Source organism: Phocoena sinus, chromosome 4, assembly GCF_008692025.1.
Source record: "Phocoena sinus isolate mPhoSin1 chromosome 4, mPhoSin1.pri, whole genome shotgun sequence".
In the NCBI taxonomy this organism is placed as follows: Eukaryota; Metazoa; Chordata; class Mammalia; order Artiodactyla; family Phocoenidae; genus Phocoena; species Phocoena sinus.
Window position 1 is genome coordinate 141,844,257 of NC_045766.1, and position 71,502 is coordinate 141,915,758.

A 71,502-nucleotide genomic window follows, 5' to 3' on the forward strand; every position below is an offset into this window, starting at 1 on the left:
AAAACTCTTGGGACACTGGGCAGAGAGTTCTAGAAGAGAGTTGGGTCTCAGGGTCTGAATCTGGGAGAAGTGGGAGGTACAAGTGATTCCCCCCCGACCCTGCCGGCCCGCCGCCTCAGACCTAGGCCCTCCCCCCGAGCCTCAGACCCACCCCACCACGCAGCAGCTGCTCCAACATCCCGGCCCTACAAGGTAACGCAGATTAGCTCGCGGTGGCCACACAGATCTCCAGAGCCTCAACACGTGTGGAAAAAGAATGTATAATTTATTTGTACAATTTTTCACACTTGAATTTTACAATTTAAAAAAGATACAAAACAGAAGACAAACAGTGATCACATAAATTAAGAGAAGCACTAAAGAAGGAACGCCTTCTCACCATGACAATGCTTTTTAAAATCCGCCTCGGGGAGCAGGCACGTCCGGATGGTCCCTGCGGTTGCTGCTGGCCAAGCATCCTGCGAGTGGATCGTCCAGCCTTCCGTTCCAAGGTTAAGTCCTAGCACAGAATCACTCAATTTGTTCTGGGAAACACCAGTGTGTCTGAGAGGCGGCAGAAACCTCACGGCCCTGCTTTCAGGCTTCACACTTGGCAACTGAAACAGTGACCTTCCCTCCAGGGAAACTTAGGGGCTGGAAGGGGTCACAGGGAGTCCAACACACACCTCTCTCTTCTTGGTCACAAGCACGGGTGCTGTGCTTTAGCGTGTCACTTACAGAGCATTCAGTTCGGAGCCAAGCACTTTGTAAAAGCAACTCAAGTCCGCTGCTGTTCGCACAGGCAAAGACAACAGTAGTTTCAGAGTCAGGTGTAGAACTACTTGGAGGATCACGGCCCAGATTCCATGAGCACTGAGGTAGTAACATGTAGAAAGTTTACAGGAAACAGTGTATCTTTAATCAGCATCCCTGATTGCCCTGGGTCACCTCAATTTCCACGTGATTAGCAGACCTTAAGAGGGTCAGCAGGCACCCCACTCGGGGTGGGACCACAGTAGGGGGTGGGGTGTAGCACAGTCTCCAGGGAGAAGACATGGAGTAAGGCTGGTCTCCCTGGACAGCGCCCCACCCAACAGGCAGGGGCCCCCTGCCCCAGCAGTGCTGAGCACTGAACACATCTGCTCCGTCTACACCCTCACCACCGCCCAAGAAGGAAAAAAGGTTTCAGTGCCCTGACAAGTGGCTATCAAGTCATCACCCATGAAGGGCTGGTCCCTTTATTTCCAGCCACCTTCCAGGGCTGCTAAAAAGGCACTAAAAAATGATCAGCAAAAATCCCTCGTGGGGAGACAGGCCCTGAGGCTGCCTCAAGTGGCCCGCACTGGCGATGGCCCCAGAGGGTGGCCCCTGCAGTTTCTACCTGGCTTCCTCCCTTCCTATCTCAAGCCGTCCAGCAGCTGAGAAGTCACCAGCCCCATGTGCATCCAAGAGGGGCCCCTGGAACGGGGCTTGGAAGGGAGGTCCCCGTGGGACAGACCCCATCCCTCTGCCCTGCACTGGCCCTGCATGCCCACACCCAGCTGGGCCTCTGCTGTCGGACGAGGGGCGCGGGACCGTGCGCCCGGGGTGGGGGAGGCCATGTGGCCTGCAGAGAACTGTGGAGCGTGCCAAAGACAGACAGGTTCACTATTTAATAAAAACGAAAGGACCTGGGAATCATTTCTAAAAATACATCATGCACAGGGATTAAAAATCAGCCCGTTCGGGCTTCCCTGGTGGCGCAGTGGTTGAGAGTCTGCCTGCCGATGCAGGGGACATGGGTTCGTGCCCCGGTCCGGGAAGATCCCACATGCCGCAGAGTGGCTGGGCCCGTGAGCCATGGCCGCTGAGCCTGCGCATCCGGAGCCTGTGCTCCGCAACAGGAGAGGCCACAGCAGTGAGAGGCCCGCGTACCGCAAAAAAAAAAAAAAAAAAAAAATCAGCCCCTTCATTTTCTTGTGGAATGGTGTCAAGGACCCAGGCTGTATGGATTAGCTGTTTGCCTGTTCAAAAAGGAAAAAGAAACGATGTTATTTTCTTGAGACAAACAAAGGTAGAAAATTATTTTTTCTCCTAAATGAACGTGAGGCCCTTATACACCAATGAGTAAGCTTAATAAGACAAAGGAATATTGTTTTTCTACAGCATGAAGGTCAAGGGGTTAGGCTGACAGTGGAGGACAGCATGTGCAAAGGCCCTGAGGCATAAGGGGGAACGGGGTGTGTAGGGAGCCAATCATTCAGCACAGCTGGGACACAGGCCTCTGTGGGCAAACCGAATGTGACCTTAGCCACTGAAAGACGTCAAGTGTCTAATTGTCCGGCTTTCTACCCACTTTCTCTGCTGCCACCCAGCCCTCTCACTCCCCGCTCTGGCCGTGTTGAGCCACCAGCGGTACCTTAACACACCTTGCCCGTTTGCTCTCTCATCCTGGAGGGACAGTCTCCCCTTGGCCTGGCTCACCTCCCTCAAGGTGTCCGGGCTGCCTTCTCCTCCCAGCCCCACCGCAGCCCCCCAGCTTCCCTCTACCACATAGCCCCCGGTGGGTCAGAGGGAGTCATCTATTTCCAGCACTCGGCCCTTTCTGGGGCGGGGACTAGATGGGCCCCGTGGCCACTTGAAGGTGTTAGGTCCTACGGTTTCAATCTGGGGAGATGCAGGCTGGACCTCATTGGGCAATGCCCCCTGGTTCTGCACCTGGGTACCTTTGGAGACTTGAGAGGCGACAGAATAGAACTTTTTCTTCCACCAGGAGCCAACCCCTAGAAGGAGCCGAAATCTGTGGGCTCTGCCAGTCCCGAGGCCCATGAGATGGACCCAGGATCCAGGCAGAGCACAAGGACCGGGCTCCGTTATGCACTGCAGGCCAGGCCGGGAGCCTGAGGTGGCAGGGTCACCGGGAGCCCCTGGGATCTTTCCCCACCTTACCACCTCTCCTTGTACCAGAGAACCCCAGCTGCTCCCCGGCCCCAGGGCGTACTCGATAGCCCAGAAAAGGACAGGGCAGAGTCACAGCTGGCTGACCCGCCCCTCCCTGCTCTCTGCCCATCCACCAGAAGTTTGACTCAACGACGTCTGGGTGGGTAAACAGAAACACCTGAGCCAGAACTGACCGTGGTCAGCAGAGCACAAGGAAGTCCATCACAGTCTGCTCTGGACCCTGCAAAGCTGAGCCCCAGACGTTTTCATCCAAACACCAGTGGTGGGCCCTGGACAGTGGGGGAGGGGATGCCACCTGGCACGGGGACCACACCTCCTAGGCTTTGACACAGCGAAGCCAGAGAACCCAATGAGGAGGACGGGAAAGTTACCCTCATTTGTTGATAAATCCAGTCTGTAAACACGGTCACGTTTCCGTACACTCCCTGTCGGTAAGCCTTAGCACAGCCAGACCCCCAGCTCGTGTCCCCGATGAGCCACCAGACGCTGCTCTTCAGAGTGACCAGAGGGCCTCCGCTGTCACCCTGGGGGACACAGCAGGTTACAGAGCAGAAGTGAAACCACAGGCCGTACATCACAGAGGGCAAGGAGGTGGGGGTAATGGGAGGGTCTGCAGGTCTCCTCCAACGAGGTGACAGTAATATAATCCCCCAAAGAGACTGTACCAGCGACGAATTTGAGTCTGCATCAGTTAATAGTTACCAAATAAATGGCTGTCCATATTTTTAAATAGTCAAAATACTTATTTCTGTGGCACTGACACTTCGACCACATAGCGCCTTCCGGAGGAAGCAGCGGCGTGCATTGTTGGGGGTACCAGGGCTTTCGCACCGTCCATGGCCGTCCCTTCCCACGGCCGCCCCCGGGCCCCAGGTCGGGGAGGAGGCGCTCCTCACGGGCCCCCGGGAGCCGGCCAAGGCCCAGAGGCTGAACGCAAGCTGGTCGTCACCTGGCAGGAGTCGACGGTTCCCTGCAGGTACCCCGCGCAGATCATGGCCGGCGTGATGAGGTCACTGTACACCTGCTTGCTGTTGCACTGCCAGGGCTCGATGAGCTGCACCATCGCCGCGTTCAGCCTATCCGAGGTTTTCCCTGCAACAGAGGATGGCCTGGCTTTCCCAGGAAGCCTGGACGCCCTCCCGGGGGGCGTGGAGAGACGGCCACGTCCTTCTTCCCATACTGGCTCCTGGGACACTGGGGTATCTTCCAGCTGCTGGGGCCTGTGTTTAAAGCGGCTCCAGATTTGGTTTGGGAGCAGACTGCCTGCCTCTGGGGCTGGGGAGCTCCACCTGTGTCCTAGAATCATCCTCTCCCATCACCCAGCCACTTGGTTCCCTAGGATCAGCTTTCCTCCTTCATTGCTCCCTCTTCTCTGGACCGTTCCCAGGGCCACCGGAGGAGCCCTGTGTTTCCACCTCAAACACCCGACCGTCCTCAACCCCACACGACCCTTCACTCTCTGACCATCTGCCCTCGGCTGCCAGCAGGTGGAAACTTCCTAGACGCTTGCTGGGACTTGCACTCTATGTCTCCCAGTTGCTACCTGGATGTCTTCTGGGCTCCATGGGCGTACCGTGCTGAAGCAGTGCCTCTCCTAGAGGGCTCCTCCACCCAAAGCCATACCGCACCCTGCCCCCCCTCCTCACTCGGGAAATGGTCCCACCACCCACCGGGGGGCTTGCGTCACAGCTGGAAGCCGCCTTCCTGTGACTCTTTACTCTTTCTCTGCTGACACTCCATCCATCAGCAGATCTGAAGGCTCTGTCCCAAACGTGCTCCCACCCCCACCCCACCCCCACCCCCGGTCTGAGCCGTCTTCTTGTCTCGGAGGACCCAGCACTGGTCCCCTCACCGTGCTGTTCCGTCTGCCCTCACCCCCAACCCTTCCGTGACTCCCTACACAGCTCTCAGATCAAGTCACTCCAGTACCCTCATTATAGCCTACAAGGCCCTATGCGACCTGGCCCCAGCCTGCCCCCTCACCCCGGCTCATCGTGCCCTGGCCACACTGGCCCTTCTGTTCGTAAGACACTCTAGTCATGGAGATCTTAGCTCAAATGTCCTCTCTTCCAAGAAGCCTTCCCTGACCACCGCTCGCTGTCGCAAACCTCCACTGTTTGAAAGCACCTAGTTCAGTTATTCATTTCCTGTCTGAGCACATCCTGCCCCCAGACATCCATAGGAGAATGTGAAGCTCCTGCGGGTAGAGATTTCTGTCTCATTTTGTTCACTGCTGCATTCCCAGCTCTTGGTCGGCGCTCCACAAATTGTGGCTGGCTTTCCCTTTTGTCTTGGATGCTGGGAAACCTTGCTCACAACTGGAAGGCTCAATCCAGGAGCTTTCTTTAGACCAGATGCCAGGACACCCAGGGCCACCGACATCTCCCCTACCCCTCCCAACCACCCCGCCCTTGAGCTATTCACCGTGCTTTAAAAGATCCTTGGAGGTGTGCCCTAAACACTTTTGGAAGGATGTAAACAATATATAAATGTACAACTAAGCCCATCCAATGCTCCATAAGAATGCAACAGCAAGGATCCCTTCATTTGAAAAACGTTATCTGAGATGAAAGCAAATTATAACTGAAGGCAGCTGGGCCAGCCTGTGTCAGGAGGGTCTAGTGCCTCTTCCCTCTCTGTGGTGTCAGGGCAGGAGGACAAAGCCTCTGACGCCTGCAGCTGGCATTGCCGGTCACACAAGCCCATCCTCACCGAGTCCGTTATCACACAGCCATCAAACGCAGGCAGACTTCCGGGCGGCCTGTTAGCGACCATGGGGTACAAACATGGGGGCCGTGTGCCCCTCACACGGTGGCCTTCACCCTTCAAAAACCAGTTTCCACACATTGTTCCATTTGGTCTTAATAAGGGCATGGGGTAGGTAGGGCAGCTAGGATTTTCCCATCTAGCGCGTGGGGAAACAGGCAAAAAGACTGGGCGAACTGCCCAAAGTCGTCAAATCACTTAGTGGTAGAACCAGGATCAAAACCTAGACCTCCCACTTCAGAACACAGTGATCTGCTCCTGAGACCCGCAGATCCCCTGCTGGGAGCCTCACCTTTCTCGTAGGTGGACCCCCACCCGGAAATCCAGCAGGCCTGTGTCGGTTCCAGCATCATGCCTGGGTTGGGCAGACACACTGGTTTCACTCTGTCTGTTTCAAGAAGGGAAAACAGCGTGAGCGGGTCTGGTCTAACTGAAGGCCTCGGGCGATGGTGTCCACCTGGATCTTCCCTGGGCCTGGGACCACCAGCCTCCTGCCCAGGGAGACTTCTGGATTCCAGTGTGTCCTGGCATCCCCTTTCCTGCCCCTGCCAGGACCCTCCTTCTAACAGGCAAGACGCCCCCCTCTGAAAGTTAGGGTTTCGGAGGACTGAAGATCAACAGTCCTGTGACGCAAAGAGTTGACACTGGACGTGGTAGGGCTGCATCGGACTAAGTTGATAAGGATGGAGGTAAGTGATTAGCAATTTATAATTAAACTCACAACAGGTGCGATTGCAAACCAGCACCGAGTGAAGTCTGACCCACCAGATGCTGACTAGGAGACAACTTTTCTAGACGTTCACGTGTGCTGATTAAGTCGTCACCGTGCCGAGGAGGAAAAGTGCCGCAGGCAACGCATCCCTCAGTGGCCAAAGGCACATTTGGGGGTGACTCGGCCTCTGCCGAGCCCTCTTCTAGCAGCCAACCCCTCCCCTGGCTCCACATGCTACAACTCAGTGCAAGTTCCTTCCTTCTGGACATCACAGCACGTTTCATTTCCGGTCAACCTCTCCTTAAGAGGTGGTCAAAACCGTTCACATACCCCGGGCTGCAGGAACGCCGCTACGCACCGTTCATAGTCAGAGGCGTCTGCAGCTTCATAAGAGCGATGTCGTTGTTCTTGGTCCTGGAATCGTAATTCGGGTGGGAAATCACTTTTGCTACTCGGTATCCGTTTCCATAGAACATGAAAGATTGTCTCAAAATTCCTGCAAAGGCCGTCCAAATCTTGGGATTGTTAAGAGGTCTGGAAGACAGACACGAACACCGCTCAGCATGTCAGAACCACAAACACTCATCTGATGGCCTTCAAAAGTCATCCGCCGGAGCCAAGGTCTCCAAGGTGACGTGATTTGTCAAAAGCCGCAGGACAAGACTGGCCAGGTGGTCTCAGGCCCCTCCCCCTCCGCACCTCACACAACCCCCCCTCCCCTCCTCTACCTCGTCAGTGAATCCTATTCCTTCCGTGCTTCCCCGCCAGCCTGCAAACCCTCGCAATTCCAAGAACACTTATTCTTGAGCCTAAGTGCCTTCCTGAGGTTTGAAACCCCATTTCCGGCGTGGCTGGGTCTAACTGACTTTTACATGCTAGAGCATTTCCTGGCACACAGTAGGTGCTTAATAAGTGTGTACTGCCGAATAGGCTCTGAGTCTAATAGCCGTCCAGGCATTACCTTTATCTGGGTATTTCCCTTCTAAGAAAATCCTAAATCCTACAGCCCATGGAATACGGTGGATGGAAGGAAGGGAACGCTCTTGGGTAATAAACACTGCTTTCTTCAACCATACAACCGCCCTTGGAGCAGCACACCTGTTTTACAGGTGCAGATGCTACAGTCAGCCACCTGGAGGGAACTGTCTGAAGCCACTGAGCCAGAGAATGGCCAAGCCAGGCCTGGCCTCACTCTAAAGAAAAATAACTCTGATGAGTGAGGCTTTTTCAAAATAGCCATGTGACCAAAACACACAAAAAACCCCACAAAAAAACCCTCCACGTTTAAGAAAAAAGGAGGGGGAACAGTATCTTCTACAAAAGCTAACACTGTAAATGATGGCTACCCTTGCCCCTCTCCACGCACCTGTATGGGTAATGCTGTGGCCCAGGGTGTTTAATGGACCACAGAGGACCTTCCTGCATGGCAGTATGAGGTCTGAGTGTCTTTGAGTGCACCCTCTCTGGGGATGAGCACCCAGGGGAAACCAGGCCTCCCAAGAGGGCAGGGGCCTCAGGAAAGGTGGGACAGAGCTGAGAAGACTGTGGGCTAGAAGGAGTTCTTTCTTTTTTTTTTTTTTTATAAATTTATTTATTTTATTTTTGGCTGAGTTGGGTCTTTGTTGCTGTGCACGGGCTTTCTCTAGTTGTGGCGAGCGGGGGCTACTCTTGGTTGCAGTGCGTGGGCTTCTCATTACAGTGGCTTCTCTTGTTGTGGAGCACGGGCTCTAGGCGCACGGGCTTCAGTAGTGGTGGCGCGCGGGCTTAGTTGCTCCGCGGCACGTGGGATCTTCCGGACCAGGGCTCGAACCCGTGTCCCCTGCATTGGCAGGCGGATTCTTAGCCACTGCGCCACCAGGGAAGCCCCTAGAAGGAGTTCTGATCACAGACCCCATGAGTAATGGACGCACGCTGAAGGGATGGGCTTGGCCACGCGCTGCACGAGTCATTTGACCCTCCCAGCGAGGCAACGACCTGGGCGCCCTTAGAATCCCCGCGTGTCCACAAGGAAACCGGAACTCGAAGGAGTCGGAGACTTCACTCCAGGCCGCAGCCCAGAGCCTCCACCTCCCAACCCGGGACCCGCCCCCGCGGGACTTACTCCTCCACGCAGTGGGCGGCAGTCACGATCCACTCGGGGGTGATGATGGAGCCTCCGCAGACGTGGGTGCCCTGCACGTGCAGGCTGACTTGCCAGGGCCAGTCCCCCGGGGCAGCGCTCGACCCGCCCACGATCCGGCTCTGGCGGCTCGTCTTCCCCGAGACCCCGCACTCTGAGGGCGACAAGCACAGCGCGGCCTGCCAGTGAGCGAAGCAGGGCCGCCCGCTCCCAAACGCCTGACGCCCGTCATACCCGGTGCCCAGACGGCCCCCAGCCCGAGGGTCCAGCCTGGCCGGAGGGTGACCGTTGTCTGCTCTTGGTCCTGTTTGTTTGGGGTCCGACTTTCAGAGAATGTGTCCTGGTCTCTTTGCGTTGGGGGGTGGGGGGAGAGGACAGCCCCCCAGCCCCCCCTCCCCCCAGGAAGCACCACTTCTGCTGGCACTGGGTGCCCCTGTTCCTTGGCACTCGTGCGATTCCATCGGCGTCTCCTGTACACCCAGGTGGGAGGCCTGGATAACAAAGGCCCTGGCACCCCCTCGAATGCTCAGAGGCCCCAAGATTCCTGAACAGAGCTAAGGAGGCTTTTCTCATGTGTGCTGCTCTCAAGCTGCCAGGAGGTGGATGGTGGAGCGTGCGCGGGAAGGCAGGGCAGGTACCTGCTTTCTCCGTACCTAAAGAAGCTTTAGCCAGCCTGGGTGGGAAGGTACCAGCGGGACCACTGGGGCATGCGTCCACCTAGGGGTGTCTGCTAGCTTCACCTGTTCAAACTGAAAAGCCAAGCTTCAGGCCTGAGACCCGTATGGGAACAGGATGGGGCTGTCCCAGAGAAGGGACCGCAGGGACAGTGTCCTCCATACCAGTAGAAGGTTTGGAAACTAAATAATCCAAACACAGGAACGGGGACACCCACAGACCTCCAGCTCCAGCGCGGGGATGCCCTAGAGTGTGGCCCCGTCAGTTTCTTGAGCTCTCCCGTCCTCATGGGACAGCTGCTTCTTGGACTTGAGGCTGAAGGCGTCTCAAGTGCATCAGAATTCAAGAAAGGAGCCCCGTGGGCAGAGTGCTGGGCATGTCCTGACCTGTTACCCCACCTTATCTCTCCACATCCCCCAGAGACACAGGGAGATACATTTCTATAAGTACCAAATGTTTCCTATTTTAGAAACACAAAAAGGAAAACCAAGAATCACTTACCTATACAGCGTAAAGAAACCACTGTTTTTGAAGAACAGACATCACTACAAAAGAAAAGGGGAAAATTCTGGTCACTCTAACAAACGAGACACTTGATTCTCAAAATGCTTAGAAATAAATATTTTCTTCTACTGTTCTCACTCTCTGCTTCCCCAGACGTAGAAGAGTCCACAGTTGAAGACTTGAATAAGGAAAGTAAATCTATATACATAGGGGACGGTCGTAAAGAGCAGACACTGAGTCAAAGTGCAGGGTTCAAATCCAAGCTGTGTGACCTTGGACAAGCTTCCTAACCTCTCTGTGCCTCAATTTCCCCATCTGCAGAATGGGTTAATATAGTACCAACTCATAGGGTGGTTGTGAAGATAAGCACACATCATATCAGCTGTTATTATTTTTCCTTGGGATTTAAAATGATTCTTTAATTTTGTAAGGAAGACATTCGTAAACTTCCAGGTTCCTATAACTGCTTTACATTTACCGCACAGGAAACTATACAGTCAATCATTTGCCTGGGAACAGAAGAAAAGTTACTCATTTGGGGGGCAGACATTCCAGGTTACATATGAAAAAGAAACAACCAATGCGTTCCACTGTGTACGGAATTTCCCCCCAATATGCTGAGGAGAAGAGAAACAGCCCTGACACCCACATGTTCGAACCTGGCCACATTCTGTTGAACGTAAACAACTCCCAGGGCATCAACGTGGGGCCAGACCACTGTTACATGATGGATCAGGGCGCAGGCACGCCCACTGCACGATCCCATGAGCCTGGTCCAAGCCACACAGTGACCAACAGGCCCCTATGCTGGCTGACACGAACAGCCGCACTTCCCAGCCAATCCCAGCCATAGCCTGGCTTCATGCCACCCACCTTCTAAAAAAAAAACCATTAAGGTACCAACTACAGAATCACCCTCACTTCCGGACAGCATCCAATGCAGGGCAAAGCCCTGCTTCCTGGAACCTTCCCCAAAAGGACTCAACACAAGCCCACACCCTGCAATAAGTCCCTTCTCACCCGCTTCCATGGAGACACCCACAGTTCCAGGACAAGGCATGTTCTGGTGGTCTCTGGCTGGGGGGCATTGGATGCCAAGAGAAGACATGTTCCCATTAAGAGAAGACGCTTTGTAAGCGTCATAAGGTCATTGTCCTCTGCACACTGCAGCCACCGGCATCAGGGTGCAAAGCAGCCACTCAGACAAACCCTGTGAGGACTCAGGTATCAAAGAGCAACTTCTGAAAGCAGAGAGGAAAGCAGTTTTCCCACCTCACGCCATGCATGCCGGGGACACCACATCCCAGGCAATGACCTTCTCTTCTTTCCTCCAAGCCCAGCAGCCACCTTGTGAGTTACCGAGAGGTGGCAGCCTTTCCTCCCCTGCTCAGCCCTGATTCCATGTAACCAAAGACGATGAAGAGACAGTCGGGGGCATTTACAAAGAGCCCAGGCAGCTGTGTTTAGTTCCTCGGGAGGGCAAACCACGGCCTGCTGTTTTGATGGGCACACCTGGCCGTGTGCACCCCTTCTCCTGGGCTCACCCTCTCACATTCCTGGGGACAGCCAGACCAGGTGCCCCAGGCAGAAGTCAGCCCCCCGGGGCCACCAGGAACGCAAACCTGCTCCCAGCCTCCCACTCACACGGAAGGAGGGGAAGTGTGACCCGTCCATCCTCCCCTAAATGCAGCATCTGGCACCTGGCCAGCAGGGAGGTGACGGCCTGCCTGGCCACCTGGAGATGGGAGATAGGGACCTGGGAGCTGAGGAGGACTTAAGCAAGAAGGACACTGTGTATCTTTCACGTTAAGGAACATTCGGATAGTAATAATGATCCTAGGAAGACTGCAACCATTTTCAACATATGCAACACAAAATGAGTAGCTCAAGCCCAGCCCTCTCCCCCACCCTCCGAAACAGTTAAACCAACAACCATGGGACCAGCTCAGGTTCATTTCCATCCACCAGACGCACTGCGACCCGCCCAGCGCTGCAAGTATCCCTCCAGGTACAGGAAACATTGGTGCCCTGGACCAGCCGCTCGCTCCCAGGCCCACCCCTTGCACAGCATCCTCTGACACGATTGCTTGGGCTGGGGGACCAACCACCCCCGCTGCCTGGGGCTGAGGGGCTTCTTGGGAAGCAGGATTTCCAGTGTGAAACAGGCAGAGTCCTGGGCAAACCAGGATGAGTTGATCACCCCAGTGGGGGATGAGTTGATCACCCCAGTGCGGACCCTGAGACATTCTTTTGGACTCCTAGACACACACCCTGACACACTGTAAGGTACATGTCTAATGTCCGGAGAGAGAAAAAAATCAGGAAAGAGGAATTTCAATTGTGCAATGTTACCCAATACCATGGAGGGCAGAGGGCACAAACAAGATGGCAAATAGACCTTAGCCACTTCCCTGGAATAAACCCAGAGCTGCTCAGAGGGACGAGTCCTACGTAAAGTCCAATCTCCGCCCCACGAGAAACTCAGACAAACCCGCAGGTGCAGCAGAGAAATCAAACTCTGGACAGTGATTCTCCCTGACGCCTCCTACTCATTCCCATTACACAATTCTTGAAAGAGGAAATCACCGTGGCCAACAGGCACATGAAAAGATGCTCAACATCACTAATTAGAGAAATGAAAAGCTGGTCAACATCACTAATTAGAGAAATGCAAATCAAAACTACAATGAGGTACCACCTCACACCAGTCAGAATGGCCATCATCAAAAAGTCTACAAATAAGGGCTTCCCTGATGGCGCAGTGGTTGAGAGTCTGCCTGCTGATGCAGGGGACGCGGGTGCGCGCCCCGGTCCGGGAAGATCCCACATGCCGCAGAGCGGCTGGGCCCGTGAGCCATGGCCGCTCAGCCTGCGCGTCCGGAGCCTGTGCTCCGCAACAGGAGAGGTCACAACAGTGAGAGGCCCGCGTACCGCAAAAAAAAGTCTATAAATAACAAATGCTGGAGAGGGTGTGGAGATAAGGGAACCCTCCTACACTGTTGGTGGGAATGTAAATTGGTGCAGACACTATGGAGAACGGTATGGAGGCTCCTTAAGAAACTAAAAATAGAGCTACCATATGATCCAGCAATCTCACTCCTGGACATATTTCTGGACAAAACTACAATTCAATAACATACATGCACCCCAATGTGCATTGCAGCACTATTTATAATAGTCAAGACATGGAAGCAACCTAAATGTCCATCGACAGATGAATGGATGAAGAAGATGTGGTCCATGTATACAAGGGCATATGACTCAGCCATACTAAAGAAGGAAATAATGCCACTTACAGTAACATGGATGGACCTAGAGATTATCGTACTAAGCAAAGGAAATCGGAAAGAGAAAGACAAATACCATATATCACTTATATGTGGAATCTAAAATATGACACAAATGACCTTATCTAAGAAACAAACTCGCAGACATAGAGAATAGACCTGTGGTTGCCAAGCGGGGAGGGAGGTGGGGGAAGGATGGATTGGGAGTTTGGGATTAGCAGATGCAAACTAGTATATATAGGATGGATAGGCAATAAGGACCTACTGTATAGCACAGGGAACTATATTCAATATCCTGTAATAAACCATAATGGGAAAAGAATATGAAAAAGAACGTATATATAACTGAATCACTTTGCCATACAGTAGAAATTAACATAACATTGTAAATCAACTATACTTCAATGAAATACATTTTTAAAAAGAAATCACCAAATTAAATACCTGTGGTAGAGTTTTTTATAGAGATCGATATTGTTGGCACTGACATTCAGCTTCATGAAGCTTGTGGCCCCGCTGTCATCCACTATTCCTTGGCTAGAAAAAAAACTATTCCTGAAAAAGACAGAAAATCTTATTTAAAACAATGGGTTTTGTTGTGAGCATTCGTAAATCCTATGTTATAGCTACATCAGAATATGACATTCTGGTTACAAGGAACAGCATAGCATTTGGGAAAACAAAAACGCAACTTCCAGTCAAGTGACGCTGCGTTATAACCATCTTTCCACCCGATAAGCCTGAAGTGTCAGGGAAACGTCCTCCAACGGTCGTGTTTCTAATCTAATCTGGATTAGGATAAAGAAGCAGTAAGCATAAGGGCGTGTGAGTACATATAATGTAACAAAATTACACGTTACAACGCTCCCAGTGAGAAAATACAGACCCTGAACCGTGATGGGGCCTCACTTACGTCATTCACAGTGACATGCGCTGCAACTGGGGGCTGGCATTTTGCAGTATTTCACTAGCTAAGATGCCAGCTTTCTTATCAAGTGGTAATTCACTTCGAAAACTGGCATAAAGGCAATGCACTAGAATTGCACAGAATTTACACGGTGACACCCCCAAGGAAGAGACGGTGGCAATGAAATCGCACGGCCTTTCCCTGGGAGGCCAGACGGCTGTCACGCGTTCACAAGGATGGTCTGGCGTGTCCCTGGCTGGAATCCTGAGGAGGGGGCACTCCCACCCCCCCTCTCCCACCTCCTCTGGTGGCTGCATGAGGAATAATTCTCTAACGGATAACAGCTCTCTTCTGTTCAAAGGCCTCCAGCGCCTCTGCGCTCACGCAGTGAATGTTATGCAGATCTGTTCCCTCCAGACCTTCCCTGCAGCCCTCCCCTCTCGCTACCACCCAGGAGGTGAGTGGAGTCAAGGCTTCAACCCTGCCTGGGGGCTCCTTAGGCAATGAGTCACCCAAGGCCCTCGGCCAGCACCCTGGACCCTGGTGACCGCAGAACTGGACAGCCTCGAGTAACCAGGAGCTGATGGAGGCCCCAGAGGCAGGGCTGGGGGTGCCATGGAGGGGGATGGGGCAGTGTGGTGCCCACAGTCCCCTGCTGGCTTCCCGGAGTGGCTTTAGAAAGGAGACAAAGGCTCGTGGTGCCCCTGTGTTGGCACTTCCGGGGAGGGACGGAGAGAAGCGCTGATCTTATGATTCTGTGCCTGTCACCATCATCACGGAGGCCACGGGGCTCAGAACTCACGGGTAGCCCATGTCCTGGCACGCTGCTCTCCCGTAGTTGTCACTCCAGTCATCCTGGCACACGGGGTGCCAGGACTTCCTCTGAGCTGAGTATACCTGAAGGATGAAGTTGGGTCCGTAGAGACGAACTGCAGGAAGGGAGATTCTGGTGAGTCTCAAACCATCGTCCTGTCCGCCACATGAGCCCCACCTTCCCTGGGACCCAGAGGCCCTGGGACCCAGAGGCAGGGCTGGGCTCCCTCTTCCCAAGGCACCAGCTACACATGAGAGATGCCGAGAATCCAGCCCTGCCCCGCAAAATATGCCCTTCACCCACAAGAACTGAAAACAGGTATTCAGACAAAAATGAACATTGTACACAAATGTTCGTGAAAGCTTCATCCACGAGAGCCAAAAGGTGGAAACGACCCAAATGTCCATCTACCGATGAATGCACAAAATGTGGTCCATCCGCATAATGCAGTATTATTCGTTCATGAAAGGGGATGAAACACTGACACAATACGGCACCCACGACATTCTGCTGAGTGAAAGAGGCCGGACGCAAAGGCTCACACACTGTGTGATCCCATTTCTGTGAAACGTCTAGAGAAGGAAATCTATAGACACTGAAAGTAGGTTAGTGGTTGCTCAGGGCCTGGCATCTGGGGCTCATTCTGCTGTGGAAGGACCAGCCTTGGTCTGATCATTTCCTACTGCTTCTGTGATGAGTGACTCCACACACCAGGTGAGTGGATAAGCCAACTGGAGGACATCTAGACAATGGATTACGATTCAACACTGGAAAGAACTGAGCTATCAGGCCATGAAGAGACGTGGAGGAACCTTAAATGCACATCATTCGGTGAAAGAAGCATCTGAAAGGGCTCCAATTCTAAGATACTTGGGGAAAGGCAAAACCACGGAGACGGTAGGCAGATCAGTGGTTACTCGGGGCTGGGGAGTAAGGGATGAACAAGTAGGGCACAGAGGATTTCTAGGGCAGTGAAACTACTCTGTATGACACCGTCATGGTGGATACATGTTAGACACCTGTCCAAACCTACTGTCCAGATGTATACATTGTACATTTATCTGCAATACCGAGTAAACCTTGATGTAAACTAAGGACTTTAGTCAATAACAATGTATCAGTATCGACTTATCACTTCCAATGCGTGGACCACCCCAATGCAAGATGTTACAAACAGGGGCGACTGTACGTGAGGGCACGGGTGGAGGGGGGGATGGGAACTCTGGAGTGCAACAGAGGGAAAGGGGAGGCTCACGTCCCAGCAGAAAAGTGACTTCCAGGATGTGTCATCAAGTCCTGTGGAGTCAGCTGGATGGCAACCACAGGGAGATGGACACATTAACAATGCAAACACATATTTACATTTTCGTGCAAAAACTCTGTGCACGGAGAAACAAGATACTCTTATTCGTTGCCCCTAAGGAAAAAACATGATTGGCTGATGAACAGGCTTGTGTGTGTGTGTGTCTGTGTGCGTGTGTCTGTGTGTGTGTGTGTTAGAAAAACTACCCTGTTCTTTCCTCTTCCTCACATCCTTGTTTCACGTGTGTCTTCTTTACTGCCCACACAGAACATGTCACTCCTGACAGGGCTGGTCACCAAACGTGTAGGGGGTTTTCTCCACACCAAGCAATTCTCCACGACACCAGCTGGGCGTTCTACAATTTAATTCTAACACTCTTTACCTGGAGATAGTGTGAGCTCCCACAGGTTGAGGGCTCAGTCCCACAAGACTGCCCTCCTCCCCCTTCCCCCACCCCCCCCAGTTCAGATGCCAGCCCCGAGTCCAGGTTGTCACCTGTGCTTCTGACCGACCAGCTAGAACTCAGAGGTTCCCGCGATCCCCTCCTCAGCTTCGATTAATTTGCTAGGGCAGCTCACAGAACTCAGGAAAACCATTTACTTACTGTTTACCAGTTCATTATAAAGGATGGGATAAAGGACACAGGTGCACATCCAGAGGAAGAGAAGCACAGGGCAAGGTATGTGGGGAGGGGCGGGAGATTCCGTGCCCTCTGGGCACACCGGTCTCCCCAGATCTTCATGGGGTCACCAACCCGGAAGCTCCCCAACGCTGTACTTTTGGGATTTTATGGAGGCTCCATCACGTAGGCATGTTCGATGATTAACTCCATTTTCAGCCTCTCCCCCTCTCAAGACAATGGGGTGCGGAGCTACAGTCTAAGCTTGTTCTCTGCCATGACCAGCCCCCATCCAGGAGCCGTTCAGGAGCCCAAGAGTCGCGTTCTTAGGACAAAAGACACTCCTATCACCCGGGAAATGACAAGGGTTTTAGGAGCTCTGTGTCAGGAACTGGGGTCAAGGATGAAATACTAGAACCAAAGATGCTGCTGGTGGTCTTTTCACTTCGGAATCATTAGAGTTTCAGGAGCCCTGTGCCGGGAACTGGGGGCAGAGACCAATACATACACTCTGTTATCTCACAGTGTGTGAGTATATACTATGTGTGAGTATGTGAGTGTGTGTGTGTTATGTGTGTAAGTGAAATGGGGGAGATGAGATTTTTCACTGCATACCCTTAGGGACTTCCTGAATTATGATCTATTTGAGTACATTAACTCTTAAAGTATTTAAATAAATACAACTTCAGTATTAAGAAGAGAGAGAGAAAGTCTCTCCAGGTAACATGAGTTTGTCTTGCTAGAATTTATCAACACACGCACGTGCACAGGTAGGGAAACATCAAATGTCATTCCGCCTGAGAGCTTAACCACGTCTTCTCAACCTCAAAAACTCCCTGCTTTACTTAAGAAAATGGTGACAAATATATTATCACCAAAATAAAGGCAAGTCACTATGTCAACAATTTACAGAGTGAGTGAGTCACTGCCAAGGGCAAACCCTCTCTGGGAAGGAACTGCAGGAGGTCGGAACTTAGAGGCCAAGGCACCAGCGTGGACGCAGGTCCATGCAGATGGTGCAGAGGCTGAGCTCTGGCCTAACCCCCAACCCTGAGGATTCCACGGCCAAGTCCGCACTGCCTCTCACACAGGTGCCCTGACCTGGAAACGGGATGTACGGGACATCCATCCTCCCCCAGGATGGCTGCAGAAGGAAGACAGCGGTGGGGTAGAGCCCGGCCTTTGTCCGGTATCACCTGCATTCAGAGTTAACACAGCTCCCAGAGGACGCAGCAGGCTTTAGGCTCTGGGTACGGCCCTCAGTGGGTATTAGCACAAGCCTCGTCCTCAACGCCAGGGTCATCATTTTCCCTGGCGTGACCACTTTACCACCCATGAAATAATTCATTGAAAATAATAAAAGCAGAAGAGGTGCCCACCCCGTGACAACATAGATCACTTGAAAGGCAGCTTGTTTAGAAAACGCAGAGCCTACTCCCAACTTTATGTCTTAAAGAGTTTGCCTGTTTCAGTGACGTCGTGGCAGCTGGGGCAGGCACGTTGGCCTGGCCCTGGGCTGTGGTCTCCCTTCCCCCATGCTGTGCGATGCTGGTGGAGGGTTGGCGCTCGCCCACTCTGGGCCTGTCCCGTCATCTGAAACCCGGGCTTAGACGCGAGGCTCAGCCTTCAGGAAGGGATTCAGTTGTGGAACGCTCGGCGTTCGGGACACGGGCCTGACACTGTCACGCCTGCCCTGCTGTGGCCTCTGTGGTGGGGCAGAGCGGTCCCCCTCCGAGGCAGCCGGCACGGCCCCGCCACTCACCGCACCGGCTCTCGTCCTCGCCGCTGGGGCAGTGCAGGATGCCGTCGCACCAGTGAGAGGGGCTGACGCAGGTCCCCGAGGAGCTGCATTCCATCCCCAAGCACTCGTCCTCCACTGGCAGAGAAATGGAAGGGAGATGTCCGTCGGGCTGAGAAACCGAGAAAACCTCCCAGCACCCAGGTGACAAGAGGGAGTGAGCTTTTCCTCCTTTACCGTAAAAGGAGGGGATGAGTCCTTGCCGACAACGTACGTCACAGGGAGCGGCCGCAGGGATCCCGACCCCCTCGGGTCTGTCACTTTGCTCAGGGGAGGACCCCTAGCCTCGGATCTGGACAGCACCCGCCCTCTCTGCCACACAGGTGAGTCCTGTGATCCACAAACCCTGCCCCGGGCTGATGGAGGAGACCTGGCTGTGGGTACAGGAGGGGCCTGTGGCAGCCACCGCTGTACGCTGAGACACAGGGACCAGGTGTGGCCCCGAGGTGCTGCACCCACTGTGCTCACGAGTGCCGGGTGCCACCTAGTACCCTGAAGCACGGGGTAGACTCAACGTGCTTCTCCCACGCGTATCAACATCACACACAAAGGGCGCGGGACCTTGACAACCCACGGATCGGGAGGACGCATGCGAACGAGATCGGCCGCTTCCGAGAAAGGTTATTCACGCATCACATAACCAAACAGGAGGAAAGGGATGAGAAATTTCACGAGGGGCTGTGGGTGAGCCCCCAGCCCGGAAAGTAGGGCCACTAAAGGGCCGGCACACCACGACTTGGCCCCGTCCTGCACTTACTGAGCTTCCACAGCAGCATGGCAGCCAGGACTGCTCCAGCCAGGAGGGCCCCCAGGGAGAAGGTGACACACAGGACTTTCTTAGTCCCTGGAAGAAAAGAGTCGAGTCAACAGCTTAGTCGCCAAGTTTCTTAGAAGTTAGACTCTCAAATATATATGGTATATCCCACCAAGGAATAATCATTTCTTATACATTTAAAAATGTGAGTTTTCTCTTTACGAACGTATCCTGGGAGGTCTTACTTCTTCCATAGCCCTGAACTTTAGGCTTTTCTGGAGAACCGAAGCAGGAAGCCGTGATATGAAGCAACATACATTAAAATTAAGGTCTTCCACAAGTAGGGCCTGAAGGTAGTCAAATAAATGATGAATAAAAAAATGGCTGAAAAAAGGAAACATACCTTGTTCCGGTGATTATAAAGCACAAACAAAATAATAATAATGTCCTCAGACCGTCATCTCCATGTCAGTGGTACCCAAGGCAGCGGGAAAAAAGCCTCTTCCTCAAGGTGGTTTAGGGAGGGATGGGACAGAGTCACACTGACTCATTTAAACAGTCACTGGCCACATGTGGCTCTTTGCGCTTCAATTAATTACCGTTAAATGATATTAAATCGTTCGGTAAATTCAACTACTCGGTAATCCCATGTGACCAGTGGCTACTGCGCTGGACTGTGAAGAGGCAGGACATTCCATCACTGCAGGAAGTTCTACTGGGCAGCGCTGGCATCGCTCCCGGGTCTGGGGGCAGGAACTCTGGGCTCACGTTTCAGCTAAGAATACAAGTCTTTGGAGAAAGTCACCAGCGCTCTCTAGTCAAAACAAACCAACACGCCATTGTCGGTCAGAGTGTAAGCCAAACGTCATGCCAAGGTTCAGAGGAAGGCCCCCACCACCACCACCCTCAGCAGTTCCTGTGCAGAGAGCAGCTCCAGGCCCAGTGATCCCTTGGGATAGGTGGAGAGGCAGAGGGAAGTGTCGGGGAGAAGGTGCTCACACAGACACTCCAACCCCTTAGTTCATACAGGAGGGCACCCAGGCTGCAGAGGTGCAGTGCGGGGGGGCCTTGCACCCCACCTGTGCACATTCTTGTTTCGAGAAGTCCACCAGACCAAGACGTTCAGCTTCTGGGGTTGAGAGACCAGAGCTGACCCACCTGATCGGGGCTCAAAGCCTCGCCTCTCATTTCGTTACCATGTTCTGCCAATCCCACAGTCTGTGCTCAAACCGGCTTAGAAATCACCGGGGAGCCTGTTACCCAGAGATTCTGACTCAGCTCGGGGAGAGGAGGCGCGAGTCTGCAGTGCCACAGGCTCACGGGTGAGGTCACAGCCGCCGGCCTGAGGAGCTCCATGTGCCGCCAGCCACATTATCAGGACTTGGCACTTACCGAAAGCAGGGCAGGGTCACCAAGGAAGCTCAGGGGAAATTCCAAGTGGCCAATTTGACCCATTAGTCAAGGACGATGTCTTCCTTTAGGAGACTTCCCTATGTGTTATCTTATCCAAGATAAAATAACGTGCCTGGTGAGTTGAGGGCTATTAAACTAGGTATCTTGAACCTCTCGTTGAGAAGGTGACAACCTGCCCAGCCCTCACTAGGAGCTTGGGCAGCGGGAGCCCCGGATCTCACCTCTGGGGGACAGGCATTTCGGAATCATTGCCTGGTCGATCAGACATGACTGGGTGCTGGTTTGCAATTGTAGAGATTGTGAGTGTAATTATAACTGACTAGTCATTTACCTTCATTGTTGTCAATTGTCAGTGCAAAAGCCCTATCGTGTCCAGTGTCAACTATTAGTAGCACAAGACTGTTGACCGTCAGTCCTCCAAAACCCCAAACATTCACATGTGTATGCCTTGCGGTTCAATGTGAAACACCTACGACTCTTGATAACACCACGAGAGCCATTAAGATAAAAATTTCCCTTGTATTCCTGCTGGGGTTCTCTTGAGTTTGTGCTGTTTAAGTAGCTTGCAAAATACTGTCAAGGCTCTGCCAGGCTACATGCTGATTATTCCAACTCTACATTCTGAAAAGGCAAAACTGTGGAGACCGACCAGTGTTTGCCAAGTGTCGGGGAAGAGAGGGAAGAGCTGAGACCATGATAGGCTCAGACTAGGGGTCCTCAGCCTGGGTACCACGGACATCTTGGCTGGGTCATTCTTGGTGGGGGAGTGGTCATCCTACACACTGGAGGATGTTTAGCAGGGTCGCTGGCACCTACCCAGGAGATGCCAGTAGCACCCCCAGCCCAGTTATAACAACCAAAACTGTCTCCAGACATTGCCAGATGTCCCTGGGGGTCAAAATCACCCCGAGTAGCAGCCACTGGCCTCATTCTACCAACCACCACCAGAAAGACATCAGCGCAGAGACAAGTGTTTCCTTGATCCAAGACAAATTAATGGAGGGAAAGAGAACCACACAGGAAAGAAGCAGGGGCAGAAAACACAGGAATGGAAGAGAGTAGCGGTGCGGAGAAGGAAGGATGGACGAGCCACCTATGAAGCGCGAAGGAGGCAGAGGCAAGGACTGAGGCAGAAATCCAAGGGCGACGGCACTTGTGAAGAGCTGGAGTGGTCTGCGGAGGGGCGTCTTCAAAGGGTACGGGTCTTATTCACTATTCCTTACTGCCATTATTTATGGCAGGGTGGTGGCACGTGGAAATTCACTCTGTCACTAATCTTTAACGGTGCAAGTTGTGTACGTAGGTAGGCGTATCTCACGAATTAAAATGAAAACATTATCAGTGAAAATGTTCCTTGGTCCAGCCACTGTACTGGCTCTGCGCTCATACTAGTAATGGCAGTACTTGTCCTGCCTGGGCAGTTCTCACCGCATCAACTAGCCTGCATTAAAACCTGGGGAGCGGTGCGACGGGAAGGGGTCTGGAGGGAGAAGAGATAAAATGCAATGCAAAGAAAGGAGATGAATGAGAGGATAAGAAAGATATGGGATTAAGGTGATGGGCAGAGGACACACCACCTTCAGTCCCTCAACCCTCCTCCGTGGCCTAGTCAGGTCTGGCTACAAGACCCTTCAAGGCAAGAGGAATGTTGAAGATGCTTCTGTACAACAATTCCACCGGCCACTTCATTCACCAAACACAAAATACACAAGCTACTCTTTGAGCACCTTGAACGTGACTTGCAGTGCCCAGGGAATGGTACACAGAGAAAGGTTAGATCGTTTCTCCCTGCATTGGGGGTTTACCATCTACTCAGGAAGATTCAGCGACAAACCACGCAGACAAGAAGCAGTTCAGAGAAGCCCAGCTAGAAAGACCACCCTGGGTGGTACAGGCCAAGCCAGTACCAGAGCATTAGTGGGAGATGAAGGTCTTAGCAGCCGGGAGGCCCCCAAAGGCCCACAGGAGGCGAGACCCAGGCCCACAGCTTTGACCCAGAGTGGGGGAGGGGAGAGGTATGCAGAGCCAGACCAGCCCGGCAGACAGAGGAGAGCTGGCACCAGAGCGGGTGGGGCAGACGGGCCACCGGAGAAGGCAGACCCAAAACTCGGGCTCCATTAGAGGAAATAAATGCAAAAAGGGTCCTACTTGAGGTGCATGCTGGCCCTGACGGGGGTTTGGGCTGCATGAGGATGACGGGTGTCGAGGTGTGCGTCTGAACCCTCGGGGCGTACTGGGGCACCGCGGGCGGGTAGTACTGAGCCGGGTACCCCGCGTAGGCACGGTGCGCCATGGGCGGCTGCGGAGGGTAGAGGCTCTCGGGTTGGAATCCATGGTTCTCATAGTAAGGCCCGACACCTGGTGGTGACCCCTGAATGATTAAAAAGAAGATGAATGACACAGCATTGTAAAGCAGCTATACCCCACTAAACATTTTTTTAAAAAATTAAAAGAGAAGATGAATGATACAAAACCCTAATTATCCTAAAGGTTAAATATACACCCCGTCACACTCAGACAAGACACTGGGCCAGCGCTGCCGATTCTTTTTTTTTTAACATCTTTATTGGAGTATAATTGCTTTACAATGGCGTGTTAGTTTCTGCTCTATAACAGAGTGAATCAGCTATACATATACATATATCCCCATATCGCCTCCCTCTTGCGTCTCCCTCCCACCCTCCCTATCCCACCCCTCTAGGTGGTCACAAAGCACTTAGATGGTCTCCCCGTGCCATGCGGCTGCTTCCCACTATCTATCTTAAACTGGGTAGTGTATATATGTCCATGCCACTCTCACTTCGTCCCAGCTTACCCTTCCCCCTCCCCATGGCCTCAAGTCCACTCTCTATGTCTGCGTCTTTATTCCTGTCCTGCCCCTAGGTTCTTCAGAACCTTTTTTTTCTTAGATTCCATATATATGTGTTAGCATACGGTATTTATTTTTCTCTTTCTGACTTACTTCACTCTGTATGACAGACTCTAGGTCCATCCACCTGACTACAGATAACTCAATTTCATTTCTTTTTATGGCTGAGTAATATTCCACTGTATATACGTGCCACATCTTCTTTGTCCATTCATCTGTCGATGGACACTTAGGTTGCTTCCATGACCTGCCTATTGTAAATAGAGCCGCAATGAACATGGTGGTACATGACTCTTGCAATTATGGTTTTCTCAGGGTCTATGCCCAGGAGTGGGATTGCTGGGTCAGCGCTGCAGATCCTTTTAGGGCATCTTTAATTATGCCAATCACTGAACTCACATAGAATGAAAACTCACCAGCGTTTCCAATTAATTGGCAATAGTTTTGGGGTTTGTTTGTTTGTTTACTATTCATCTTTTGAAATAAAGAAAAAAAACAAATGGCTGACATTGAGACTGAGGAGTAAAAAAATGTGTAGAAGTCTGGGAATGAGACAATACCCTATCTCCTGAGAGTGGGCTACAAAGTTATGGACTAGCAATGCCAGAATTATAATGAGAATAATAAGAGCTGACATTCGAGAACTCACCTGCTTCGGGCATCTGTATTCATGCCCTCCTTGAAGCGTGACCATAACCCCCTAAGATGGTACAGCTGTGATGGATATACCCATTTTGCAGACAGGAACGTGAGTGACAGGGATTTAAAAATCTACCTAAAAGATTTACAACTGGGGCGGTGGCTAGCAGATCTGCTCCCACGAGCATCTTTCTAGGGCACGTGCGTTTATGTTGAGAGTGTGCGGAGTTCAGCAGCTCCGTCCTTGTCAGTGGAATTTCTGGGACACGGTGTGTACACGCACAAACGTGGAAGGGGGGCCCAGCTACTCCATTTCCCTCTCAGCTCCATCTTTTGGCTGGTTTCCATCTTCTGAGAATGCCCTCCCCTCCCCCTCTGCCTACTTAAAAATTGCCCTCTCCGGGCCCTGCCCCACATCGGACACTCCGGACCCCAGCAGCCTGCCACCTTGTCCTGCGTCAGCCGCCCTGAACCGCCCACTGGCTGGGCCACTCTGGGAGCCACGCTTGCCCTCTTATCTGAGTGTCCACATGCAACACTCCTGCCCACTCAGTGATTTGTCGCCTTGCTCCTTGTTGACTGAGAGTTCAGAGAAGACCAGCCTTCTGAGCAGAGGCAACTAGATGCTGAGAATCTTAAACAGGGCCTCCAGGGCAGCGCGACTAGAAAGCAAGGGGCCGAATGCGAGTTTAATAACTCACCAACGCGCCCCTTCCAGAGTCCAAAGATTACCCTCGAAACCAGAGCAGTAACAGAAAGGGAATACGAAATGTAATCTCTCATCTAAATGGGGGAGCCAGAGGCCAAAAAGCGGCACGGGCGTTTGGCCTCTATCTGAAGCATCTAAGAACGTGCCGTCCTTCCCAGGAAACGTGGGAGCAGTCACGGCAGTTCGGCCCAGTGAATTCCTGTGCTGTGGATTTAAAATTTAAAAAGGCTCTAATATAAATAAATACATAATACTAAATAAAGGGGCAGGGGAAGCAAACGTCCGTTTTCCAGATAGAAGAGAGAGAAGAATTTTGTCATTAACCAGTAGAATAACTACTAAACGCGCTTATTCCCAGGTATAAGACGATGAGTGCGATGCGATGGGGAATAAAGATAGTGCATTTGTCTCCAGAGTGTGTGTGTTGTGGGGGGAGAGGGTCTCAGGGAGAGGGGCAGCCAGCCCAGTGTCCCACACAGCCATAGCCTGTCCCAGGCTACCAGGAAGCAAGGCGACTCTGTGCTCTGCTGGCTGGCGGTATCCCAAGCGCGCTTTTCTCCCCAGGACTCACTCCCTCTCACCACTGTCCTGCCTCTATCTGTCCCCACACCCTCACCCCTGTCCCCTCGCCCCACCCCAATCTGAGCAGGAAGAGAAGAGGCCCAGGGGAGAATCACACATCCACACCCCCTCCGAGAGCTCTGAGACTTCCCGCTATGCAGCTGTCACATGGCTCCCCCCGCCCAGCCCCTGCTCACCCCTCACCCCAAGAACGCCTTCACAGCATCCAGGGAGCAAAGGCAGTCTTGCAAGCAGGACTTAAAATGCCGACTCGCACACATAGCTGGAAATAACAGAAGGAACCGGGAACGGAGGAAAGGCCAGGAAGGTAATGATTAACCACTTACTGAGTTTAAAGCCATCCTGATTTTATCAGCAGCATCAGGTAAAGGGAGGTATTTGGAACGTCCAAGCTGACCTAGAAGAAACAACGACAAGACTGTGCTATTTCCGTACTGGTGAGTTTGCACACGATGAATGGAGAATGCAGTAGAAGGATCACCTCTCGCCAGAGCCACGGCAGTTCTGCCCGCTCACCTTCGCCTTCACCTCACCACCTCCTCCTGAAGCTGCTCATCCCGAAGAAGACGGGGACCCACTTGCTTGTTAAGTTCAGGGCCTGCGGCACTCACCCAGCTCCCACCCGGAAGCCCAGACTTCCCCGACGTCACCTCCACCGAAAGGAGAATCCAGGAAGAGAGAAATGTGCACAGGGACTTATAGACTGTTGAGTCGGGTGGCGGGGAAGGAAGGCAAAAATCCGGGTCAACTCCTGACAGTGCCACACCCTGAGGTGTCCTTGGGCGACTGACCTCTCTGAATCTCGGACGGAAGCGGACGCAACCATCATGCTGGATTGCTCAAGTGAGGATTTAACGCGAGGGCACAGGCAGACACCCCATGTGCCCAGGCCATGGCAGGGGTGATAAGACTCTGCAGGGCATCCACTGGGACAATGGAGCAACCACCGTCCCCAGCGTGGAGCAGGTGGTCTAGAGCTTAGACCCACATGGAGGCCACACCTGACTTTTCAAATAATCCGTATAGAACTGCCCCAACCTTAATGAACAAATATATTTAGAAATTCCATAAACACATCCATACTGGGCTTCCCTGGTGGTGCAGTGGTCGGGAGTCCGCCTGCCGACACAGGGGACACGGGTTCGTGCCCCGGTCCGGGAAGATCCCACATGCCGCGGAGTGGCTGGGCCCGTGAGCCATGACCACTGAGCCTGCGTATCCGGAGGCTGTGCTCCGCAACGGGAGAGGCCACAACAGTGAGAGGCCCGCATACCGCAAAAACAAACAAACAAACAAACAAACAAACAAAAAACACATCCATACCTGCCTGCTACTCCACTCACTATCCCAAATCCAGAAAAGAAAGAAGTTTAGAACTAACCATTTGGGTGGTTTCTAAGGATATCGGTCATGAAAAGAAAGCCCTGGGTCACCTTGTTTTCTGACATTTGTGAACAGTAGTTATCTAGAAAGACCATCAACATAAAAAGTTTTATAGTAAAGGCTTATCTGACTTCACTCTTCCCATCATAAGCAAAGAATGGCCTTTGTCCACCACCCCTGGCTGCCCTGAATTGACCAAACAATACTCCAAGAAACGGCCTTCACAATCACGCCTCCACAGGACCCCATCCACAGTGAGAAAGCTCTGGGTTTCAGAGCTGGCCAGATCAGGTCTGATCATTTTTCATCTGTAAAGTGCCCGGCAGATGCAGACAGCACGATGACTAGACTCTGGATCCAAACCCCAGCTCAGTCACTCACTACCTGGGGTGAGTGACCTGGGGCCACTCAGTTAATGTTTCTGGGCCTTGGTTTCCTTGTCTGCAAAAGGGGTTAACAGTAGCACCCACTACAGGGTTGTTAGGGGCGTAAAGTGAGTTGATAAAGAAGCTCTTAGTGCCTGGAACACAGGAAGTGCTACATACGCTTCCCTAGGGGCGCAGGGGTTAAAAATCCGCCTGCCAGTGCAGGGGGCACGGGTTCAAGCCTTGGTCCGGGAAGATCCCACGTGCCACAGAGCAACTAAGCCCGTGCGCCACAACTCAACTCCTGAGCCCGTGCTCTAGACCCCGCGAGCCACAACTCCTGAGCCCGTGCTCCGCAACAAGAAAAGCCACCGCAATGAGCAGCCCGCGCACCGCAATGAAGTAGCCCCCGCTCGCTGCAACTAGAGAAAGCCCGTGTGCAGCAACAAAGACCCAACACAGCCAAAAAAAAAAAGTGATCATAAAGCTGATAAACGTTGAACAGGCCACGGAGGCAGGATGGGCCTGATCGGTCGCAGTTGCAGATTTACATCTGGAAAGGGTGCTCAAGATACCAACTCCACCGGCTCTGAAAATCCAATGGAGCCAAAGGCAACAGAGCCAGCTCCTGCGGGCACTGCGTGACTCCAGAGCGAAATTATTCTCTGACTCATTACATTAGAAAAAGAAAACCCTGGGGACATATGTAAATGTATAGCTGATTCACTTTGTTATACAGCAGAAGCTAACACATCATTGTAAAGCAATTACACTCTAATAAAGACGTTAAAAAAAAAACCAACATTAACTTGCTATAAATAAAAATATAAGTATGGCTGTTTAACCTCAGGAAACCTCTTTGAACAAGTCACAAGAAAGATGCAGCAGATCATTTATTTACTCTTCACGCAAAGATAAAATAAAAGAACCAGTTTGTACTGATAGCTTTAAGATTTTTTAAGATTTAAAAAAAGAGTCAACAATTTTCCAAGCACGAGGAAATAAATCTGAGCGATATACAGGAGGAAGAGATCACCATTCAGAATATATATGACGTTTAAGCCTTTAAGTGGGTGTGATTATCACATATTAATAACCTTTCCTACATCGTCTGCTCTGTAAAGAGAGAGGGTTCTGAGACTTGACGGCAACACATAGTCTAAGCAGGAAAAGCTCGCACCTTCCTCGCATTAGTTTCAGGCGAGTCCTGCCCCAGAGAACATTCTCACCCCTGGTTTCTCTGCCCTCGGTGGCTGTCACTCCCTGTGCCTCTGAGCTATCTCGCCAGTTATAGGGTTGGTTGAAGTTTCAGGAAATGAAAATTTGATCCCACTGGCGGCTCTCCCAGTTTAAGAGCCCTCTGAAAGGAGTGATGAATCAATGCCCGAAATCCACGCTCCCTATTCATTCAATATCCCTAACAGCGGGAGACTAGGAAGCCAGGAGCTCCAGGGACACCGGGAGCCGCGGCCGGGAATTGTCCCGTAAAAGCCCAGGACCCAGAAGTAACCACAGCACAATTCTATCTCACCCAGCGATCCCACGGCCCACAAACCCTTAGAACCCAGAACACCAAGCGTGCCCAGATCGGCTGCATGGACTTTGGAAGGAAAGACGAGAGTCGTGCCACCTCTAACTCTCTGTGGCCAAAAACAAAGGAAGGGGGAAATATCTCCCTCGGGAACTGGACCTGACGGGAGACGTACTGCTGTCTAAAAGGACCAGGAGATCACGTTCCACGTGGTTCATCTTCGAAACAGGCAATTCCACGCCCACACAAGATAGTAAATCTCTTTAACTGGTTTCTGAAAGGAGCAAGACAGCCCAGATGGTGAGAGACAACACTGCTTCTCCAGTGTTCTTTCCTGTCAGCTAAAGGACAGAGCTGATTGCCCTGGATTCCAGAAAGCCAGCCTCAATGAAGCAATTTTCCTTGAAGCGACAAAGGGCATGTGTGTCAAAGCTTGGTCCCCTTCTTTGTTCCCGGTGAGGTCCCGCTCCAACTTCACCCACTTGAGTCACACAACAGCGCACGGCTGTCCCGGGCCACCCCGGGCTCTCCTTTCAGAGGGCTGACTCATGCCTCGAGTCACCTGCCCGGCCACCACTCAACAGGACGGTGCCGTGGAATCCTACCAGCTTCCCACGAAGTAATGGAGCTATTTCCAAACAAGAAGAGCCTCTCCTTATACTGTAGTGTCTTTCCTCTGGACCTCAGAACGCACTTGCTGGAGGTTTATTTTGAAAACTACCAAACCAACGCAAATGAGGTCAGCCTCATAGATACTGACCCCCATCTGGGGGTCAGGGGTTTTCCCTATAATGAAGGCTCCACTGACTTTCCCCCGACACACCGTTCACATAGGGGCTCCTGCACTGGGCCCCGCCAGGTACCTTCGAGATGCTGGTGGTGTGATGAGGTGTGATGGGTGAAAGAAGCTCCACCTCCCTTGACCTCAGTTTCAGTATCCCTTCTGCAAACTCCAAAGCAAGCAACACCAACAGACACTCCCTATCCGATGATCCATGACCAGTGGAACCCCTTATGCCTCAACCACTGCACAAAATCACCTTACGTGTAAAGATGTTTTCGTGTCCTGTTGGAGACAAAATGCACTGTTAGAGGGAAGGTAACAGACTGAGGTGGATTTAACTAACAGTTCAACATAAACAAGTATAGACCATTAGCAAAATGGCACACACTGTGATTGACACAGGAATGACAGAAAGAGGGAGAGGGAGAGAGAGACAGCAGTTCAGAAGTACTGCCTGCATCACCAAGTTTCTTTTTCTATGAATGCCTCATGGTCCAAACGAGATTACAAACTTTTTAGGGCAGGAATTGGGTCTGGTCCTTTTTTTTTTTTTTTCAAATCTAGCTTTGTACCATACAAAGAAAACATTCCCATATATATATTTGCATTCCAAAGGCCAAATGAGTAAGATGAAATTTAAGAGAGAGAGTGCCGGAAAGCCGGCACCTGGACAAAAACAGCCTCCAAATTGAGGATGTGGGTGACCTCACACGTCCAGGTGTACAGAGCTGACTGCATGCCGAGTGCGACAGACAGGCCAGAGAGGTGTCCCAATCCCTCTAGGAGGGAGGAGGCCTCAACAAAGTGCAAAAGCCTCTGTCTAAGGTTTGAAGAACTTGCCCGAGTCAATCTGTGAAATGGACATAACACGTCAATGGGGTTTTTGCCAGGATTAAGTGCGTACGTGTCCTAGCACCGTGCCCTTCACATGATGAGCCCTCAGGAGTAACATAATGATAGCAGCTAAGGGACTGCTGTGTGGAAAGGGGACTCAGTATTTTTCTGTGAAAATCCAAAGGAAGAATCCAGGATCAACATGGTCAGAAACATCAGGAAGGCAGATTTAACTCAATCCAGGGAAACCAAGTTTCCAACGATGAGAACGTTTCAATATCGACTGGGTTGCCTTAGAAGAAAACAGTTCCTCAAACCAAAAAAAGAACTTTGATCCAACACTGGAAGCTCGTTTCTCCAGCACATTCTAGAACCAAATTAGGCTTCAGTTGTGAGGCCAGACACGACAATCTTTTATTCTTTTTGATAGGAAATGCAAAAGATAACCTCCAAACGCATCCCTAGAAAACACAGGCTCCATGTGCCCCATGTACAGATCAAGTCTCCAGTGAGCCCTGCCAGGAGGGCCCCTCGGGAATCAAGGACCTTAAAGGGATTCTGACATGGGGTCACATACAAACAAGTAATCACAAAGCCTGGGCTTAGTCTCGTCTTCCAGATCAGAGCTCACTAGAAAATATTTGTCTAACAAACGTCCACCGGAAGGCCACGGTTTCTCTTCCCAGGCCTACCTGGTTGATCTCCCAATGATTCTGTCCACTCTGCCCTTGCATGAATTTCTAGACTTCAGCTGGTGCCTTTCAAACATTTCCTTCTTTCATATCACACTTCTGTACCTTCACCCCTCCCGCACCCTACCCCACCCCACTGATGCCATATCACACTTCTGTACCTTCACCCTTCCCGCACCCTACCCCGCCCCACTGATGCCTGATGGTGCATACGAACTAAAGGCCTGCAGTCTCCCCCCACAGCAAGTCCTTCCCTCCTTCTCCTTGACTTGCCTCTAACAGGAGCAAAAAGCCTGTCCTTGGGTCACCTTCCCTCTTCAAAATCCAGTTTACAGTCCAAGGAACTGCCCGCACCCTCACCAGAATTTCAGCACCTGCCATTCTCCCTGGATGCCTCTAAGGCTGCCCGTGACATTTTGCACGCTCCCAATTCCTCTTCTCCCGACCGCTGTCCAGTGGCCAGGGCAAACCAAGTCCTAGGTCACCTGCCCTTCCTCCTGACCTCAAGCTCTGTCTCTGGCTTGTTCCCTGGAACTGCCTGTGCGATCGGCCGAGCCCTTTGCTACTCCATGTGCTGTTGGGACCAGGATGGTCAATGGCACAGGGGGCACCCGGAGTCCCCTCCCACACACCCAGGCCTACAGCCCCTGGGGGCTTGCAAGCCAGGGTTCCCCAAGATGGCCTACATATAGGGCTCCCCTTCCCCGAGCTAGGAAGGGACTCACCAAGCCTGGCCCAATTCACATCTCAGCACTCAGGTGTGTGACACCCTTGCTCCCTATACCCAAAGGCCACTTAGCTTGTCCTGGGGCTGGCCCAGTGGCAGGGGTCCCCTGGCAGGTGCCCTGGAAACTAAAGAGGGACCAGGAAGGGCAGCAGAGGCTCAGCAATTTTGGGAAAAGCAGTGGCAGCCCAGGAGACCCAGAGCTGTGAGGGCGGCAGAGGGCAGATGAGTATGTGGGACTTGAGTGCCCCTTCTCCGTCCCCCCTCAAGCAGGGCCAGCTTCCCCTCCTTAGGTAAGCGAGGCTGACCAGACAGTATGTTGGGCCAGTCGCCTTTCCTTTCTACTTCCCTGCCTAAGGCTCAGGCATGACCCCTGGTTCCCAAGCCTGGAACTTTCTGGGGGGCTTAGAAAGAATAGATTTCCTGTTCCTTCCGAGTCTGATACAGCTGTTGAAGCCAAGGCGATGACCTCAAATGGTTACAAAGCCCCCCAGGACTCCTGCCCCAGGCTTAGGTGGAAAAGAGTGACAGACACCAGCCCGGAGCCCTGGCTTGCACATCCTGATAGGCCCCCGTGCCCCCAGGCCAGGCCCAGAGTCGCAGCCAGTATGCTTACAGGATGATGACGATGACAACCGACATATGTCCTTCGTGTGTCTAGGCTTCATTGCCTGCAAGACATTTTCACCCTTGGCCCCATCACTCGGGTAGGTCAACCCTCCGCACTGCCCCAGGCTCTCCTGCCCAGGTCACCCCGGAAGCGGGCAGCACGGAGCCCAGGTGGGGCTCTGCTCCTGGATTATGGTGAAGCCAGCCTGGCTGGCGAGCAAGCCCCTCTCCCACGAGGGGTCCAGGCATCGCTCAGCTCCCCTGGAGCCAGGTGGCCTGCCTGCATCCCCAGTTCTCCCTACAGGACCTGGGGCCTGGAGCAAGTCATGTCACCCCTCTGCCTCAGTTTCCTCTCACCTGAGTTATCAGAAAGAGCTTGGAATGATGCCTGGCTGGAAGAAAACGCCACATCCACGTTCGCTGTTATCATGACAACACCAGTGCGGCCCAACTTTCTCCTACAATTAAGGCAACTGAGCCCAGGGTGCGAGGGGGCCAAGCTCCACGCCATCTCCCGGGCTCTGTAGGCTCCCGGCAGCTACACAAACTTGCTAGAAGACCGACCTTGGAGGCGTCAATAAGAAAGATGTTGCTGGGGACCGAACAGACTGGGAGTCATGAGAAAGCCCCCTGCTGCCCACCAGGTCATATTTTTCAAAGCAGAGAGGGAGGTGTGTCCGCCCGATCTCCAGGCAAAGGCCGCCACCGCAACTCCCGGACCCTGTGTTGAGTGCTTGCTGGTGCCCCCTGGCCTTTCAACCTTGACCCAGGGGTCCAGTTAGCTTGGCCGGGGTGGGGAGACACAGGCCTGCCCTGCCTCTGGTGAAGCTGAGAAAGGGGAGCATCCCTTCAGTGATCCCCCGGGCCCCCCCAACCCCTCTACCTCACTCAGCAGCAGCAGCGCCTGGCCCCCAGGTCCCCTGGTTGTGCAAGCCCTGTGCACACTCCCAGCCCCCATTCTCCTCCGGGTGCGGTGGGGTGTTAGCTCCATCCTCGCTTCCTGGAGAGCCTTCTCCGACCTCCCAGGCTAAGTCAACAGCCCACCCCTCACGTCAGGTTTTCTAAACACCTTGAAACTCTCCTTAGCAGCCTTTGTAATTTTCCGTCATTTGTTTGGCTCTCTGCAGCCGTGAGCGCCAGCAGTGCCTGGACGCACTGGCGCCCCGGGCGGGCCCCCTACCGTACTTGGCCCGGGGACTACCGCGCGGGCTTCAATCCGGGTGGGCTTCGCAGGCTGGAGGCAGAGCCCTGGGACACCCCAGCCCTATAGGCAGACCTCGGGTCGCAATCTTTTCCCTCCCAAACGATCCGCTGGGATTCCACCTGACAGGCCCGCCTCCTCCTGGGCGTCTGAAACGGAATTGAAACGGATTCGGGATTCGGGATCAAGGCGCTGTGCCCTTCAGCGGGGCGGGCCCTTCGCAAAAGCCCGGGCTCAAGCCACTGCCGGCGGCCACCTACAACCAGGCCCTCTGGGGCCTGGAAGCACGCAACTTGGGGCCATAAGGCAATTCTTCCGCGGGGCCCACGAAGCCGCGATAAGGGCGCACACCATCTGGCTGGCGCTCTCAGCCTCCCGGCCCCGGTCCGGGGTCCTGCCGTGAACCGAAGCGCCCGGGTGCCTGGCCTTGTTCCTGCAGGGAGCGGGCGCCTAGAGACCAGGACCACTCCTCCCGGGGCAGGGGTGCCCGGTGTCCGGGCGGCCCAGCCCTGATCGTCGCCTCCGGGTCGCCGCCGTGGGGCTCGGGCTGTGGGCAGTGCCTTCCCGGGGCTACCGAGCCGTTAGCACCTCGCCCGGGGGCCCTGCGGGCCTGTCCCCGCCGCGCCGGCCGTATCGCTCCCGGCATCTCAGAGAGTTTCCAGTTTCTCCCTACTCCGGGAGGCAACCAAGAAGCAGGAGTTCAGGTAACACTACGGGGCTGCAGAGATTTTCCCAAAACAAAGAAGAGGAGGGACAAGTCTCCCTCTTCCTCGTCCCCAAAGGGAAAAGGCGCACCCCTCGTCCCCAGCTCGGGGCCCAGAGGACAGGGCAGCGGGAGCCGACTTCAGCCGATGGGACGCACCCCGAGGGACCCCGTGGCACGCCTGTCTCCTACCAATTGGCTAAGGACCCGCAGGGCGACCTGTCCAGGGCGACTGATGCCAACGGGGCAGCCGGGGGCCTCTGACCCGCGCGCCAAGGCGTCCCAGGCGCGCGCAGCCCTCCTGACCTCACGCAGGTCACTTTGCTCGGCTCAGCCCCGTGCGTCCCGCGGGCGGGAGGACGCACCTGCCGGGCAGGAGCTGCTCACACCTGGCTTCACCTCCCGCTGCTCCCACCCAGCGCGGGGGGCGCCCAGGGCCTCCCTCGCGCCCTGGACCCCCAGCCCCCGCCCCCGCCCCCTCCCAGAGAGCCCACCGCGCGCGCCGCTCACCTGCGGAGCTCGGGGCCCGGCGCTCCCCGCCCCTCTGCCTTCCTCCCCTCCTCCGCCTCCTCCGGAGTCCCCGATCCTCCCCGGCTCTCGCTTTAATCCGGGAGGCGGTGTCCGAGTGGCCAGGGTGACACCCCCAAGCGCCGGTCCCGGGTCACCTCGGGCAGGGGGAGGGGACGAACCGGAACGGCAGTCCCGGGCGAGGCCGGTCCGGGCGGAGCGGCAGGAGGAGGGGTTTCTTCCTGGGAAAGCCCGGGACGCGCTCTCGGCGGGACCCAGAGGGAGCCCGGGGACGCTTCCGTCCCCAGCCGGCCTTTTAGGGTTGGGGAGGAGCGCATCTCCCTCCCCACTTCCCCTGGACCGAGCCGGTGGCCGGCGCTTCGCGCCCGAACACTCAAGTCTGGATTCAGGAAGGAGATTCTGGGCAGTGCTGACCGAGTCTCGTACGACCCGGCCAAGCCCTGGCGCTGGGGACCCGCTTGACCTCTGTGCCCTCGGAGAGGACCCAGGAGTGTGCTCCCAAGGGCCGCTGGCCCGGACACTAGAGCCCAAGACGCAGCCCTCCTCGCCGAGCACCCTCCCCAGTCCTCTTGGGCGGCTCTTCTCTGCCTTCAGGTCCCGAGTCCCTCCCCCTCCCTCAGTACGTCCCCAAGAGTGGCTTGAGGTCTTCCCGCCCACCTAAGGCAAGAGACAGGGGGTGAGGAAAGAGGGTAAGATAAATCTTGCCTCTTTTTAAGAGGCTCTTTTCAATGCTGTTTGCAGTACGCAGATTAACGTGGATTGCTTTCGAATCAAGTAGAAGCAGAAGAAAGCCCAATTCATTCCAAGTCACATGCTGCGTTGGCTCAGCTCCTTCCTGAGCAGGTGACCTGGGACTGGACTTTCCTAGTAAGTTCTTTCCACCCTCTCCTTTGGCTCCCATCCTTACATCCACAACAGGAGACCATCCTGCATATGCCCCAGCCCTTCCCATCTCTCTCCCATCACTGGTGTCCGGGTTGTCCAAGTAGAAGACCCTTGAGTACCGTCTCCAGCAGATAGGTCAGGTCAGGTGGTCTTCTGGTGGCGACGCACACATTTCTGTTTTAAATAGCATAATTGGAGCCCTCTGGGAATGGCACCATTGTTCCTGCAAAACCCAATGTCCACCTACACACCGGGCGGTATGTGTGTCTGTACCTTCATCCCTCTTGTGGTTGTTTTCTCACTATTCATTTTCCCTTCTTTGGGCAACTTTCCCGAACTTTTGTTGGAGTTTACACATCCCCCAGGAGCAGATCGCCGGCTTGGGGAGCCAACTCCACGCCACTGCTAGAGGGGAGCACGTGGCCAGTGTCTGGCTCAGCAGCTGAATCCCATCCCTGCCCGAATTTCGTGCTTCAGGGAGAACACACAACCCACTTTTGGCCAGTGAGACTTGGAAGAGAGGGTTTCGGAGGTTTGGGGTCAGGGTGGGGAAGCTGGTATTTTTTTACTCTCCTGCTGGAGCTTCCAGAGACCCTCTTCCTTGTGCTTGGAGGAAGAAGAAGCAAGTAGTCACAGGAAATGTTGATAGCCATCTTTCCATCACCAGGGAGCTAGTACCAGGATGAAGATAGCTTCTCCCCCAAAAAGCACAGCATACACTTCACACCAGTCAGAATGGCCATCATTAAAAAGTCTACAAATAACAAATGCTGGAGAGGGTGTAGAGAAAAAGGGAACCCTCCTACACTGTTGGTGGGAATGTAAATTGATACAGCCACTATGGAGAAAAGTATGGAGGTTCCTTAAAAAACTAAAAATAGAGTTACTATATGATCCTGCAATCCTACTCCTGCGCATATCTCTGGAGAAAACTCTAATTTGAAAAGATATATGCTCCGCAATGTTCATTGCAGCACTATTTACAATAGTCAAGACATGGAAACAACCAAAATGTCCATTGACAGATGACTAGCTAAAGAAGATGTGGTACATATATACAATGGAATATTACTCAGCCATAAAAAAGAATGAAATAATGCCATTTGCAGCAACATGGATGGACCTAGAGATTATCATCTGAAGTGAAGTAAGTCAGAGAGAGAAAGACAGATATCACATGATATCACTTATATGCAGATCTACAAAAATGGTACAAATGAACTTATTTACAAAACAGAAATAGATTCACAGACATAGAAAACAAACTAAAGGGGGTAGTGGGGTGAGGGAGATATAAATTAAGAGTTTGGGATTAACATATATAGACTACTATATACAAAATAGATAAACAGCAGGGACCTACTGTATAGCGCAATGCTCAGTATCCTATAATGGAAAACAATATATATATATATATATATATATATATATATATATATATATAAAGTGAATCACTTTGCTGTACACTTGAAACTAACAGAACTTTGTAAATTAGCTATACTTCAATTTAAAAAAAACCCACAGGGCTTCCCTGGTGGCGCAGTGGTTGAGAATCTGCCTGCTAATGCAGGGGACACGGGTTCAAGCCCTGGTCTGGGAAGATCCCACATGCCGCGGATCAACTAGGCCCGTGAGCCACAACTACTGAGCCTGCGCGTCTGGAGCCTGTGCTCCGCAACGAGAGGCCGCGATAGCGAGAGGCCCGCGCACCACGATGAAGAGTGGCCCCCGCTCGCCACAACGAGAGAAAGTCCTTGCACAGAAACGAAGACCCAGCACAGCCAAAAGTAAATGAATAAATTTTAAAAAATAGAAAAAAGAACAACCCACAGCGTAGAGATGACAAGAAACCCAATTCTTGATGACAGCATTGAACAACTGAATCCAACCAGCTCTGAAGCTAAGCACCCTTTACCACATCTTCCATGAACACAAGTGGAAATCAGAATCCTCGACCAAGGGGAGTAGCCGTAATACAATGAAAGCAAAACAACATTATTATAGGTTAAAAATAAGTAGCAGAATTCTGCTCATGGCAATGCGCAGGCTAGATATCCTGAAATAATGCTCATACTACAAAATAACCAAGAGGGCTTGATAGAATATATATTGTTACTCTTCTTTAAAATTACAGCTGATTTTGCAAGAAAACTTGGGAAATACTCAGACACAAAAGTGAAATGGGAGCAGATATGCAGGGAAGTCAGGGGCGTGGCAGGCATCCTGAAGTCACCTAAATACCTGTAGTCCTGCAGAGTTTTGTGGGCAGGGGGTGGCGCGAATGACAGACAAAGTCACAGGCCTCAGCAAGGTGGGAGGTTGCTAGGATACCACAACGTCAACACCCCAAAGCCCCATACCCTCAGAGAAAGTATGATTAAGAAATGACTGTATCTACCCCACGGATGGGTGGTGACTAATAACCTTGTCTATACCTTAGTCCTGGCTCTCAGTGGAGGGGGACGAATGCTCTCCTGAGAATTGATAACTACCAGCAAGCCCTCTTAACGAGAATTTACGTTTTGAACCCTAATTCCCACTATCTTTGTAGTCAGAAAAACATCAAGTCAAGAATTTAATCAAATGTGGTCCCAGATTGGCAATGTCCCAGGCACATGGCAGAAGCAAACCCATAGCCTCTCTAGTGGAATGCCACTCGTGATGGATAATTTTATGTGTTGACTTGACTAGGCTAAAGGATGCCCAGGTCGTTGGTAAAATATTATTTCTGGGTGTGTTAGTGAGGGTGTTTCTGGAAGAAATTAGCATTTGAATCCATAGACTGAGTAAAGATCTATCCTCAACAATGAGGGTGGACCTCATCCATTTCTTTGAGGGCTTACATAAAACTAAAATGCAGAGGAAGGGCCAGTTTGCTCTCTCTCTCCAACGTGGGACATCCATCTTCTGCTTTCCAACATCAGTGCTCCTGGTTCTTAGACCTTTGGACCCAAACTAAATTATGCCACTGGCTTTCCTGTTTCTCCAGCTTGCAAACAGCATGTTATGAGGCTTGTCTTCCATAATCAGGTGAGCTAATTTCTATAATAATAAACTCACACACATATACACACACACACACACACATAACATATATCTCTTACTGGTTCTTTTTCCTCTGGAGAACCCTGACTAACACACTCCTCAACCCAGGAGAAATTCCCACACAGTCAATTAAAATGAGCTTAATTGAATTAAAAACAATTAAAATAAGACACCATGAAAAAAATCAAGAAGCATAACAAAATGTGGAATCAGACCAGAGATATTGGCGTTATTAGATACAAATGACAGATAAATATGTTTGCTAGGTGCAAAAATAAAGCAGAGACTCTAAAAATGAATGAGAAGCAAGGATTGCTTAAAATTAACAGAATTAGGGGTAAAATACTAAATAGAACTTCTAGAAGCAAACAAACAACAATGTAAATTTTCAATAGCTGAAGAGGGAATTGGTGACTTGGAATATAGACCTGAAGAAATTATCCAAAATTCACATAGAAGGACAAAATTATTTTTAAAAACATATGACAAAGAAGCTAAGTGGTATGGAGAACAGAGGAAGAAGATCTAAGCTATGTCTGATTAGACCTCGAAAATGTGAAAATGGAGAGAACAAAGGTAAAAGCAATAATGATTAAATTTTTTTTCCAAAATTGATAAGTCATGAATCCTTCGATTATTGAAGCACAGCAAATTCTGAGAAGAAAAGAGAGGAATCCAGAGTTAAATGTAATATAGTGAAACTGCAGAACTCTTAAAATAAAGAAAAGATCTAAAAACACATCCTGAAGTGAAAGACCTAGCCCCCAGATGGAAGACGGAATATGGTGGAAAAAAATATTCAAAGTGTTAGAAAAAAAATGACTGTCAACCTAAAATGTTATATCCTGTAAAAACGTCCTTCAGGAAAGAGGGAAAAGACATTTACAGACAAACCAAGGCAGTGTTGACCACAACAAGGAAACTTGAAAAGGATGAAGTCCAGGAAGAAGAAAAATAATCCCAGAAGGCAAGTCTCACATGCAAAAGGAAATGGTGAGGCAAGAATAAGGTTAAAATGTAAATAAATCTAAACAAATATTGACACCATAAAAAAGCACCATTGATGGGCTTCCCTGGTGGCGCAGTGGTTGAGAGTCCGCCTGCCGATGCAGGGGACACGGGTTCGTGCCCCGGTCCGGGAAGATCCCACACGCCACGGAGCGGATAGGCCCGTGAGCCATGGCAGCTGAGCCTGCGCGTCCGGAGCCTGTGCGCTGCAACGGGAGAGGCCACAACAGTGAGAGGCCCGCATACTGCAAAAAAAAGCATCACTGATAATGATTAATCTATAAAGGTAAAGCAGTGACAGCAACAACAAAAAGTAGAACTAAAATATTGGAAAATGCTTTAATTCTGTTCCTCTAAGTGGGGGGGATCAGAATTACAGCATTGTAATGATTGTAATCTTCTGGAGGAGAACAAACACATAGATTAACCTGAGACTTCTTTGAGTATGCTTGTTAAAAGGAAAAGTGTAAAAGAATAGAAATAGAATGTATGTTGACCTAGTCCAAACCCAAAGAAGAAAAAAATGAGATAAGGAAGAAAACACTCAGTGAAATATAACAAAATAAAGCAAAGAAAGATGAGGGAAGAGAAGTAAAATCAAACCCAGAAAAAAATAAGACAAATGGAAAGCATAAAATATAAACCTAAAAATATACACAAATACATCAGTAATCATAATACATGTAAGTACTCCCAACTGTCCAGTTAATATGAATAGATTTTTTGAAAGATATAGATAATCAGATTGTCTAATTTTTAAAGACAGAAACATGCAATTTTTGAGACCTATGTAGAATGAACATATGTAAAAGAAAACTGGCTTGACTAATTTAATAATGGACAAAACAGACTTTTGAATAAAAGGCTTTATTGAGAATAAGGAGAGTCACTTAGTAATGGTAAAAGAAACAAATCGCTGGAGAAATATAACAGTTGGGAACTTGCCTATACCTAACAACATAGTCTCTCCAAAAGATGTGCAAAGAAAAATTGATAGAACTGAAAGATCTTTTCAAATCCACCATCATCTCTCTTAGTCATGATAGGTCAACCAACCAAACAAACAAATAAAAATTCAGTAAAGATATAGAAGATTTGAACAATGCAATGAGCAAACTTTATTAATGGACATATATAGATGCCTACACCAAATAATTGGCCAGAGGATTTTCCGGTTAAGAAACACAATATTCCAGTCTTTCAAATATCTTTTCCAAGGAATAGGGATTTAGAAAATACTCTCCAGCTCATCAGTGCCTAAGCCAATCTAATTCATGAATATAAAAGTGAAAATCCTTTAAAAAATTAGGAAAATGAATCCAACGATGTATAAAAAAAGATTATGACTAAATTGGGTTTGTCCTAGGAATGTAATACTGATTTCACGTTAGAAAAGCTATTAGTATAATTCAACACAATAACACATTAAAACAGAAAAATCATAAAACTATCTTAATATATATAGAAAGAGCATTCAATAAAATTTAAAATGCATTCATGACAAAAGTCCTTTGCAAAGATAAAATAAAAGGAAGCTTTCTTACCTGATAAAGGAGATTTGGGGAGAAATGAAGCAGGAATGAAAGGTTTTGCTCCCACACTTGTTGTTGGCCAGCTGGCTCACTTCCTGCCTGAGGCAATGACCAGGCCCTTACCCCGACCCTCCCACTTCTGGGACTCCTGGTCATGTGTGTTTACCTCTGTGACGATGAGCCCCACCTCAGCTTCTGCAGGACACCCCTGTCAAGGTCAGGGGCAACAGTCTAACCTTGTGGGCTACAGCTTGTCCTTGCCCTCCCCCATTTTACACCTGTTGTGGACAGAATTATGAACCCCAAATTCATATGCTGAAGCCCCAACCCAATGTGACTGTATTTGGAGATAGAACTTTCAGGTAATCAAGGTTTAATGAGGTCATAGGAAGATTGGTGATTTTGATAGGATTGATGGCCTTATAGAAAGAAGATCTCTTTCTCTCTCTCTCTCACTCTGTACACACTGAGGAAAGGCCATGTGAAGACACAGCAAGAAGGCGGCTGTCTGCAAGCCAGCAAGACGGTCCTCACCAGGAACCAAACAAGCCAGCACCCTGATCTTGGACTTCCAGCCTCCAGAACTGTGAGGAACAAATGTCTGCTGTTTAAGCCACCCAATCTGTGATATTTTTTTTTATGGTGGCCTGAGCAGAGTGATACGAAATCACTCAATGCCCTGTGGTCTGTGAGCTTCAGCATCAGATGAGAACCCAAGAACCAGACAGAGACTGGTTAGACAACTTCCTCAAGCACAAGGTCAAATCCTCTAACCAACCCCTTTTGGGGGGTTGTTACCATCGTAGAACAGACATATCTTTGCAGATATATCATTGTAGAATGTGGAACACAAATTAAAACTTAGTGAGGGCTCCAACATGGAGGAAGCTTGAGGACCTTATGCTGAGTGAAATAAACCAGACACAAAAACACAAATACTGTGGGATTCTGCTTATATGAGGTCCCTAGAGGAGTCAAATGCATAGAAACAGAAAGTAGATGGTGGGTGGCAGGAGCTGGGGGCGGGGAATGGGGAGTTAGTGTTTCATGGGGACTGAGTTTCAGTTGAGGACGATGGAAAATTCTGGAGATGGATGGTGGTGATGGTTGCACAACATTCTGAACGGGCTTAACGCCATTGAACTGTGCACCTAAAATGGTTAAAATGGTAAATTTCGTGTAATGTATATTTTACCACAAAAGCAAACACATACCAGATTGGCAAAAATTAAAATTACTCACTACCGTGTATGGCCCAAACTGAGTCAGCTGGAGGGGAGGGGAGGATAAAGGAGGAGGGTGTAACTGGTGGAAACACTTTGAAAAACTTCCGAGTTCTGCAGTAACGTTGAAGTTGTTTAAAACTTTCACCTGGCAATTTCACGCCCAAGTTTGTGCCCTGAAGAATTCTTGCGAAGTGCCCAGAACCTTCTAAAGGAATGTTTACAGAAGCACTATTTCTATTGCAAAAGCCTGGAAACAACCTAAATACTGACAGGGAACTCCTGTCAGTCCCTTCTAATGGAAAAGAAATAAGTATGTATTGATCTATTCAGACGGTGCAATTAGAATGGGCAAACTACAACTGTACCCGTTACCATGGATAATTCTCCCAACATGTGGAGCAAGACAGCAAGTTGCAGGAGGACAATATACAGAGGATTCCATTTGTATAAAGTTCTAAACATTCAATATTAAATAACATTTTTAGAGGTATATACATATATGACAAAACTGTGGAAAAGAGAAAGAAATGGATAAACACCCAAATCAGTATTGGGGTTTTCCCCCAGTGGAAATGGATAGGGTTCAATGGGTGGGGGAGATGAAAACTGGGAGGACTGGACATAATGCCTAATGTATCAGTGATAATATGTTTCTTAACCTGGATGGTGACTACCTAGTAGGTGTTCCCGTTATGTTTTCTTTATAGTTTTTCGCGTTATGCTGTTGTATGCCTGGAATATTTCATAATTTTACAAATGATGTGATATCATTAAACAAATTGGTTTTAAAATGTGTGTAACTGAACATGACTCCCTGATGGGAATGATGGAGCTAGTCATGATCTGTCAGTGGTAACACCATCTCTGGGCCCACACTGCTTAAGGTGGAGACGATAATTCTGTGCTGCGGTGTTTGTTTGTTTGTTTGTTTTTAGCTGTGCCGCATGGCACGTGGGATCTTAGTTCCCCGACCAGGGATTGAACCCGTTTCCCCTGCAGTAGAAGTGCAGAGTCTTAACCACTGGACCACCAGGGAAGTCCTGTGCTGTGTTTTTTTTTGTTTTGGGGGGTTTTTTTTTTGCTGCACGCGGGCCTCTCACTGTTGTGGCCTCTCCCGTTGCGGACCACAGGCTTCGGACGTGCAGGCTCAGCGGCCATGGCTCACGGGCCCAGCCGCTCCGCGGCATGTGGGATCTTCCCGGACCGGGGCACGAACCCGTGTCCCCTGCATCGGCAGGCAGACTCTCAACCACTGCACCACCAGGGAAGCCCCTGTGCTGTGGTTTTGATGCCCACCTGCTCCAAGAGTCCCAGGGGTACCCAGACTCAGAAGGAGCAGAAAAGAATCGAGTCTATTGAAATACAGGGATGCAGGACACAGAGAATTTATTCCAAGCCGAAATGATGGGGAAGACTGTTCAGAAGACACATGAAGCCACACCCCTGGGTGAGCTCAGGACCTTTGGCCCGTACTTTTGAAGTGGATGAGGCCCCTTACCCAAACGCCACTGCTGGAAAAGCGTCTCCCGTGGTTGCTTGGTACCGTCTCCGTGCTTTCAGCGAGTTCTCTGGGTGAATTCAGGTCTCACTTGTTCAAACAAGGAAAAAGTTTTCAATGTTTGTTGTTTTTCGTGGCTGGAGCCAGTTGTAAGGCTTTGCTCCAAGGCTCAGCGTGTCTCTGGCCCTGTAAAAATAGCAATTATCTTTCGTTAAACATTTACTGTGCCAGTCACCACAATGGAGTTTACACTCCCTCATTGTGAGACAGGTACATTGATTTCCCCATTTTATAGCTGAGGACCCTGGAGCTCAGGGCAGGGTGGCGGGGGGTGAGACCTGACCTGCCTTCGACACACAGGTGGGGCTGAGGCTAGAACTGGGCCTACCGGCTCAGCCATCGCTTGGGTGGCTACATCAGGCAGGGACCGGGGCTCCTGGCACAAGGATGTGGGAGGGGCCAGTGTCCCCAGTCTGTCCCAAGTCCTATTGGCCCCCTTTGCCCCAGAACCCACAGAGAGACAACTGCAAGGGCATAGGGTGTGCCAGGGGCCTGGGGAGCACCCACAGCAGCTGGCAGTGAACCAGGAACAGCCCACCCTACCTCCTGCTTCCGTCTGTAGGCCTCCTCCAGTGCCCTGGGTCCCATGCATCCGAACTTGGCCCTCTGCACCCAGCTGCTCTCACCTCCACGGGGAGACACCCAGCACCCAGGGACCTAGGACCGGGCAGCGGTGGATGTGCACTCACTCAGGTCAGCAGGCCTCCTTGAGCCTGGCTCTGGGGGCTAAGTTCCAACTTTGTCCCCAACACACAAGATTCATCATGATGGACAGAAAACAGGACAATGGCAATAAAAAATGCCAATTGGAAAAGGGGAGGAGGAGAGAAGAATTTGGTGGTCACCTGGCCATCCCTTACCCCCGTCCAGTAGGGAGGACATGGACTCCCTGTCCTGCTGGCGTCCGAGAGGTGCTGGTGGCCCCCAGCTCGGCCCTGGAGCGACTTCCTTTTGCAGTTCCGGGCGGAGGCTTTATGGCTTTTCCACGCTGCACGGGGCATCTCTGGAGATGCTTGTTCCAGGTCTGTGGCCAGCTTGCTGGGTTTTGGTTTCCACCAACCAGTTCTGGTCAGACGGGATCCTCACAGCTAGACCCAGGCCCGGTCCTTGGCCCTGACTGGCCGGTGGCCTGGTGCAGACGACGAAGGGTGCTGGGGAGGGACCCCACTCCCTCCCGGGGCCTCCCCTGTGCCGGCCAGGCCAGGGGCATGCGTCACACTCTGGCTTTTCCCATGATTCTGTGACTTTTTTTCTTGCTTAACATTCTCTCTCTTCTCAAGAATATGAACTCTTGAGCTGATAGGTTTATTCAGCCGTGACTGTCCCCTCTCACAGCGATGAAGGGACAGCCCTGTAACCCTCTACCTGCAGTGCTTCTCAGGGCACCGGCTCTTCCATGACATCCTGGGGGGCTCCCGCTGCATCCCACCCAAATGCCCACCTCTGGCCCTGACGCACCAGATTCCCAGACCCAGGACGCCCCTCTCTCAGGAGGGCGTCTGCACAATGCCTCCTGAGTAGGAGGTCTCTGCTCCCCAAGGGGTGGCCCAGGCCTCTGTGGTGACGGCACCACAGCTCAGCCCAACCCCTGTCCAACTCTGCTTCCTCCACTCCCAAAACATTGACCCCAGTAACACTCCTCAAGAAACTTCCCGCCTCCCAGGGAACCCGGCACAGGACAGAAGTCATTTAACCTCTCAGTGCCTCAGTGGAAAAGCCACAGAGAGGAAGTTTGGTTAAGCTGAGTAACGGCGTGTAAAAGGTTTAGAAAAAGTATTACTCTCACCCAGTTGTTACTACTGGTAATACTACTAGTACCTCTCAGGACACCACCTCCCCCTAAAACATGACCTGCTACCCCTCTAGCAAAACCTCTCCCCTGACTCGGACCCACATCATCATGGTGACGCGTTCCTGACTCTCAAGATGGTCCCCACGCGCCCTAGAACCATAAATTAAGGGTATCACTTCCTGCGCATGTGAATTCATCCATTTCTAATTAATCCACTCTGGAATTAACCCCCTGATGGAGGAACCATCAACCTCAGCCTGGTGAGTTTCAAGCTCTGTCTCTTGTCCAACCACATTTCTACCTCGGAGCACCAAAGACTGTTACCGTCAGACCCCCCCCAATACCTAACCTCTGTCAAGAGCCCAGTGGATTGTGTTTCTATGCCTTAGTGAGTGAGAGACTTTTTTTATTAGGTCAAGACTAATGTTTTCATCATAGCGTTGAATGCCAACATTTTCAGACAAGAAATGGTAGCAGAACTGCAGGTAAAGTGCAAATGCAAAGCTTATATGCAGGTGCCTGCCGTGCCCTTTAAAGCACTTTAGTAGATGCCCCACTACTCTCACAGTAACAGTTTATCGTTAAATAAACTTCCCTAAAGGGCAGGCAGCAGACTTACATTTCCAGCCCACATCCTGAGCTTTTTGAAAACCGCAGAGTTGAATGAAAGGTTATATACGGCCAGGTGCTGAGGCATAATGGACCACTTTTCGGGGGAGGTCGTGGTCACAGATCCTTTCCTTTCAAGCTTCGTGCTTTCCAGAAGACCGAGGCCAGCACGTCTGCTGGCCAGCTCGTCCCTCGGGGACTGTCCAGAGGCTGGGAGTTCCCAACCAGGCCCAGAACTAAGGCCAGGCTGGCAGTCTGGGCAAGATGGGGGAGGAGCGGGCCAGTGAGTGGGGAACAGAGACAGCACAGAGGAGCTGCTTCTCCCCAGCCCTGGCAGGGAGGCCTGTCACCACTGCACGTGCTTGGAGAGGACCAAGTCCTGTGGGCGCATGGAGGCCAAGGTGGGACAATCCCGGCAGGTCTGAACTCTCTCCTTTGTCCACACCTGCTTGGGTCCATTTTGCAGCGTGGACAATATTTCATTTGAAATGTGCTGCTTTGAAAACATTGGGCTGGGTCAGACCTCGGAGACCTCACAGACCCATTCCAAGAGCTTGGTTGGACCTCAGTGCAGGGGCATCCTTGAAGGGCTTAAGAGGGGAGATGAGATGGATTTGTGGCCCTGGTTTCTTCTCCCCGCCCTTCCCTCACCAGGTACACAGCAGGAAGGAGGAGGTGCTTGTGGGGGAGGGGTGCTCAGTGAGGTCAGACACCCAGGGGACTCTCGTGATAAGCTTCATTTACATAGCAAATAATATTCCACCCCTCCTACGTTTCTTAGCATTTTGTTAAAATTGTTTTCTAAATGAGCGATACAGTTTTCATTATTCTTTGCAGAACGCACATTACAGTCAAGAGAAATTAAAATGTGCTCATTACCAAATGCAATATATTTGCAGAAAGGTTGCTCTGATGAAATGGGCCCCACTGAACCCCTATGTGAGCCCTGAATCTTCATCCTGCTGACAAAGAGTGGTCCGGATAATTTTCTTCCTTGCAAAAGAGAAAACTTAGAAATGTTATTCCATTCATAGTAAGTTCTTAAAGATCTAAAACTCAGAGGTTTTGTTTTTCACAAGTATTTCTCATTATAAAACATATTTCAGGGCTTCCCTGGTGGCGCAGTTGTTGAGAGTCCGCCTGCCGATGCAGGAGACACGGATTCGTGCCCCGGTCCGGGAAGATCCCACATGCCGCGGAGCGGCTGGACCCGTGAGCCATGGCCGCTGAGCCTGCGCGTCCGGAGCCTGTGCTCCGCAACGGGAGAGGCCACAACAGTGAGAGGCCCGTGTACCGCAAAAAAAAAAAAAAAAAAAAACATTTGATTTTTTCATGCTTATACATGATTTCTCTTTTCTGGCTCATATGCATTCAAATAACCTTTCGGAAAAAGATGAAGCCTGGCTGGGATGCTACAGAGGCTTTTTTTGGTACTCATGCTTAAATGCCCCTTCAGACGTTGAGGACACATTCGGGATCCCCAAGCTTCAATGGCCAGACCTTGGCACTGGCTGAATTTACCACCCGTAGTGCGTTCTCTCCGCCAAAAACCCTACTGCTCTGGGTCAGGAAGGCAATTTCAGGAGCTGCATCTGTTTTCTGGGTTTTTTCTCCCTGTTAATGGCAGCCCAAAGTTTCAGAATGGGAGAAAATATTTGCAAATGAAGCAACTGACAAAGGATTAATCTCCAAGATTTACAAGCAGCTCATGCAGCTCAATAACAAAAAAACAAACAACCCAATCCAAAAATGGGCAGAAGACCTAAACAGACATTTCTCCAAAGAAGATATACAGATGGCCAACGAACACATGAAAGGATGCTCAACATCACTAATCATTAGAGAAATGCAAATCAAAACTACAATGAGGTATCGCCTCACACCGGTCAGAATGGCCATCATCAGAAAATCTACAAACAACAAATGCTGGAGAGGGTGTGGAGAAAAGGGAACCCTCCTGCACTGCTGGTGGGAATGTAAATTGATAGAGCCACTAAGGAGAACGGTATGGAGGTTCCTTAAAAAAATAAAAATAGAATTACCATATGATCCAGCAATCCCACTACTGGGCATATACCCAGAGAAAACCATAATTCAAAAAGAGTCATGTACCACAATGTTCATTGCAGCTCTATTTACAATGGCCAGGACATGGAAGCAACCTAAGTGTCCATCATCGGATGAATGGATAAAGAAGATGTGGCACATATATACAATGGAATGTTACTCAGCCATAAAAAGAAATGAAATTGAGATATTTGTAGTGAGTTGGATGGACCTAGAGTCTGTCATACAGAGTGAAGTAAGTCAGAAAGAGAAAAATAAATACCGTATGCTAACACATATATATGGAATCTAAGAAGAAGAAAAAAAAGGTCATGAAGAGCCTAGGGAATAAAGACACAGACCTACTAGAAAATGGACTTGAGGACACGGGGCGGGGGGAGGGTAAGCTGTGACAAAGTGAGAGAGTGGCATGGACATATATACACTACCAAACGTAAAATAGATAGCTAGTGGGAAGCAGCCGCATAGCAAAGGGAGATCAGCTCGGTGATTTGTGACCACTTAGAGGGGTGGGATAGGGAGGGTGGGAGGGAGGGAGACGCAAGAGGGAGGGGATATGGGGATATATGTATATGTATAGCTGATTCACTTTGTTATACAGCAGAAACTAACACACTATTGTAAAGCAATTATATTCCAATAAAGATGTTAAAAAAAACAAACAAAAAACCTTCGATCTCTTTCTCCCCAGAGAGACACAGTGTCCAGCCGTGTGAGAGTGGCAGCTGCTCTGCTGGGATGGGGGCCACGTGCTGCAAAGTGAAACAGGAGCATCCCAGGGGTGGCCCGCAACCTGCAGCGACTGCCTGGTCCTCCTTCCACTTCTCCAGGCAGGAGGATGCTCTCCGTGTGGCCACCCCAACTCAGGAAACCAACTGTAGCTGATCAATGCACCGCCTAGTTCATCTGGACTCACATGCCTCTAGTTCAATTCATTTGAGATGTGTGACCCACTGAGCACAGTTTCAATATCTATGCAAATATGTGTACACATATGTATGTGTGCATAAACCCGTACATGTCCATACACGTATAAATACACAGTATGTATATGTAATGTGTGTATATATATTTTTAAAGATCCAAATACACAGATATTCCTTTTCTCACTGGTTTTTAGAAATTGTAGCTGCTTCAGTGACTGTGCCCTTTAAAATACAAAAACTGAAAACACCCATGCCAACGCCCAGACCTCCCTGTCTCTGCATCAACAAAATTTTACTTCCACTGGCTTCACAGCATGACTGTTATTCCAGGAGGCCCAGGCACATGGCTTGCTCATTCATTCCAGAAACCTCCAAAAGGTCCACTGACTCTTGATTGCTTTTCTGTTTATTTTATTTTATTTATTTATTTTTTAATTTTTTAATTTTTTTTATACAGCAGGTTCTTATTAGTCATCAATTTTATACACATCAGTGTACACATGTCAATCCCAATCTCCCAATTCATCCCACCACCACCACTCCCCCCCACCCCCGCTTTCCCCCCTTGGTGTCCATATGTCTGTTCTCTACATCTGTGTCCCTATTTCTGCCCTGCAAACCAGTTCATCTGTACCATTTTTCTAGGTTCCACATATATGCGTTAATATACGATATATGTTTTTCTCCTTCTGACTTACTTCACTCTGTATGACAGTCTCTAGATCCATCCACGTCTCTACAAATGACCCAATTTCGTTCCTTTTATGGCTGAGTAATATTCCATCATATGTATGTACCATATCTTCTTTATCCATTCATCTGTCGATGGGCATTTAGGTTGCTTCCATGACCTGGCTGTTGTAAATAGTGGCGCAATGAACATTGGGGTGCATGTGTCTTTTTGAATTATGGTTTTCTCAAGGTATATGCCCAGTAGTGGGATTGCTGGGTCATGTGGTAATTCTATTTTTAGTTTTTTAAGGAACCTCCATACTGTTCTCCATAGTGGCTGTATCAATTTACATTCCCACCAACAGTGCAAGAGGGTTCCCTTTTCTCCACACCCTCTCTAGCATTTACCGTTTGTAGATTTTTTGATGATGGCCATTCTGACCGGTGTGAGGTGATACCTCATTGTAGTTTTGATTTGCATTTCTCTACTGATTAGTGATGTTGAGCATCCTTTCATGTGTTTGTTGGCCATCTGTATATCTTCTTTGGAGAAATGTCTATTTAGCTCTTCTGACCATTGTTGGATTGGGTTGTTTGTTCTTTTGATATTGAGCTGCATGAGCTGCTTTTATATTTTGGAGATTAATCTCGTGTCAGTTGCTCCGTTTACAAATATTTTCTCCCATTCAGAGGGTTGTTTTTTCGTCTTGTTTATGGTTTCCTTTGCTGTGCAAAAGCTTTTAAGTTTCATTAGGTCCCATTTGTTTATTATTTTTTTTAATTTCCATTTCTCTAGGAGATGGTTCAAAAAGGATCTTGCTGTGATTTATGACATAGAGTGTTCTGCCTATGTTTTTTCCTAAGCGTTTTATAGTGTCTGGCCTTACATTTAGGTCTTTAATCCATTTTGAGTTTATTTTTGTGTATGGTGTTAGGGAGTGTTCTAATTTCATTCTTTTACATGTAACTGTCCTGTTTTCCCAGCACCACTTATTGAAGAGACTGTCTTTTCTCCATTGTATATTTTGCCTCTTTTATCAAAGATAACGTGACCATATATGCATGGGTTTATCTCTGGGCTTTCTATCGTGTTCCATTGATCTATATTTCTGATTTTGTGCCAGTACCATACTGTCTTGATTACTGTAGCTTTGTAGTATAGTCTGAAGCCAGGGAGTCTGATTCCTCCAGCTCCATTTCTTTCCCTCAAGACTGCTTTGGCTATTTGGGGTCTTTGCTTACGTGGGCATCTGCTTGGCTGGCCTTGACACAGAACACACTTGGAACAACTGTCCGATCTGTTCCAGAAGCTCTGGAGTCCAGTCGGTGCTGGGTGCCCAGCAAAGTGTTCTGGGTCCCTGTCTCCCTGGAAGGTTGGGACCAGAAGCTGCGGACAAGCAACCCAAACATCTCCGCCTTCCTCTGCGCTCCTTCTCTACTCCTCACATCCTTACATAGAGGCCATGGGGAAACCAGCGGAGGGTCCCCCCCACCCACGCCTGCTTCTGCTCTTGGGGGCCCCCAAGTTTACTGAACCCCTGCCGTGAGCCAGGCCTGTGCTGGGGGTTCTGGGAGAGCGAGTCCTTATGCAGCTTCTGCTCCACCAGAAAAGGCAGAACCTCATAAACAATAAATACGGAGTGTCAGATGGGGCTAAGAGCGAAAAAGAAAAATTCAACCAGGACAAGGGGGCAGAGAGGGGGATGCTTCTCATTCGGGAGGCCCCGAAATGAGGCTGGAGGGAAACAGGTGCCCCTGTGTAGGGTAAGAGCTTTCCAGGCAGAAGCCCAGGGGTGCAGCCCTAGGCTGTGTGGGAGAAGAAACAGGAACAGTAAAAAACACGTAAGAGAGGAGAGCTGGGGGCACTGGGAATGGGGCAGGTTATGGGAGCCCTCGGGACCTCGCGAAGGATGTGAGGTTGTATTCTGAGTTGGATGGGAGCTGAGAAATCCCAGGGCCTGGTTGACTTTTGGAAGGAGCAGTCTGCTCTCTGCTGTGTTCAGAACGACTTACCGGGGAGCCACGCGGATAAGGGAGGTCCACGGAGAAGGCGCATTCAGTGAGACCAAGAGTGTCCTGGCAACTGGGATGGTGATGGAGCTGCTGGGAGCGGCCTTAGCGACTGCGTGTGGGCTGAGAGGCAAGCGGGGGCTCAGAGAGCACCCCCGAGGGCTTTCATCTGAACAGCTAGGGGATTGGAGGGGCCGTTTAATGAGATGGGGAAGCAGATTTGGGGATGATTAAGAACGTGGTCTTGGGCAGATTGAGTTTGAGATGCTGTTATGGGCTGAATTGTGTCGGTCCCCAATTCATACGGTGAAGCCCTAACCCCCGGCACCTCAGAACACCCTGCATTTGGAGGTAGGGCCTTTAAGAGGTGATTCAGTTAAGATGAGGCATGTAGGGTGGGCCCTAATCCTATCTGACTGGTGTCCTCACAAGAAGGAAAAGTTGGACACACAAGTAACAGGGATGTGTGCAAACAGAAAAGAGCATGTGAGGACTCAGCCACCCACAAGCCAAGGAGACTCGGGAGAAACCAAACCTGCCGACACCTTGATCTTGGGCTTCTGGCCTCCAGAACTGTGAGGAAAAAACTGTGTTGTTTCAGCCCCCCGGGGTGTGGTGTTTAGTTACAGTGACCCTAGGAAACCAGCACGGTTGCCAGATGAGCCTCTAAGTGGAGATGTTGACCTTGCGTTGGACTTGAGGGAAAGGAGACCCCAAAGTTGGAGTCATCTGCAGAGGATGCTACTGAGAGCCGGGGGTCTAGACAGGCTCCCAGGAAGGGAGTGTCCCCCACAGATGAAGCTGGTCAGGGGGAACCCAGGGAAGGAAGATGAGAGGACACAGCCCATGATCGGGGTCGGGAGGGACCAAGGGGGGAGAGGGCCTGAGAGGCTGAAAGAAGAAGGGGCTCTGAGCAGAAGGGAAAAGCTGGCCTGTGATATAAGTGGGGACCAGACTGGACCCTGGCTTGATCCCAGGCCCACCGTGAGGGCAATTCCAGCGGTGATACATCTGGTTACTGGGAGTCGAGAGAGAGTAGAAGGGGAGGAGAAGACACTTCATGCCCTTTGGAGGCACAGTCTTAAGGTCCTTCCAAGAATGGAGGATTTTCTTCTATATTATTTATAGAAGGAAAACCCAACCTAGGAGTGGGCATTGCTATCAGCTCTCCCTGTGGGCGTGGACCCCCACATCACACACGGTCCTGTCTGTGCCTGGTGAAAAGATGTCAGTGTCAGATCTGGTCCTTCTGGAAAGGACTGTCTGCTCCCAAGGAGCTGTGCTATGCCGTGCTGCCCCCCATCCCCCCATGCCCTCGGATTCCAGGCGGCTGGGAAACACATTTGCTGTGTTCACCTCTGTCATCAGTACGCTTTGCTTCCTGTTTGTCCTTTTATCCTGCTCGTTGACTCTAGTCACCTTATTGCTTTGGTCTTCTTATTCTCTTTTGCAATCTTGCATCAAATTTTTGTGACAGGTGGCATATAAATCAATTCTAGTAAATAAAACACCTGCCCAGTCCTTTCAGACCCCCCTGTAGGGATTCCCAGTCCTGGATCTTTTTTTCAAGATATATTTCATGATCACAACGGCTACATGAAATTCTCAAATTTTCAAACCACATGAATCCACTCATTTCAATATAAAAATTTAAAAGTAGATACTATGCAGCCCCGTAAAAAAAAAAGCACAAATGTAAAGAATAACAACTTCTGGTAGCTGTCTCCTTGCGCCCTGAGGTGCCCAGATAAGGCCCCAGGTGGGGAAAAGGCAAAACCGGCAAAACCACAGCACTTGTTACTCAGGAGTGTCAGATGGGGCTGTGTCACCGTCTTACCTGGAAACCCACATCCCCTGGGGAGAAGGTGACCAGCCGTCTATACAAGAGGAAGTTGAAACAATTGATCTCCACCTAGAAAAGGACACGGCATAGAGACCAAACACAAAACCCCAGCCCTCTCCTCTCCTTCTTAGCAAAGTCTCTCCTCCCTTCATTTTACAGCCTTTTAAAAGGAGGCTCTCTAAATAATTCTCCTAAGGATTTAGGCTTTTGGACTAAAAAGAACCAGAAAGACCTACTTCTCTCCATCTGTCACCTCCATCTGCAGGAAATAATGTCCACAGCCAGATCTAGCCGAATGAGGGGGAAAAGGGGAGGTGTAAGAAAAATATATGAGTTAGAATCTCAACGTGTGTAATCTTGAAAAGCTACTGAAATCCCCTAAGCCTCAGTTATCTTATCGATGATACGGGCCCAGTAGCGCCTGCCTCCATGGGGTTATTGGAAAGATTAAAGGACACAAGCTGTGTAGCAGCCTTGGCACTATGTTTGCAGGATTCTGCACAAGTGCAGACTGTTATTACTGTACGTGGACAGCATCTGACAATTCTTTCACTGTGTTCTCCAGGGTCCAGTTCACCCAAGAAAATGCAGAGGCAAGGAAAGGGTCTTACTATCTTTAGGGAATAACGGTTTGATGTCGACCCGAAGGACTGCTGCAGTGGCTGAGAGCTTCTTGGCCACAACATTCTTTATTTACTGACGTGGCAGGTGACATTCTAACCCCCAATGTGATGGTATTAGGATGTGGGGCCTTTGGGGTGATTAGGTCCTAAGGATGGAGCCCTCATGAATGGGATCAGTGTCTTTATGAAAGAGATCCCAGGGAGCTGCCTCGCCCCTTTGGCCATGTGAGGATGCAGTGAGAAGCCGGCCACCTGTGGACCAGGAAGGAGGCCCTGACCACACACTGAACATGCATGTAACTTGATCTTGGTGTCCTCAGCTCCAGCCTCCAGAACTGTGAGAGATGTTTGCTGTTTGAGCCACCTGGTCTATGGTATCTATGTTATGGGAGCCTGAATAGACTAATAGGTTTAATTTTTTTTAAGTTTGGAGGGTCTACCATGTGCTCTATACATCAGTGGTGCTTCCTGAGTGTGAATAGGAAATAGGTGTCTCTAGCCCTGCTTGACAGATGAGGCCCAGAGTTGAGGCATCTCACTCAGAGTCGCAAGGTGGTCGAGGCTGGGGCGGGGAAGGGGCTGCGTGTCCTTAAACGTAGCTGTGTCATCAGGTTCAGCACCCACGTGCCGGGGGGCTGTGGTCAAGGTGGCTGCCAGGCCTGCACCATACCTGCAGATGGTGGCAGCAAAGTCAGGCCCAGGCCTGAGCCCTAGAGGCCGTACACCCTGCCCCAGGAGGCCTAGCACGGCGGGCAGGCAGGTTCTGACATTTCCAAGTTTACTTCTAGGCCACAGAGCAAGTGCTGGCCAGGTTGTTAGATGAAGTGCGGTCCCCTGTCCTACCAGGGAGCTGGGTTGACAGCTGGGAGATGGGATGGGGAGCTGGGGGGCTGGTAGAAATGGGGACTAGGCAAGAGACTGAAGTGAGTCCTGACCCTTCCTCTGCCGGGCCTGCGTGGCCTGGTCCATAGCCGGGGTGCTTGCATGGGGGGCCTAGACCACCCCCAGGACCGGTTCTGTCCCTCCCCCAGCAGATCTGGTGGTTGTGCTCTTTGCTGAATGGTTCACCTTCTCTGCTTCTCCCCTTTCTCACTAGGTGCACCAGACGGGAAACATTTCCCCTCTTCCCACCGGCCCATCACCCAGAGCCCAGCCTACCTGGTTTTTCCAGTTGGACCAGAAACACCCGCAGAGGCAATTAAGCCCTGGGGCCCGTGGGCTTCTTTCTCTTGGCCCCGAGGAGAGAACGGTTCCTTGAGCACATCTCTGCTGTTGCTGGAAATTTCAGACGACTTCCCTCACTGGACATACATGCATCCAGGCCAGGGCTGGAGTTTCCAGGAAATCTGGGTTCGGGTTCCAGGCCCCCAGGGTCCAGTGGGAAGGCTGCCGGCCAGCGACCGTGTCCAACTCTGTAATGCAGGGACGTGGGGGTGTGCCCGTCCTTACTGTGTCAACGGTCCAGGAAATGATAATCTGAAGGTGGTTTGAAAAGAGAAGAAAGGGCAAAACTATTGCAGAGAACCAAACAAAACCTCAATTCAAACCGACCGGGATGGGCAACTGGGCAGGTGCGAAGCCCGGTTTTCTGTGGCACTGGCTTGTTCCAGCTCTCCTTCTTTGTCAACAAACGGCCTGTTTGCACAGACCTGGGAACCCAGCACTGCTGGAGGAGGGGGGAGGCATATTTGCCAGCGGCCCTGCTAGGACCAGACCCTCAGCTGGAGCTTATCTGATTTGGAAAGACCCTCTTGAAGGAGTAAAATACAAAATTATAAATCCAAAAGCAGGTTAAGATCAGATATCTATTTAAAATGAGAATCGACATTGCAGAGATATCTATTAAAGGAACTGAAATCAGTGATACAACAATCCAAATACAAGGGTAGAAGGAGGAGTAACTGAGGTGTTTGAATAGACAAAATTCTTGTCGATTGGAACAGGAAAATATGAACATCAGTAAATTGTGATATTTTTGTAATTTGAAGATAATCACAAAATACTGCTAACAGAAATATTTAAAAGCAATTGCATTTCCTGTAAGAATCTGTTCTGTAATTAAGGGACTGGGAGAGGCAGTTACTCTTTTCTCATTCCTTTTGTGCTGCTCCATTTTTATACTACACGTCATGAATTCATTTTTTTTAAGTGTAATAAAACATGAATAGAGCAGAAGTGTTTATGGATAGGATTAAAATGTTTAATTTCAAAAAAATAAAATAAAATGAGAAACCACCATAAATTGCAAATGCTAACAAGCTGACAGTACCACGATAGTACAAATTCAGAAAAATAGCCTAAGGGTTTTATTAATTCTAGAATGACGTTTAAACTACATTTTGGCGGGGAGCATACTCTTTGCTTACTTCTTATGACAACAATTTAAAAATAGCATTTCTGGGGCTTCCCTGGTGCAGTGATTGAGAGTCCGCCTGCCGATGCAGGGGACGCAGGTTCGTGCCCCGGTCCGGGAAGATCCCACGTGCCGCGGAGCGGCTGGGCCCGTGAGCCATGGCCGCTGAGCCTGCGCGTCCGGAGCCTGTGCTCCGCAATGGGAGGGGCCACAACAGTGAGAGGCCCGCGTACCGCAAAAAAAAAAAAAAAGTATTTCTGTGCAGAGGATGGAAGAACCCCGTGCCTTTCCTTAGCAGGGCAGCTTCTGGCTCCATAGGTCTAGAACCTTTGCTCTACTCCGCTTCCCACAAAGGTAGGCTGCTGGGCACCACAGGACGTACTGTGCTCGTATGATGGGGAGACGTCTGTCCAGCATCCTTGCGCCCCAGCTCGCCCTGTGGGCGGTAAGAGCATTCCTGGAAGCCATTCCCACACCTCGCAGTTAACAGCGAATTACCTACACACGATGGCAGACAACTTAAAAATTACTCATCTCAACTGCAGTGTGTCCCCAACTCAGCTTCCATCCCAATATGTCCATGGCAGCGGCAGCATCACCAAGAGAACTGGCTTGGAGGCAAGTGTGAGCAGAGACAGCAGTCCTCACGATGGCAGTTACGACATCTTACTTGTGCGATGTTTGCAAAAATGCTATGCTCACGTGAGCACCACCCTCCCAGGGCCCCAAGGCTTTCGCCTCATTAGCCTACAGGTAAACCCCACTGTGTGCTCCAAGGTGAAGCTCTGGCACCAAGCCCTGCCTCTCTGCAGAGCTGTGAAGTGCTCAGCTTTTGCCAGAGGACAGACGCCCCGCCAGCACAGGTCTGCTGGGAAGGCCTCCTTCACCTGGACGCTCCAAGCCCTTCCAGCCTCTGTTTCTGCAGGTGATGGGGATCCAGCACGAAGCCCAGACCCGCCATCAGCCGGCAGCAAGTCTCTGGGCCTTGACTTGCCCGCAGCCTCATGTGGTTAGTTTAGGAGAAAGGCACTCAAGCGCATTGCTCTCCTCATTAGCGGGAAGGACCAGTCTTATGCTCCAGGGTTCTTGGCCTGAGCCGATGGAAGGATGGGGTTGTCAGCTACTGCGCTGAGAAGGGGCAAGTCTGTGGGGAGCTGATGGTTCAGGTCTGGACAAGTTAAATCTGCGATGCTCACTTGACACCTAAATGGAGATATCACAGAGGGAACTGAGAACTCGAGGCTGGGGCTGGGGCGAGAGAGCAGGGCGGGAGGAGAGATGTGGGAATCGTTTGTACAGAAGTGGAGACAGCGGTGTCTAAAGCCTGTGGCTGTGTGCGGTCACCAAGGGGAGGAAGCCGGAGAAAGGAGCTCTGGATGGAGGCCTGGGGGCAGCAGAGATCCTGGAAAGGGGCGGGAGAAGGACCAGTCAAGGTGGGGCTATGGGCTGGGCTGTGGCCTCCCCTAGATTCCCGTGTCGAAGCCCTACCCCCTCATTGCCGCCCTCACTCCACCATGCCACTGAGTGTGACTATATTTGGAGATAGGGTCTTTAAAGAAAAGACTCAGGTAAAATGAGGCCCTCAGGGTGGGCCCTAATCCAGTCTGACTGGTGTCCTTCCGAGAAGAGGAGAGGAAGACCCAGAAAGACCTCCGGGGTGCGTGTGCCCAAGGCAAAGGCCACGTGGTGGAAAATTTCCCCTTCTTCCCTTCTAAATTCTTTGGTCTGATAATTAAATTGATGTAAGACAGATGAACAGGAGAAAAACACATTCAATTTGTACGTACGGGATCCACATAAAAATACGAGACCCAGAGGCCTTCCTGCAACTGGGGCTGATGCACCGCCCTGAGGGGCTAAGGAACGGGACGGAGGCCCAGGCTCCGAAGGGGAGGAGGGTCTCTCACAGGACGCTAAGAAGAGCAGAGGCTTGGTCATGAGATGCTTGCCCTGCCGTGCAGGTAAGTCTGTCAGATAAACAGTTATCTCTGCTAAGAGCCCTCTTTCTGGGCCTGGCCCTCTATCTAAATTCTCTCAGGCGGTTAAGGGAGAGGTGAAAGTTTTTCCTAAGTCAGCTGGGTCTGGATTGCCTTCAGCTCAAAATAATCCACAGGCTAAAGAGGCACATTTTGGGGTGGCATGTTCTGCTCGCCTTCAACCATGTGAGAACACAGTGAGAAGACGGCCCTCTACAAGCCAAGGAGAGAGGCTGCAGGAGAAACCAACCCTGCCCACACCTTGATCTCTGACTTCCAGCCCCCAGAACAATGAGAAAGTAAATTTCTGTTGTTTAAGCTGCACAGTTTGCCGTACTATGATATACTACTCCGGGCGGGGTCACGGAAACCCAGGAGAAATTGTGCACCAGAGGGCGTGATCCGTCACGATCACTGGATCCAGTGCCACCGACGATCAAGTCCGATGAGGGCCCACAGCATCCCTCCTTCCCAATTTGTGTTTTGAAATTTCCTTCTGATAATAAATGAGCAGATAAATGTTTGCAAAGAGTTTAAATGTTGCAGAAATATATATAAAGAGGAAAATAGAACCTCCCCCAGAGTCTGGTACCTTGAGACGTTTTTGTTGCCTCAAAACGTATAGCAGGGCTTCCCTGGTGGCACAGTGGTTGAGAGTCCGCCTGCCGCTGCAGGGGACACGGATTCGTGCCCGGGTCCGAGAAGATTACACATGCCGTGGAGCGGCTGGGCCCGTGAGCCGTGGCCGCTGAGCCTGCGCATCCGGAGCCTGCGCTCCGCAATGGGAGGGGCCACAACAGTGAGAGGCCCGCGTACCGCAAAAAAAAACAAACAAACAAACAAAAAACGTATAGCAATAACGGGTTACATAAGTAAGGAGGAAACAAAAAGGAATACACAGAGAAACCTCTTTTGCGGGGACAGGCAGGGTAAATACAAAGTACTCAGTGGCCAGTGGGTGTTTTGGCCACAGGCTGAATGACAAGAATGCTTGCCCTGAGGCCACCAGGGGCCTGGGAGACGGCCGGGGGCGGGTGGGGGGGGGGGGGGTCTGGCATCCGGAGAGATGAAGATCCAGACTCGAACTCAGGGCTTGAAGCACAGGCTGGAATAACTCTGTACCCCTCCGCGCTGGGGGCCTGTCAGGAAACTGGTCCCGGCAGGCCTGGGCCCTCAGTGAGGACAGGACAGGGCCCTTGAGTGCCAGGGTTGGACCTGGCTCTGGATGGAGAGCAGGGGCCCAGGAGGAGGGAGCCACAGGAATCCACGGCACCGGGACAGGTGAGCTCGCCTCAAAGGGGCTGGACACCCAAACCCCTTCATAAATGCCAATGCTGGGAGGCATGCAAGAAATTGATCTTTGGAACATGAATTCTCTCCTGGCAAGTTAATTTTACAGATGTGAGTCCGCTCAGAGCTGTAACTGGAGGAGGAACTTGTGTGTTTCTGTTTGGATTTCGTGGTGTCCTGGAGGACCTCTTTTGTGCATGGGAAAAACTACCCACAGCTGCCTTTTTAAAAAATTTAATATTTGATTTATCAATAGTGACAAGTTTTAAAACTTGTTTTTTTTCCTCTTAGGCTTTGAAGTTCACTTTATCTTATTCTACTTACAGATCTGGAGAATTTTGATAAGCCTTAGTGGGGGAGGCGTGCTTCAAAAACTGTTTATTCAATGTCCTTAAACATTTTGAACTGCATTTCTTATTTTTAAATATTTATATTTTTGTTTCAAATACTTTAGTTATCTCACAAACAAAACTTGTAGAAGCACCTAGTAATTTTAACAATCTAAGGTTATAAACACAGTGACTTGTCAGCCATCTTCCAATATTTAATAATGTTTTTAAAAACTTAGTAAGATTCTATCTTTCAAGTTGATATCAAAATCTGCATCAATTGCTCAAAAACACATTAGATTGGAATCACCACAAGTCCAGTTTGTTATATTCTCAAAGAGTCCAAATTCTCTTAACTGTTACAAATATTTTAAACCCCAAGATTGTCCTGGCTATCCCTTCACTTGATACACATAGGCTGGACTTTCACTGTCTCTAGTGCCCAGGGCCTCGGTCAGGGCTCTCGCACTTGAAAGACCTGAAGCTTAAGCTGGATTCATTTCATGGTAAATTCAGCTCTGACCTCTGCTTCTCTTTCATGCCTTCCTTAGGGTTAAAAATGACCTACCTAGAATCTTATTCTGCCACAAAAGGGAAGAATGAAGCAGTGACACCTGCTACAATGTGGGTGAACCCGACAACGTTATGTCAGGTGAAAGAAGCCAGTTACAAAAGTCACATATCGTATGATTCCATTTGTGCAAAATGTTCAGAACAGGCAAGACAGAGACAGCAGGCTTATTAGGAGTTGCCCAGGGTCACAGTGGGGGATGGGATGGGGATATATGACAGGGGACAGGGTTTCCTTCGGAGGTGATGAAAATGTCCAAAACTTGATTGTCATGACGGCTGCATAACCCCGTGAATATACCGAATATCTATTGAATATCTATTGAATATATACTCTTCAATATGCACCATTGAATCGTACATTTTAAATGGATGACTTGTATGGTATGTGAATTCTATTTCAAACAAGCTACTAAAAAAGTCAATTACCTACCAAGTAAAACATTTGATATGCAAAGCAAGTTGAGATGACCCACCCAGGCACCGAGGTCCCTGACTGACCAGCCTGTCGGTGGGGACTCTCACCCCGGCTGTGACACCCGAGTGGCCTCCAAGCCCTGAGCACTCGAATGAAGCTAAAGGCTGATGCAGAATGTGGCAGGGACGCTTCAGAATTTTAAGGATAATGGGAAATCCTGAAGGCTGCCAGAGAGAACAAGCAGATTACCAATAAAAGGACAAAAATTAGCGGACAGCAAACTCTTCATCACCAGTGACAGACACCAGAGGAAGGACCATCTTCAAAGCATCGAGCAAGGATCACTGTCATGCTAGCATCTTGTATTCAGCAATGGTATAATCAAGAGTGAGAGTGAAAATACAGATATTTTTAGAGAAGGAAAGATTAATGGAGTTTCCCACTCACCATTTCTCATTTAAAAAAAAAAACACATTAGCATAAGAACTTGAGTGAGAAGTAAATCGAAACTCAGGGAAGGCAGGTGATTCAAGAAATAATGAAGAACACAGAAATTGACAAAAGAGCAGGAAATTAAATGTTCTATTGACAGAAAGTGCAGCAGGCGAAAGATGGCGCTCCCAAAGGTGTCCACGCCTCAATCCGCAGAACCTGGGACCCTTCAACATCGTGTGGGAGAAGGGGCGTTGCAGATGGGATTAAAATAAGGACCTTGAGGTGGGGAGTTATCCAAGTGGACCCAACCTAATCGTGAACGAACCTATCCAGTCCAGGTAAGAGAGCTGTGACTACTGAAGGAGGATCAGAGAGATAGAAGGTAGCTGGCATTGAAGATGGAGAACAGAGCCACACATGCCTCAAAGCTGGAAAACGCAAGAAAACAGATTCCCACCTAAGAAACTCCAGAACGGAGCATAGCCCGCTGACACCTTGGCTTTAGCTCAGATCCACGTCTGACTTCTGATCTCCAGAGCTCTAAGATAATAAATCTGTATTATTTAACCAACCAAGTTTGTAGTCATTTGTTAGAGCCGCAATAGAGAAGAAAACTAATACAGAGAGAAGTATGTGTGGGCACACACACACACACACACACACACACACACACCTTTGTTGTGTGTTTAAAAGAGGTTAACCTGTAGGTGACAATAGTGATCATTAGAGGTTGGGTGTCAGAGTGGCCATGTCTCCTGGAAATAGAAGTGTTGGTTTTCTTTATGTTTTAAAGAAAATGTGTAGTCAATTGTGAACGTTAAAAAAAAAAGACCATCACTAAAGGACTACATCCACTAAAGTGGTTACATCAGTTTGGGCTCATTCAGGGAACCACAGAGAGATCAATGCAACAGAACAGAACTCGAAGGAAGGAACCATCCCACACGTGGGTGGGGAACCGATACAGGCTGGAGGCATCCTGACGACAGCGCGGGTGGAGGGACCGTTCCTTCGTCAGCCCCGGGACCGGCCTGGGGAGGCAGTGGGTTTTGAGAGTTGGGACCACCTGACCCGAGGCAGAGGAAAGCTGATGTGCCGACTGCCTGCCCACCCTCAAGACTCCCCACCCTTAAGAACGAGTTCATTCTGGAGTGACAGGTATGGCTCTGTCAACTGAAAACAATGCACAACCTGAAAGTTGAGAATTATGTTTTATTTGGTGGACCTTCTGAGGACTTAAGCCTGGGATACAGCATCTCAGATGCTCTGAGGGATGGCTCCAAAGAGGTCAGAGAGAAGCCAGGATATTCGGGGTTTTTGCAGCAAAGACCAGGCAGTCGGAACATCAAAAGATTGCTGTTAATAAAAGAAAACCAGACGTCTCAAGTTAAGGAAGTTACTTGTATGGGAAGACACAAGAGTCCGGGCTCACTGAAATCATTCCTTTGATGTGCACCTCAGCTCTCTGGGGCCAGTACCCTGTGCTTTCTCCTCCTGCGTCTCCTCAGGGGGCACCGTCAGGGCGACAGTGTGTGATGGCTTGATGTCTGCAACATCCTTTGTTTACTGACATGACAGGCAATATTTTTACACTCACAGCTCTACAGGAATAGCTGCAGTTAGAACTGGGTCCGCTGCTGACACCTGGCCTGAAAGGTTGTTGGCTTGGAGGCCATCAGGGGCCCAGGGCCGGCAGAATGTGGCAGTGTGGTGGGGGACAGCTGTCTCCATATCTGGGGTGCCTGAAGGCCCGGGCAGCAGTGAGCAGGGATGGTACTCATCTGGACACATTTACTGCGCGGCTTCCCCTTCCAGCAGCCAGGTCCCAATCTGAGACCTAGTTAAGTGTCTGCTCCAGCCTGGGTCTTGCCTTTATGAGGTTGATGGAATCTCAGTTTTACCAAGGAAAGATGCTTGAAGATGTTAAGTAGCTTGAGTTGCCTCACACTTTATAAGTGGCTGGGCTGGGCTTTGAACCAAGGGCTCTGTAGGTCAGAAAACGCATCCCCCAACGCATCCCCCTTTAAGTCGCTGCTGACTCTTGTGTTGGAAACAGAAGTTGTAGCCAGCAGAGACAGGATCCTTCAGATGCATCTCCCAGGTCACTGCCAAGAAGACAAAGCAGCTAAGAGGCCAGTCTCAGAAAGTCGGGGAGGATTTAAGGGAGGGGAGGGCTCTGGGGAAAGGAACTGTATTTGAATGCAGACGTCCTTTGTTGCTTTCAAAGAAGAAAGGCAGCTAGCTCAGAGCAGGCTGTCCCCGTGGGGCTGGAAGAGCTCCAGGAAAAGGCTCAGGAGATGAGCTCCTGAGTCAGGGGCCGTGGAGAGTCCCTGACGGCTGCTAGGCAAGGATGGTGTCAAGGTTATGTCTATCTAGATCCTCACCCTCCAAGCTTGCCTCCGTACTCAAATTGCTCTGCTGAGAGGCAGCTGAAAACAAGCCCCCTCCCACCTCCTGACCTGGCCGTTCCCCTAAGTCGGAGGAAGTGAGGGGTGCAGTTTCCAGGTTGGTTTTAAACCCGGGCAGATGAGGGCCTTGAGTGGGTCGTCATGGAGAGATCATTGAAAGCGCGCTGAAAATTATTTCACACCCGGACGGGGCCCCGGCGCGTATGCCGGGCACTGTTGGAGGCCCCACTGACATAGCCCACGAACACCCCCAGGGCTGGACAGCACTGGGCCCACCTGGCAGGTGGGGAGACCGGGAGAGGGGTGTCAGGTCCAATGAGCCTGGCTGCCTCGCTTACATCATGCGATTCTGACCAGGCGCTCGGAAGGACTTCAAAGACGAGCAGTGTGGCTGGACCAGGGCTTTGTTCCCAGCTTCTTACTGAGATCAGCAAGCTTCTCAGTGTAAGGCCAGCTGGCCCGGGGCAGGGGAACACAATCAGATTCACAGGTTGCATCAGACAGAAGCTCTCCGGACCACCCAGTTCCAGGAACTGACCTGGGGACTTTGCACCCGGCCCAGCCTTCCCGCCTTTCGAGGGGCGGGACTAAGGGTCCCCCAGAATACCCGAAAAGACCACCAAATAAGGAACACCCTGCGCCCTCCCAGATTCACCACAGCCCTTTCCCTTCTTCGAACCCTATAAAATCTTGCCCAAGCCTCGCCCGGGCGCGACTTCTCTGGCCTCTTTCTCTCGGACCGGTGAACCTCGCCCGGGAGCGCTCCCTAATAAAGCTCGCTTGAAGCTTTCCTCTGTTTCGCGGTGCCGTTTGTTAAGATCCGACCGTACACCCAGCCCTGACATTTATACATCATAGAGCAGAAATCCAGCTGATGCCCGACTTCTCACTCATCTGGAAACATAACCAAGGTGGGAAAACTGGAGCAGTCTGTTGCCTGTATTCCCATGACGAGCCAGGTTCGTTGGTCACCAGGCTGGGCAGCGTCCAGCTCCACGGAGCTGGGGAGTGTCTCGTAGGGGGAGTAAGGTCGGGACTTTTTGTGAGTTGGAAGTCTGGCTGACTGGCGGGAGAGAGGTTTGGTTAGAATTGGGCCAGATGGTAGGATAGGTGGAAACAGACAGGAGAGGATTTTGAGGTGCGGGGTTTGAAAGAACCTTGGCCTGTCTCTGGATACCTGCCATTGAAGTGTTGATGGGCCTCTGGGGAATTTCCTGGAACGAAAGATGGAGCCATCCGCCTGGGCGCAGACGCCAGGAGTGGTACAATCATCTATGAAGACAGTGGGTTGGTAACGTTTCCTTAGAAGGAGCTGTGTGTTTCCATTCTCAGGTCACACCATCTCATTAATAGTTCCAACAAATGGTTTATTAAACATAGAAGTTACAATCGCATCAAAATTTATACTATATACTCACATTGCCATCATCAGCTATGCGTTAAGCATTGTGACAAAAACTCACAATTCAAGAGCTTTTTTGACACTCAGTGCCCTATGCCCCAGGTAATTTAAAAATTACATTTTATTCCAAGGAAGCCCGACAGGTTAATCCAAAAAGCCACAAATACGTATTGTCAAATCAAAAACAAATTGAATCCAGGCTTAGTAAGGAGAGACAGTATCTGAAAGGCTATTGCAAGAGAGGAAAAGGGCCTCTTGCAAAAGGAGAACCACTCTGAGGAAAGCCTTACAAGCATCTCATGATGCGAAAGGGGGTTTCTTCCCTAGAGTAAAGCGAACAAAACTAGAAAAGAACGGGGCCCGGGAAGTGAGATGAAAGGAAGACAGGGGTTCTGGCGGAGGAGAGGCTGCCTGGGGCACAGGCCAGAATTCAGGAGGCTGGAAGGAGAGAAGCTTCGCTCTGGGTAACCAGCGTTTGGTTCCGTGATCAGTGGGAACGATCACTTGAGCTAATCATTTATGAGGCGAAGAGTGCGAACACGGAGGGTCTGCACACAGCCTCGTCACAGGTAAACAAGGGGGCCTCTGGGAGCCTTCTTAAGTCTTATGAAGAAGGGGGGGGGGGGGTGGCCCTTGCTGTGAGCCATTTACCAGAACACAGAAGGGTCAGGGGATGTCTAAACCTTCAGGTAAAATTCAGCATTATCAATATCGAACTGATTATTTTGGGTTTAAATCAGGAGGGCGTGAGGGTGGAAATGCAAGTTCAGGGAGGGAAAAATCCACGTGAAATTCCTGATTGTAAAAGAAGGACTGGTTACTGTACTCTCTAAGTGGCCAGTGGTGGGGGTCAGATCTGTAAGTTATTTAGATTCTATTGGATACCTTTTAAAGATGATAAAAAATTGTACTTAAAATGTCAATATTCACAATATTCTGGATTCCATACTTCACTAATTAGATGTGTGATAGAAGTGTTTAGATAGCAGCTTAGGAAGTGCAAGGAGGCACCTGGTCTTTCAAAAATATTCTAGAAGTCAGAGAAGTAAAAATTTGAAGACCACCCCCAAGAATGGGTGGGAGTTGGGTCTTAAAGGTGACTCTCAAAGGCTGCCTGTTGGCGGGGGTGGGGTTGGCTCCCCACCGTCAAGGGGGGCCCCTCAGTCTAGGAGAGGGGCTGGAGGAGGACCGGAGGGGTCTGTCGGTCTGGGGATCAGCCCTCTGGCCTGCAGGCTGCTGGCGACTCTTCTGAAAATACTGGCCTCGCATCCACCTTCCTTCCCCATCTCTGAAGGGAAGCACGTCCCTAACTCTTTGGAGGTGGTACTCAGCTCTGGCCGCCCCTTGCGCTCACCTGTGAGGATCCAGGAAAACCAGGGATGCTCAGGCCACATTCAGGCCACTCAGGTCCGAATCGATGCGGGCAAGACCTGGGGCTCTGGAGGATTTTCTGCTGCCAGGAGATTCCCAGGTGAGCCCAGGTAGAATGCCTCTGCTTAAAGGGATCCGCTGTACCAGGAGCAAAGTGTTTGAGAAAAAGGCAATGTGAGTTTTTGTTATTAAAGGGACCCCAGGCCTGAAGCCCCGGGTCTCCTCTCTCCTTTCAGATGCAGCCCCTTTGCTCGTCCTAAGGGGATTCCTGTACCTCGCTCTGCCCTCTCTCTGCTTCCTACCTGTTGGCCCATCTGTCCTCCACATTCTCAAAGTTTGTCCTTCCTTGGGGACTGAAGTGGGCAGAAAGAAATAGCCTTTTTTTGGTTCTTACCTGGAAAAGAGGTCTAATTGTGTTGACTTTGTTTTTGCGTAAAATAACGGGCTCTTTACTTGCAGCCGATGAAACGAATTATTAAAGATGACTGTCTTAAAGCCCCTGGATAAAATTAGCATTTGTGAGACTTCCCTGGTGATCCAGTGGTTAGGACTCCACTCTTTCACTGCCGAGGGCGTGGGTTCAATCCCTGGTCGGGGAACTAAGATCCCGCAAACCGCGCGGCCAAAAATTTTTTTTAAAAATTAGCATGTTGCTAATTAACTAAAATTGCAAAACCAGTATTGATGCTATAGCCCTGAGTGTCTCCTGCTTCAGCCTAAACTCAGAAAGCTCCCTCATATCCTCGAAGATAGGAGACCCTGACCATTAAAGACATTTTCTTATGAGAAAATCCATAAAAGATTTAATGACCCAGATTAAACAGTCAAATCTTTCCCTAAAATATAAAATCTATTAATTTCATTACATACATCAAAATATCAGGTATTATCTATATCAATTCCAAACGACCGTCTCGCTGATTTTCCATGCTCCCATTCGATGAAGCCATACTTACTTGCCCCTTTGTCATCCAGTTTCTTTGCCACTTTTGAGTTAATAGTTTTCCAGGGTACATTATATGGTTTTCAGTTTTGTCTCATTTCTTTGAGCTACAGCAAGCTGACTCAAGCAGGGTGCTGTCACTAGAAACTGTATCCCAAGCTGTAACTTTTTACATAACATGAGAACACTGTTGTTTCTGTTTCATCCTTTGTAGGCGAATTTACATAACATATTGCTTTTAATGTGGTCCTTAAAAGGCTTACTTTATACCCTAGGTGCCTGAGCGTGAGGTCATCCCTTCTGGAATAATTCAATCCCTGTTAAATGTCTTTTTTTCTTTATCTTTTGTGAGTGATTCAACAAGGTGGCTGCTCTAAACATCCCAACCAAACCCTGATCGAGGTCATTTCAGGCTATTGTGCTTTCAGGGAAAAGAAGCTTGTTTTTCGTATTAAAAAAAAAAAAGCTGGTGTTATATTTCACAATAAAAACATTAATTTAAAAAACAAGTATGAGTGCCTTATAATATGATAAACTTTATTAGAACTTAAATAGAAGGCAACCTAAGTTTTACTGGGGGGTGAGTTTTTTAGGGAAAACGCTTTATTTAGGGATCTGTGCAGTGATTGTGATCTCTGAAGATTTTTCTTTCTCGGCATCGTTAGTGTTGTTTTGAGTTGGCTGTGGTTTTCAGTTGCTGCTATCATGCTGCCTGCTTATAAATGACTGTTTTGTTAGTTTGTTTCATTATCAATTTAACTTGATTTGGGTTGTTTGGTTATTTAAAGAGAAATGAATCGATAGGATTTTTGGTCTAGAATTTTCTAATACTAAACCCTGTGCCTTGGAGTTCACACGTGTTACCCAAACCCTTCCTGATGAGCAGGTGTGGGTTGAGACCTTGTGCCCAAGGAGCCTGTTGGAGCCGTAACGAGTCTGCCTGTGAGTCTGCACAGAAGAGTCTGTAAAATTCTGCCTAGTTCCGTGTACTAGCACCATTGGATTATGGGAAACTTCACAGAGCACAGAGCATTGGTTATGATATCAAGCAACGTATAGAAATTGACATTCTTTTCTAATTGAGGTATAAATAAGGGGTTCCTATACAGTTCTAGGGCAAGTTGAATATTTATCTCTCTCCATTTTTGTTGTCGTTTCCAACAAGTTTTTCAACTGCAGAATGAAAATGGGCAGATGTTGGTAGACCTCTGGGTCTTTTGCTCTAATTAAGTTCAGATTGGGATCAAAAGAGATTGTGAGTTAGTTGATCTTTAAATTCTATTCTACTTTTGATTTCTAGGAGCCCAGGAGATCCATGCGTGGTAGAGAGTACAGCTGTGTGTACATACACCCATGCACATGTGTTCACACACATGCCCACGTGCACATGCGCGTACATGCTCATGACCTCACATGGTCACACCCACATGTATATACATATGCAGGGACTTGGCTTCACACATGTACATATGCTCAAACATGATCACACACACACACACACACACACCTGTCATCCTTTGTTTTCTTTTCAACAGTTTTATTCTCTAGGTCAGGTTTTCCCCGGGGAGAGTGGGTAAGCTTCGATTGTTTAAATTTAGCTTAAGCTTTATTAAGCTTCACATGCCCCATATATAAGCCCCCTTTTATCCTTGTATGGAATGATCTGAAATGATTCACGTCATTTCTCATCTCTCTTCTCATGAAGAAAAGTCCTTCGCTGATCCATCTTGAAATAAAAACGGTCTCAAGATCAAGTTCCACAGAAAGGGACAGAGGGTGTGGTACCTGACACTTGGCACTCAGTCTGCCTTCGGCCCATCAAGCAATCCCTCAAGCCTCTGGCAATGGTCCTCGGATTGTTGACATGTTCACGCTGAGTTGTGGACATTGCAGGTTCAGAGGAGCCAGGCCCAGAGCAGTGCCTACTCCAGGCCACCACCTCCCCACCCAGCAACGATGTCCTCACGGGACACCAGATCTCATTCAAGCTTCAAGGCAACACTGTGATATTCATTCTGCTTCAGGTAAGGAGACTGAGGGCATTTTGCATTTTGGCTGTAATCTTGGATTTGGGGACTTATGAAGGGTTTAGGAACCATTGCTTTCAAATAGCAAGTATCTTCTGAACTGCGAAATTCTATAGACTTCCAGGCAACATGGCATAGGGAGTTGTCATAGAAACACACCCTGAGATTCACCATGTCTCTGTCCTCTCCCAACTTAGCAGAGGTGATGGTTGTCTCCTTGTCACTCATTCCATCCCTGCCCCAACATATAGCAGCAGCCCTACGACTGGAGGATGGATCTCAGAGCTAGAAAATCTAAGCCAGTCACAGAAATTCCAACTTCCTCAGTAGCCATTGGTCAGAACACCCCTGTCTAAGCCAATCAACACATGGCATTTCCCCAGTGGAAAGGAATTGGCTCAAGAATGGACATGTGACTGATTATGGCCAATGAAATATCAAGGGAAGTTGGCTGGTGGCTTCTCGAAAAAAGTCTTTGTTTTCTAAAGGGATGGCCTCATTCTCTCTCCCTGGATGCTAACACATATCAATAATTACTGCCCGTAGCCATCTAATAACAAGCCACCGTTAGGAGGAATCTCATACTGTGGATGGCAGATTGGAGACACAAAAATACACTGATCTCTGGTGACGTTTTTGTTTTTTTTTTTTTAATTTTTATTTATGTATTTTTGGGTGTGTTGGGTCTTCGTTTCTGTGCCAGGGCTTTCTCTAGTTGTGGCAAGCGGGGGCCACTCTTCATTGCGGTGCGCGGGCCTCTCACCATCGTGGCCTCTCTTGCTGCGGAGCACAGGCTCCAGACGCGCAGGCTCAGCAGTTGTGGCTCACGGGCCCAGTTGCTCCACGGCATGTGGGATCCTCCCAGACCAGGGCTTGAACCCGTGTCCCCTGCATCGGCAGGCAGATTCTCAACCACTGCGCCACCAGGGAAGCCCTCTCTGGTGACTTTTTATCAAGCAAATTCCCAGTAGATGGCACAAATAGGAATAATTTGAAGAGATTTTTTTTTTTTTTGGCCACGTAATGCAGCTTTGTGGGATCTTAGTTCCCTGACCAGGGATTGAACCCAGGCCCTCGGCAGTGAAAGCGTAGAGTCCTTACCATTGGACCACCAGGGAATTCCCTTGAAGAGATTTCAATAAAATAACTGCTTTAAAAAGTGCAGAAGAAATAAGTGCAGTGCCCCCCTTAGAGTTAGTAATGGGGGGGAGCTGTTCCATCCTGCCCTCCGCCCCCAAGTCCTGAAAGAAGAGAGGAGACTTCTGAAACCTGGAGACAGATTTGCTGTGTGGAGATGCCCTTCTGAGAGGAGTTGGGCTGGTCCGTGGAGGATGCAGCTGGCCTGAGGGTCCCTGCAGGGAGAGAGCAGGGAGAATAAATACCCCCTCACTCCCCTTTCCCTCTAGGATCTCCTGTTGATGCCGCGAGTAGCCACATTTGA

At 50.2% G+C, this 71,502-nt stretch overlaps 1 protein-coding gene across 2 annotated transcripts; it reads right to left on the reverse strand.

Annotated features, from left to right (window-relative positions):
* Window positions 1-1,896: 1,896 nt before the first annotated feature.
* On the reverse strand, window positions 1,897-41,301 carry TMPRSS2 (transmembrane serine protease 2). Of its 2 annotated transcripts, none has more exons than XM_032631438.1 (14): window positions 41,226-41,301; window positions 25,716-25,786; window positions 22,739-22,961; window positions 19,181-19,267; window positions 18,388-18,501; window positions 14,692-14,818; window positions 13,427-13,537; window positions 9,693-9,736; window positions 8,499-8,670; window positions 6,756-6,931; window positions 5,978-6,073; window positions 3,869-4,011; window positions 3,291-3,443; window positions 1,897-1,982 (listed from the first exon to the last, which is right to left on the reverse strand). In XM_032631438.1, the coding sequence occupies exons 2-14, from the start codon at window positions 25,728-25,730 to the stop codon at window positions 1,971-1,973; spliced, it is 1,473 nt and encodes a 490-aa protein (XP_032487329.1). In that variant the 5' UTR covers window positions 25,731-25,786; window positions 41,226-41,301; the 3' UTR covers window positions 1,897-1,970. The 2 variants fall into 2 exon arrangements, with proteins under 2 accessions (XP_032487329.1, XP_032487328.1); XM_032631437.1 differs by lacking the exon at window positions 41,226-41,301 and adding an exon at window positions 34,726-34,769.
* Between the last annotated feature and the right edge of the window lie 30,201 nt (window positions 41,302-71,502).

Coding starts and splice junctions, on each gene's coding strand:
- TMPRSS2 (XM_032631438.1), bottom strand. Junction 19,268..22,738: donor AGGGCCAGCATGCACCTCAA/GTAGGACCCTTT, acceptor CTTTTCTTCCAG/GGACTAAGAAAGTCCTGTGT. Junction 6,074..6,755: donor GACGCCTCTGACTATGAACG/GTGCGTAGCGGC, acceptor TTCTTGAAACAG/ACAGAGTGAAACCAGTGTGT.